Source organism: Mercenaria mercenaria, chromosome 5 (genome assembly GCF_021730395.1).
Source record: "Mercenaria mercenaria strain notata chromosome 5, MADL_Memer_1, whole genome shotgun sequence".
In the NCBI taxonomy this organism is placed as follows: Eukaryota; Metazoa; Mollusca; class Bivalvia; order Venerida; family Veneridae; genus Mercenaria; species Mercenaria mercenaria.
In genome coordinates this window covers 47,252,137-47,319,522 of record NC_069365.1, presented here as the reverse complement: position 1 = coordinate 47,319,522, position 67,386 = coordinate 47,252,137, and the positions used below count along the sequence as shown (strand labels likewise).

The 67,386-nt window shown below is 34.7% G+C and overlaps 3 protein-coding genes across 4 annotated transcripts in view; 1 reads left to right on the top strand and 2 right to left on the bottom strand.

Annotated features, from left to right (window-relative positions):
* Positions 1–7,737: 7,737 nt before the first annotated feature.
* LOC123557146 (glycine receptor subunit alpha-2-like) lies at positions 7,738–28,823 on the bottom strand. 2 transcript variants are annotated; one of them, XM_045348438.2, is made up of 8 exons: positions 28,465–28,823; positions 17,576–17,646; positions 17,172–17,239; positions 15,355–15,590; positions 14,868–14,950; positions 13,178–13,315; positions 12,063–12,400; positions 7,738–11,144 (listed from the first exon to the last, which is right to left on the bottom strand). In XM_045348438.2, the coding sequence occupies exons 1-8, from the start codon at positions 28,545–28,547 to the stop codon at positions 11,013–11,015; spliced, it is 1,149 nt and encodes a 382-aa protein (XP_045204373.2). In that variant the 5' UTR covers positions 28,548–28,823; the 3' UTR covers positions 7,738–11,012. The 2 variants fall into 2 exon arrangements, with proteins under 2 accessions (XP_045204373.2, XP_045204372.2); XM_045348437.2 differs by having other exon boundaries at positions 12,063–12,403; positions 28,465–28,817.
* A 5,402-nt stretch (positions 28,824–34,225) lies between these two features.
* On the bottom strand, positions 34,226–42,656 carry LOC123558970 (glycine receptor subunit alpha-2-like). Its single transcript, XM_045350795.2, has 8 exons — positions 42,428–42,656; positions 40,835–40,905; positions 40,176–40,243; positions 38,924–39,153; positions 37,405–37,487; positions 36,382–36,519; positions 35,369–35,727; positions 34,226–34,653 (listed from the first exon to the last, which is right to left on the bottom strand). The coding sequence occupies exons 1-8, from the start codon at positions 42,505–42,507 to the stop codon at positions 34,522–34,524; spliced, it is 1,161 nt and encodes a 386-aa protein (XP_045206730.2). The 5' UTR covers positions 42,508–42,656; the 3' UTR covers positions 34,226–34,521.
* A 13,793-nt stretch (positions 42,657–56,449) lies between these two features.
* The window catches only part of LOC123557149 (alpha-tocopherol transfer protein-like), a 17,402-nt gene continuing 6,465 nt past the window's right edge, over positions 56,450–67,386 (top strand). Inside the window, exons 1-5 of the mRNA XM_045348439.2 lie at positions 56,450–56,607; positions 63,091–63,276; positions 64,038–64,197; positions 66,730–66,794; positions 67,151–67,353. Coding sequence (XP_045204374.2) covers positions 63,108–63,276; positions 64,038–64,197; positions 66,730–66,794; positions 67,151–67,353 — 597 coding nt within the window. The 5' untranslated portion in view covers positions 56,450–56,607; positions 63,091–63,107. The remainder of the gene's footprint in view (positions 56,608–63,090; positions 63,277–64,037; positions 64,198–66,729; positions 66,795–67,150; positions 67,354–67,386) is intronic.

The following is a 67,386-nucleotide window of genomic DNA, read 5'->3' as shown; positions in this document are numbered from 1 at the left end:
TTTCTCTTCACGTCACGGTTTGCATCTATCATTTTACGTTGTTTCAATGTTTAAGTATATATCATTTCTCTTCACGTCACCGTTTGCATCTATCATTTTACGTTGCTTCATGGTTTATAACTATCATTTCACATAGCTGTTTGACGGTGTATATATTATTATCTTTCATTACTTGATTGTTGAGTTTATCTAAGAATTTATTGCTAATTTTGTGCGTTTATATAAGTATCAGAAACATTGGGACTTCTTGCAAATCCATGAATCGTGCAGTTTGAACCAAATATAGCAACATTGATAAATTGATTTGTTGATAAGTAAATTACATAACAAAATATGTTATAGATCTTTCATTGTTTTACTTATTTCCAATGATACTTCAGTTTTATATTTGAAAGTGTATTCGTAAGGAACAAATAAATTACACGACTAAACTATGTTATATACTTTTTATATTTTACTTTATAGCTTTCAGTTATACTTCAGATTTACAGTGTTAGATTTATTTCATCATTTCGCAGTCAAATTTCATACTGTAGTGATTCTTTCAGTTCATTATTGTCATCTGATTTAGTAATTATTGTTCAGAAGACGATACTCTTTCAAATAATACCAACAGCATGGGGTCAGCAGGCATCGAAATATTATCTATTTGTGGACCAGAGGATACCTAAATACGGTATTATCATTATGTTGTCATATCTACTCTGTTGTAACTATCGGTGTGATACAGGAAAACAAACAAACAAATACTCTTTATAACGATACAAATTATGGGGATACTTACGTAATGAATTCATCAAACAGGTCTAGGGTATAATTCCACGATATTTATCAGGCAATGTTTTCTGTAGGCACGAACACAGTTCAATGGATATTGTTATAATGAACCTTGAATACCATGGTAGTAATTCCAATGAAACAATAAACACATGCACTGTTACTCAAACAGTTCCTTTGTAAATCAGAAAAAAAGTTAATAAAAGTAATTTCAGTAAAATAAACTCCATTACTTATGTAAGCCGCATGTTGTTGTTTTTTTTACTGCACTTTCACTGAACACCGCAAATTGAAACTGAACACACAATTAATTTATTATATAATCAGACTACGTTTCAGACTTCACCTTTTAACACTTTTCCTTATTAAGTATTAATAGGATAGAAACATGTGCTGTCAGCACGTACCATTGCAATACAGTATCTCAGCAAAAGTATACGTACGGGACTTATATATTGAACTATTTTTTCTCATTCTAATATACTGATTAAAACTCTTGTAACATCACGAATTAATTGATATTATTATGCGTCCCAGACCTGAATATAGCCAACATTACCAACTTTTAGTAACATCTCGAAACCGATAAAGCGGGACAGATCTACCTATCATAAAAATCAATAAAACCAATAATCCAATATCATCGCTACCGGACGGATTCGTTGATTTCCGTACTAATTGTTGTTGTTGTATTAACACGGGGGAAAAATCGATAATTAACATCTTTGATCATTATCTGATGCATTTACGGCGGGCGGTTTGCTAAACGATATATTTGAATTGAATGAAGTTTTGATAATTATTAAAGTGAAAATCGGAACAAGTCGAAAATTTATATAATACTTTATTAATTGTCAAATAAAAGTAATATTTATGAATATGTTATCTAAAATATTTAGAAATCGTTACATTTTATACATCGAACACATAGATTTACTTTCTTTTTAATACGTGAAACATCATGCTAACGTATATCTATGTACAGAAAAGAAATATTTACGCACAAGAAACTGTCTGTAAATAAAATAAATATTCAAGAATATGAATACGTTATCTAAAATATTTAGAAAGCGTATATACATCCTCTATACGCGCTTTCTTTCACATATTATGAACATTAGAATATGAGCTTTTGATTCTAAAATATTTTCAAAATTCTAAACATTTTCGATTTTCATCGTAAAAGGTAGTAAAAACAGCAAATTCTCATGTATTTCCATAACATAAAGTTTGTCAGTAATTAAGTTTTGAAGCCTTCATAAGAAATATAGTATTTTTTTTTCAAGATATCTAAAAAGTATTTTTGTTGTCGAACGATCTGGAGGCCGGTCGCTTTAAAGAAAAAGAAGTATAGAAATAAGACTTATACTTTTAAAAGGAAATACTTAACCCTTACCATGCTGGACGCGACTAGTTCTTCCTTTGTGATCAGTGCAGATCATGATCAGTCTGCACGGATGTGCAGGCTGATCATGATCTACACTGTCTGCCATTCAGCCAGTAAGGTTTTTGGTATGCACCCTTTTCATAATTAATAGTACTATCCAAATTGAAAGACAGACAAGTTCATTATTGTAATTTAGCATGGTAAGGATTAAGTTTCTTATATCGTGTCTAAATAGAAATATCATATTTGCGTGACTTGAATAGGTACTGCTGACAAATACAACTACAACATTTAACAACAATAACTTCATCAATATCTCAATTTTAGAATAGCAGACTTAACTAAGTAATAACTTAATATTTTTCGTGAAATTTGGGCCAGGATCTTACTCAGTAAATATTTACGGAACAACTCTGTTAACGATGTGAATTCTAAATTTGTACTGATTCTTTCTACTGTCATACGATTCAGGAAATAAGAGTAAAAATCGTAAAAACACATTTCAAGAAATAAAGGGAAAAGACTATATAAAGACAGAAGAAAGTGAAAGACATATATTACAACGCCAAAACCATAAAACCATAAAAAAAACCCTATCACTTATAGTAAGTGGGGTAACATATCTTTTATGACCCACCTTGAAACAACACTGACCGGATATTGTTTACCCCTAGGCAATATTGTAATACACAATAAAAGTCGAAGGGTAATTTTAAGTTATTTGTTACAATTAAATAAAATAATAGATAGTGCATTTTTTTTAAAGGAATGATTAAAGAATAAACCAAAAACATGCATTAATTTAAGAATACAGAATAATATATACAAAGGAGGTTCAGAAAGAAGCAGAATTATCAGTTCATCAAGGCTATCTTTCAAATTAACGTTTGGTCATATTATGAATAATAGAAAATGATTTTTTTTAAAAAACTTATTAAAAAATCCTATATGAAGAAAAAATGATGACCGCGTCGGAGATCGGACCCGGACCGCCGCGGCAGTAAAAACGTCTCCAGATCCTTCGGCAAAAAATAATAAAGGTAACTGGAAATTAATAAATTAATCGTGGTTATATTTCTTAAGAATGCTTTGAAACTCAATTACTGACAGACTATATTTTACGGAAAGACATGAGAATTAGTTGCTTTAAGTATATTTTGTGATGAAAATTAAAAGCATTTGTATATTTAATGCGAATTGAACACTAAGTCCTCCCTAGCGTTTTTTTAAACGACAGCGGATCTAGGTTTCGGCGTTTCTGAGTTCAACAATCAATTTGTTTTAAATTGTCTAATTACAATTTCTTTTTTTTTTTTTTTTTGTCAATGTGAAGTTGCCTACAATTTATAGGCTTTGAGCTATAACAATTTATACCGACAAAGTCAGACTAGCAGACGACAATATTTTCCGTAACAGCTTCCGAGTACTTACGAATGACGGCGGAAAAAGCCGGAATATTTTAAGAAATGTTCACTGTACACACTAAAATGCAAAAAGGACCAAACAAACCATTATAAAATTTGAAACAAATTGCACATAACGAAAATTGAATAATTTTTCTACATTTTTAGGGGTATCGAATTTTTTATTTTTTGCGGAAAATATCTCATTTTATCTGTTATATTTGAAAAAGTCAGTTTCTTTTTACCCATTTCCTACAGAGTCTATATGAACTGAGGTGGGTCTATTTAAAGTCAAAAAGGACCAACCAAATATTAAAATATTTTTAAAAAAAAATATTCATAATATCCGGAATAAATTTAACTTTAAATTGTGGGGTATCGAATTTTTGATTTCCAAATAGAACTTTTTCTATTTAAGTTTAAGTATTTTTTTCCTTCTTTGTTTATATAGGCAAATTTATCGATTTTCCAATAGACCGATGTTACTAAAAGTTGGTAATGTTTGTAAAAGCTAAATATGAAATATATGTGAGCAAGTTGTGTTTACGATATCGGACCTGGGAGCATGTTACATAACATTCCACTAAATTGGCTATAAATACAAGTCTATCATTTTTGCGGGGCATCAAAGAACTGGAAAATGATATTGGCGTGAACAGTTAAAGTAAAATGAGATAATTCTTCTTTCTAAACGCACAGCAAAATGCTTAAGCGAAACTTTTTCGGCGAATGCCGTTATAAGAACGAATACGTGACCTTGACCGACCCATGCCAAATGACTTCAGTTTGCAAATGAAACTACTTGATAACGCATTATAGATAATTTATCAAAATGAAAGATTTATGCAACATTCTGCCTGATTGGACGAGAGTGTCAATTTGTTTCACTCTGCTGATTGTGCTACGCTGAGTGAAATGTAGACAAAACGTTTATCCTAAACGACGCTGTTCACAGTTTTAAAGCTAACTTTCGCTCAGTATATTTAGCAAGAATAATGATATATCTCAAAATGATAAGTAAATGTAATAAATATGATAAAAACCTGTTCAAATACTAACATATATCATATTGAAGAAAGAGCTGAATACGGTCTGCGTATCACATGAATAAGGGTGTGATAAGAGTCTTCTATGTAGAGAAGTGCTTTTTAAAAGCTTTCCTTGTTACACTTGTCGTCTTGTATATGAAAAGGTTTCTTGCTTTTGTGACTTATTCAGATTGCATATTAAAATGAATACTTGTTTGCTTTGATATATTTGTTATAAGTTATTTAACTGATTTATTATATATGAATATTTTTCTTTAGTATGGTATGCAAATATTTAACTCAGTTGAAATCTGTTTTATTATGTATATGCTATATAACGACTGAATCTCATTACACTGAAATAAAGGTACGTTGCATACAGTTTATCTACGTGATATGACTACGGTCAAAGTTTGCTTATGAAACAGAAATATTGAAATAATTACAGTTGTATGTGTCCTTTGACCTTCACATTTTTTTATAGGTGTGACGTCATTGTCCAAAGATTCATGAATAGCGAATATGCATTTGTTACAGCGGGATCAGTTGGCCTATTTTAGGTGCCGCTAAAGCTAAAAATAAAAAAAAATCCTTTAATTGATTTTTTCTCATGTATTCTCAACAAACTTGATTTGTAGCATCTTTATTAGGCCCGCAGCCAACTTTGTTCAGTTGGGACATTTGACCCCTTTTAGGGGCTGCTACAGCTAAAACTAGAAATGCCTTTAGACAGCGTCTCATGAACAGCTTGATGGATCTTTGTCATACTTGGTCTGGAGCATCATTATAGGATCCTCTTCCAATTTTATTTATATAGGAACTTGGACCCTATTAGGGACCACTATAGCTAAAAGCAGATATGCCTTTCTTCGCATTAACCACTAAAATGTAATGGATTTTTATCAAACTTGGTGTGTAACAATATCGTAAGGCCTCCTGCTATTCTGTTACAAATGGGGATAGGGACCAATTAAGCTAAAAATATAAACACTTTTAATGACCTCTTCTCATGAACCGCTTGATGAATCTTCATCAAACTGCTGCTGTAATTATTCGTCTAAGGATAAACGAAACAAAATTGCAGCCCTACGAAACCTTTGTGAAAATTAAAAGAGAACCATTTAAATTGTTAAAGTGTGGTGTTTAGCTTTGCAATTTGAAAAATGTTAGATGAAAGATGAATGTTAGATGAAAATGTCATAAACTTCTTTCCTTATTATAATTCGCCGACCATCTTTTTTAAAGATATTTCTTGTTTACTGATAGATTTGCTATCGCAAGTCAGTTCACTGTTTCCGATACAGCCAGTGCTAGGGGCTCGAGAAGTAATTATCATTATCTCTCGCGAACAGGTTTATTTAATCGTCTATCCTATTATTTTTCTTAAATGCGTTCTTCTAGGGTCTGCTAGATCTTGTCCTATGTAAGGTAAATCATGTACGAACAGGAGCAAGATCTGATTTTGTTGTTTATTGCATTTAACTTATGATAATGACTGTTAAAACATTTAAAAGAAACAGCTAGCTTGTACCATTTCACTTGAAATCGATTGATCTACCCGGCTGATGTATCTTATCGCGATATATGAGGTTGTTCTCTGGTATACACTCTGGTATACACACTATGTGCCAATTTGAAACTAAATAAAAATGTAGATATGAATTTGAAAAATCTTCTTTATTTATCATTTTATTATTTACCTTGATTCTAAACATTTCTCTCACATTCATATAACTGATATAAAACACACACAAATATAGTGTCCTTCAAACAATGTCTCATAGTCTTCACTTCTTAAGTAAAGTAACATAATTTCAAAGCATCCTTAAATGCGATTTAAACATATGTTAAACCAAAGCACACCTAGGTATGAACGGCAAATACATATAAAACTTATAACACCGAGAAACAAAATCTAAACCAAAAATACGCGAGACTGTTACGAACCCTTGAATAGCAACAACATCAGGAAATGCAAGCACTGTTTTATGTAAAGGTAACAATAATAGTCTCGAAAGATCAACTAATATTTAAAACAAAGCGATGTTTGCCACAGTCAGCCGAAGTACGGTGTGTAATATTAAAGAAAATACTGTTTAACACCATTCTTGTAATTATGTTTGATAATGATAAAGAACAGTAAAACAAATACATTTACTAGTAATTAAAGTTTCAAACGTGCAACGGCAATGTATCAACCATTTTTCAGGTTAAACCGCACAAAGATGGTTGAGCTTTGTTTTATTTTGGTTGAAATCGATACTCGGACAATTATCAGTATTTTAAAGACTTTTTCAGTATGTACTGCATGGTATGTGTACCATTTTACATGTTGAATTTAATAAACAACATCACTTGAATATTAAACAGATTACCTGAGAGATAAACAAATTTGTTTTGTTTGTTACATATATTCAAACCATTAAAAGCAAGTGCATTATTTCCATTATTCTTCCCCCTTTTTGTGCAGTTTGTGAAGCATTTTACTTTTATTCGTATATAAAATATTTGTCTGAAAGTAGTAAACATGGAAAAAACTTGTTATTTCTTAATTGATTAATTTAATGACAGAAGATCTGACTTGCATGTAATCAATCGCATATGAATTTGAAATAATACAGTCTGACATATTTCCTTAATCATATAGATATAATTATATCCCGACGTTTGTCAAAATACTTTAGTACACCTTTGGACAAAATGTTGAGTTAAATCCTCCTATCCTGGCATAAATCATATACTGTCCATAAAGGAAAAAAACATATTTAAAAGATATAAAGAGATTTTAATGACTCATAAGATATCTCTTAAATGCGCATAATTTGCTTCTTTTGCCAAATTTAGCGTAATGTTAAGTACTTCTGCATGCACGTTTGATAAACCTGAAGTAATGACGTAACGTCATTTATCCGGATAACGTAGAATCAAGCCTGGATTTGGCTTACCTTAATGAAAATTTTATGAATTAATGGCAACCCTTTAGTAATTTTCATACAATGGCAACGTTACTATCTTTCTAAATTTAAATATGATATTAAATAATCTGACATGTTTAATAATTCAAAGCAATATCTTAAAAACAGCTTAAAATGACTGGTGCGTATCACTCTAATCACGGGCAAATATCAAAAAAGCAAGCACACGGACTTATACATTTTATTTCACAATATTATAGGACATATGTTTATTTACGAATGTGAGAAAGTTTATTAAAATCTACATCATAGAACAATTTCTATTCGCGAAGATGTTATGAAAATTGTGATTTTTCCATGGACTACCATTTTGAAAACTTGCATAAGGTCCAAATTTTTCAAATCAGTCTAGCAAAAAATCAAGCACACGACCCTATCTTTTTCATTTGATGAATTTACTTAGTATATTCTTAAGTTTTGAAAAATCTCGAAGACATTTACAGTCCCGTACCGGAAACACATGCATAAATTTCATTCTTAGTCAGTTTTCGGTTACCTCGAAATGAAAATGCTCGGCACCCTGGAACTTGAGATACTGAGTTTCAAAATCTTCATTTTCTTTAACTATTTACCATATGCATTTTAGTAGATTTCCTACCTCCGAATTAGAATTTGATAATATGAGCCGTGCCATGAGAAAACCAACATAGTGGCTTTGCGACCAGCATGGATCCAGACCAGCCTGCGCATCCGCGCAGTCTGGTCAGGATCTGTGCTGTTCGCTTTCAAAGCCTATTGCAATTAGAGAAACTGTTAGCGAACAGCATGGATCCTGACCAGATTGCGCGGATGCGCAGGCTGGTCTGGATCCATGCTTGTCGCAAAGCCACTATGTTGGTTTTCTCATGGCACGGCTCATATGTCGTTTAGTAGAAAAGACGAAACCCGGTCAATCAATAGTCTTTTTTGTTACTTACAAATAATCCCATTCTACACGGGATTTACAAAATCAAACCATTGTAATTGAGAAAATAGAAACACTGCAATTTGTAGATAATACTAATACTAGGTCAACACTTGTAATATCAAACAGAAAAATAAAAATGTACAAATAAGTCATACTACAATGCTATACCAATTGCTGATTGCAATGCAAATAAAATTTACTCTCTAAAGACCAGTTTGGCAGATGAATAAAAGACACGACACAATTAAAAGTGCGTCTAGACACAGAGGGTATTTTGCACACAAGAAAGAAGAATCAAGCATTTACTACATATAATAGTTATACTAGTTATCTTTCCTGCATACAGACAACAATGTGCAATTTGTTTATATAATATATTATGTGCAACATATAACATTAACTCTTATCTTTTGCCATTTTACTAGTATGTGATTTATTTGTTAAATAATAGAGGAAATCTCATTGTATTCTGTTATTATTGTACTTCTGTGGAAAACGCTTAAATGATGCAGTAAACAGTTTTCAGCTATTAATGTCAAACTGACCCGAAGTCAAATAATTTACTTATAAGTGAGGAGGATGTGAGTAAAATTGTTTAAGTAGCCCTGAAATAATGGCAAAGTGGCTTGCAAAATACATGCTTTCGTCAACTGGCTTAAAATGGAACAGCATTTTGACAGGGCCTCAGGAAATTGAAAATAGTGAGAAAAAAGTACGGATGACACGCACTTTCGAGCTTATTTTACAGTTTTATTTTTGGAGTGAGAAACCACAAGCAGCCCGTGCTTTCATTTTTAAAGTGGTTTGAAAATTGGCATATTGAGTATATTTCGTCATCAGATTTTGCGACCGGGAGGACGTAAAATCCTTGCAAAAAAGAAATTTTAGACTTGATGGTTTGTAATGAAACATATATACTCGTATCAATATTACAAGTTATTTATTTAAGGGGTGTGGTCAAGTAGGGATTTGTCGTCCAAGAAGCTCTGAAAAGTGTTAATTGTCTCCCTTAATTGAAAGTATAAAAATTCACGCATTTACTACTGACAACATACTTGTGAACTAACGCTTTGAACTTAAGGTAACCAGTGAAGCAATCCATTTTTTATATGTATTGATTTATATTTTTATGCTACAGTAACAACTTAAGTACAGAAAAGAAGATCACAGTCTTAATAAAGGTTGAGGTACACAACATAAAGATTAACAGTTTCTGAGGTAGATATGCATGTTCTTAATATTGCAGGAAGCGCATCTAAAGCCATTTTGACCAGTTAGAATTAAAGATGTTTGGTTGAGATCCCCCCCCCCCCACCCTCTCTATCGCTGACAAATAAACAAAAGGCCGAGCGCTTAAAGTATCCTGTATTAATAACAAATAGGAACATTAAGATCTAAAATTCTAAATTTCTTTAGTGGCGTACTATTTAATAACACCAAAAGCGGTTGAAAAATGTTTGGGAGGTCGGTTGCACTGGCTCCCTCAACAAGTATTCTATACAGAAGCAAATACAAACATCAAACCGTTATTACGTTGGAAGCAGAAACAATTTAATTCTTCACACACGGCTTCACACTAAATGTAGTATTCTCAACGAACACCTCTTCATGAAAAACAATTTCCCAACTCATTATTTGGACAACATAATCTAACTATTATTTTCTTTCAAATGTAGGTTATAAATACGCCATTGTACTCAACCTATTTCATTTTGATATATATATTTGTGTATCATCTGTTCAACCTTTTCCGTAACAAGGTTTCTCCGACACATTTTTTTGAATAATTAGATTATATATAATTCTAAAAAAAATCATCAAAGATGGTAATATGGTTTTTTCGAAATTTTTAAAATACCTTAGATCTTATTTGAATTGACCCCCAAAAACGATTCTGGTGAGGCATTTTCTGTTGTAAACAAAAATAATAGACTTTAACTTTGGAATAATACAATTTTGGTTACAAAAGATTTTTTGAATATCTAAAATGATCGCTATAATACCCTCGAAGATCTTTAGAATGAATGTCAGTTTATCAAATAAACTTTATCAATGCAAACTTGTCATGAATGAGTTGGATCAAACATTACCATTTTCCAGTCCTTCTTGACCAGAATAACACTACATGTGTATAACACATCTGCAGAATAACACTATAACACATCTGAGAGTATCAGATTCTTATTCATATAATTAAGTTTTGCGACAATATTTCCCTCTACTTTTCTGTCCTTCCACTTTCTGATTTCTCCAGTCTTTCTAATTAAGGCAGTACCTGTTAAAACTTGTTGCGAAAATTTAAATAGTTTTATTTTAACTGTTACTATCTGATTTAATACCGTGATTGGCAAATTACTACGAGTACAATATTACGCATTCCAGTAATCTTACGATCCGATATTATCCGGTCAAAAATGGATTTCTGTAAGTCGTGTCTCTATTCTTATCATCTCCTAATATTATGTTAACTTGTTAATTATAAATGTACAAATCTCAAATTTCAAAATATTAAAAAGTTTCTTTCTGACAATGGCTTTATGCCAAACCAGACACCATAAAGAAGATGAAAGCAAACACTATAAATGTGCTGGGAAAGAGATACATCGATATTCTGTCAACTTCTAAAGCTTTCTCCCTCTGGGTTTTGGTTGATGCTTCAAAGGTTTTCTGGAATGAAAACAAAGTACAATTAAATTATTGAACAATATAGTGAAATTTTGAGCGAAAGACAGCTACCTAGAAAGACAGTATTTTCATTTCAGATACTCATATCAATCAAATAAGAATTTGATTGTTTTTATTTAATTAATTAATAAAAAGAGAAGGTCAAAGGTCATTGAACTGATATTGTAGGACTAGTCTCACACTCCAGCACCGACAAGTTTGATTCAGGACACAGTCTGAAAAAAACTGAAAAAAATGTACCCTTTAAAGCGACGAGAAACATTAGCATAAAACGTTCACCTATGGTTCTCTTTAAAAGTCAGTCACGATAAAGGCAATGTTGTTCTTAAATCTTAGAACGCTACTTTGTCATAATATATAAGAAAATAACCTTAAACTATTTTTTGATTAATGTCATGCTGGTGTCGAATCTTGTCCGAACAGGTAGTTGCGTCTCAACATTTCACATTGCCATTCTTTTTACCCGCTAGTATTCTAAGATCTAGGGACACATTATCAATATGCACTCAAGGCCTGAAAGTTATCCCTTAAAATTTTCTAATAGATATAACTTTTATGCGCTAACAGCAGTTATCGAAAAAAATATTTGTTATACAATAAGCCAATGATTATAATATTATACTGTTGAAACAGATAATTTGCAAACGTTTTACTTCCGATGTAAAACAAATGTAATTAAGCAGTTTAAATAAGATGTCATGTTGTTACTTTTAAATAACATGCAGTTTAGTGAAAATGATTTCAATTATTACTATTGCATATTTGTAAACTTAAATATACCATATTTTTGTCTTAATTTTCTGACACCTTTTTGTTTCACCTAGATATACTAGTTTCGATATACTAATTCATTCAGAAATAACAACAGTTTTTGCTTGCTTTGGTATTTTTCATACTTACCTTCTCTTCAGAATCAACCTTCTTTTGTAAAATAACGTTGACACAGGCGAACTCAAGGAGTGATGCAAAAACGAAAAACAGACACACAAACATCCAAACATCAATCGCCTTCACATAAGAAACTGGAGGCAGTGACTGGTGTACGACAGCACTCTGTGTCGTCATCGTAAGGACGCACAGGACGCCAAGGGAGACACGCGCTGGTACAGCATCCGGATCAACCCAGAATGAGACCCAAGACAAAACAACAAGGAAGATACATGGGGTGAATACTTGCAAGACATAGTAGCCAATCTTTCGCGACAAACTTAGCTCTACTTCTAGAGTGGAAAACGTACCTGCTGAAAAAAATGTATAAGACAAAGTGAAAGTGAGTCTTTACGATAATATAACAACTGTAACATAAGATCATAGTTTTCTGCTAGATATTATTTATTACCTACTCTTCGGACTGGCTCAATACTTTGTTTCTGAATGTCTCGTTTCGATCGTTTTCTTTTACATTTCTTAAAATATATTTTGAAATTTTACATATTTTGAACTTCCAGTAGTCGATGTAAAATCGCATTTTCAATTTTAATAACATCCAGCAATGTTTTCATATAATGTCATATAATTACGACCTAACTCACAAAAATACATATAAAAATGTTTTAAATTTTCATACGAGGAAATAATAAAAACAACAAGAACGCTTTTATATCTGTATAATAACTGACTATTGGTTTGTTAAACGCAATATTCATTCATTGTTAGAAAAATATATCTAGTAGTGTTGTTGACTTCTGGGCCATGGTTATGAATATTTAGAACATGTTTACCGTTTCCATGAACAACAGAATGGTAGTTTTAAAAAAAAATCATCATATATGAAAACAATACATTTAGTCGTCGTGTAACGTTTTTTTATGCACGAATAGCGACAATACACGTGTCCGTCGGTCTCGGTCACAAACATTTCCGCGGGCTTCTGCGGACGTTAATACACATAACAAAGGTCGAAGTTACAAACATATCCCAAGGGCTTCTGCAGACGTTAATACACAAAACAAACGTGTATTATCCCTACAGTGTTCAATGTATTTCAGTCACAAGTACAAGACTCAATTACTTACTTTCCTCGTACTCCAAGTCGTAGCTAGACGTTTCAGTCTCATCTTCTAGTAGAGCATACTGTGGCATCTGCAATTTGCTGATTTTAACTGGGTTTGTACCGTGCCATTGAAGCCTTATGTTGTCTGTTGTGTAGCAAACTTTTGTAAAAGATAAGAATTTTTCTGATACAATAACGATCGTATGTTTATAACAGATTACTGAGAAATGTGCAACATTTGCAACATTGCTTACTAGTAGGAACTAAATTAATACATTGTACTAACACTGACGAAAAAGAAAATACGAAAGTCGGACTACATCTAAAACAAGATATAGCCATTTGGATACCATCTGTGTTATGAAACTGGAGGCATTTCAGGCACAGTGATGTCATTATTTAAGAAATAATAAATATGTGCCTATATTTTATCAGTTAATAAAATATGGGCAGGAGTTCGGATGCGTAATAATTAAATCACGAGTGCGTAGCACGAGTGATTGAATATTCGCATCCGAACGACTGCCCATATTTTATTAACTGATAAAATTATTGGAACATATTTATTATTTCGATTCTAACCACGTAAATTCTTCGCATTTTGCAGCACTACATTTTAGCGCGATTGTCATTCGACTGGCCATATGCTATTATAAAAACCTCCCCACGATTGGAAAGCGTTGCATCAAACGGAATTTTCCGATATTCAGTAAATTTTAATTAAAGTATTAAGTAGTTATTGCCGTGAAAATGTTATTTTCAATAACATCAAAGGTCGGATATAGAAATCAGAGGTAAATACTTAATTCAAGGTTTATATATGCAGTTTCTAAAAATAGTACACGTCACCTACATGATGGCACTGAAACATACACGCCAGAACATTGCGGCGGCATATAAACACGTAAAAACTTGAGTCTGGAAGATTGGAAAATTAATTATAATTTATTTACTGTCAAAGTAGAATCTAGTTGACATTTGTGGTGCCTACAACGCAGAAATTGTAAACTACACACACGACCAGACATAGATGCACTGGTGTTGAAGTTGAAACTTACCGGGCTGAAACATATTCTTACGGTAAAATATAAACAAATAAATTCATCAGTTAGATATTGTTTGTTTCAGAAAATTTGATGTACTTTTTATTACTACTACATAACACTGAAAAAGTCGAGTATTTAGTCGGTATATAACGGAAGCAGAGTAGAATCTCAGTCGTGTTACAATCGTAGGGCGGAATGGAAGAGCTATATTTTATCGTAGATTCATGTATAGGCGATTTCGCTATATGTTTATATAGCAACTGCTGCGGATCGTGTTAGAATATTTACATGTATTAAAATACCACATTTATATAGAACTTTTTTCAAACAAAATAAGTTCAAAAGTGCTTTACGTGAAAGCATCTATATGATGTTCAATAAATAAAGAAGGTAATTGAACTATTACAGAATTAATATAAAATTACGTTACATTAAGATACAAACGACAGATATGTGTATTATGGTAGATCTTTTCAGTACTGTTTTAGACTTTCTGACAATGTAAATTAAAACAAACTAGATTAGTATGATACTTACAGCTTTGTATACTAGATTAGTATGATACTTACAGCTTTGTATACTAGATTAGTATGATACTTACAGCTTTTGTATACTAGATTAGTATGATACTTACAGCTTTGTGTACTAGATTAGCATAATACTTACAGCTTTGTATCACCAAAGGGCATGTCTGTGCATCAAATGGATAGTAGTGTAAAGACATAGTGCAACTCATTGTTAACGACAGTCTGAAATTGTACAAGTTCAACATTTTTCAAAGTTTTTTTTTCATTAAATTGCTTTTTTGTGTAACCACCAATTTCCTGTCCTTGCTTAGTGAGGGTGTAGTCAATATATTGCATGTGACATTTGCTTTTGACAGCAATTGAAAGTTTACCAGAATTTCGTATAAACATACTCTGATACTCCAGTCACTAGCAAGTCTATATGGTGACGAAACATCACTTTAATATTCAGCAATAATGGCCGTAAAAATTGAAGAAAAATGACAATAAATATTTTGCTGAGCAACATTATTTGCCATTTAAAAGATCTAAACTGAAAGCAAAGAATAGCCTTTGTCTTTACTCTCTTTTATATGAATTGATGACAATAAATATAAAGACTCAAAGCAAAAGCAGCTATTTTAAACCTGATACTATAGACAACAGTCCCATCTCTATAGATATGCATCAGTCTGTTGGTCGTAGTGACCTTGTGAACAAAAGCTTGTTTTTCGTTGTCAAAGTAGATATTTGGCTGCCATACTTTGTCGATCTGTCTAGTATCAAGTTCCAACTTTTGCAAATATGTCGTATTCGTAATTTCCCTGTAGTCGAGACGAGTATCTCTCCACCACATACGAAGATATATCCCAACAGAATATTCCTGTTGGAGTAAGTAAGATACATTTATCAGTTTACAGCTGTTACGGTAATGGATCTTTAATGTACGGCTGATTTAGACGTTATACCGTCTTACAATAACAATAACGCAAGTTATGCTTGTGCAGGTTCTTGAAGTGTAACGAAAACAGAAGGTACCGACAGATGCCAAAAATACTGAAATTTTGAAGATCATTTTTGTACATCTTAACATGAAATGACAACGCCAATACAATTACCACAGTATTGATTTTTTTGGTGTTTATGCATGTGTAGTTAGCCGAATAATGCACACATTATTTCAAATGTGTGCGTTAAAGGCATGTTTAAACATGCATGAACACCAGCAAAAAATCAGCTTTTATTTTATTTTTATTCTGACTTGAAATGAACAAACTACCAAAAATGTTTACATTAAGTTTTTGTCCTTGACCGGAGTGGCCATCATAAATGCAATATATATTAGACCAGATGGACTCAAATTACTACAGCTTTCAGTTTTATTGTGAACATGATAGAAAATGTTCTTTTTATTTTTATATTGTAATTGACGTCTAATAATAACCTTGCCTTAAATTCTTATTAAGTTTTTTTTTTCTACTGCGAGATCCACATAGCTATCCATATCTACAGCGCACTACCCTATCATGGAACTTGGTACCAGCTTGCAATTCCAAACTGAGAAGTTTTTGTATAGATTGAAATGCTGTCAAACAATTAGTAGACCACTATATTATATTTCTTGTTGATCCTCTAGTTATTATAATCAGATTAGTGAATAATTGATTTCTTCACGACATAAATGGAAAGAATGATACAAAGAAAGTTACCGCCGTTTTCAGAATATAAGTCATACGTGATTCTGCATTCGTGCAGCGCTGATTTACGTGTATGAGCACAATGACAGTATAAATACGTCTCGGCTTAACCAATCAAAATGCTTGAATTGATAGATATAGGTCACAATAGCCTAAATAGTTTTCCCTATATATTCTATATAAAACTGACCTTTTTCAAAGAGCTACCAAACATAGCTAGACCCATTTCAGAGAACAAATCCTGACCTCATATTAAAGAGTTATGATAAAACTGATATAAAATGAAGAGAAAAGTAGGGGTCATATATCTTCTAAGAGAGATTTTTCTGGTCACATTTACTTACTGTAAACTGACATCAAAATCACACTGCTGTGACCTGGAAGTACTACTCATACTAAAATTGAGCTTGACTTCACCAAATACAACCTGCTCTCCCATTTTTCCTACCAAAATGTCAACAATACATCCACAATGAAATTTAAACAAAAACTAGCCTCAATTTAGACCTCTGTTGCCATGCCAAGTGAAAAATTAGTGTTCAAATATCTGGCAGGCGACTAGACCAGATGGCTCCCGCGCTGGTTCCTTTGGTTTAGTTAGGCCTATATGGAATTATAAGAATACTGGCTCTGATTGTTCAGTTTACAATCCGCACATAACTTCATTATTGGTTGCATAAATCTGGAAGATGGCGTATTCTGTGTCTTTAAGCATACTATATATTTCTTGAGAAGCATAAAATAAATATATAAATATACATACGTACCATGGCAACCTCGTTTATAGAGTGCATATTACGAATCAAGATTTGAACAGTAACATTGGTTGGAAAGTCTGAAATTAATTGTATTGCATATGGTAACAAAAATGAACTGCAAGGAATAGAAACATAAAACTACTCAACATAGCAAACAAACTTAACAATGAATACAACAAAATAGATAAACTGTAAGACAACGGTAACGATGTAGTCTTCACTGCATTGAGCAATGGTGTGAGATAATATAACTAAAAGAAGGGACTCCAGACACAGATTTATTATCTCCCTTATACAAAATTCATCCGCATTACAATAGAATAAATGCAACTTATAAATTATTTGAATCTAACTGGAAACTATTTCATTACTGCCTGGCTCTTTGTAAAAAGAAAACATGATTTAATCGTTACCCTCATCCAATTCTGGAACAATTGTTGCGTCATATCTATTTTCATTCAGCAAATAAGCAGTGATATCTCGTCTAAAAGTAAAAAAAAAACAACCAAAATACTAGATGAAACACTTGATTATATGAAGATGAAATATTGGTTTACAACAAGTGCGCTCAATACGTATTTTAACTTTTAGCCGGCTGGTGGCAATTGATTCAGCCTTTGCGACCCGTGCAGACCAAGATCAGGCTTGCACTGCCCAAATTGAATGATGGACACGTCCATTTTAGAAATTTACCAGGGTCAAGGCTAATCAATTAGCAACTACTCCGTTTTGCCTGTAAGTGTATAGCATAATCATTTTTTATATGTATCGTTTGGCAATATTAGGACTGCAATTCCAGCAGAGAGCCATGCTTTGCAAAGAAGGCCAGAAACAATTTGCAATCTAAAACAATCTGCTTGAAAACTTGCGAGCACAAAAAGTTTCTTGGCACAGATTTTTTTTATCGTTCAAAATATATTTTCTGAATCCTTCGATAACATAGGAAAATTAAAACAAAAACAATATTTGGACACAAAGTTAATATTTGACAGTCCTTCAAAATGGCATAACTGTATTCATGATACATTTACATTCCAAATACAAGTCTGGGTTCAAGCAGTGTATACTATAATGGAAACCAAATGGCATTATTCTTGGTCCATCCCAAATCACAGGATAAAGCAATTCACTGACATACACCTTGACACTTTCACATGTGGTGTACTAACTTATATTAGATGAAACAGGGTCATTAATGAAGAAAGGTTGCCTATGTCACAATCAGATGATACATCAAAGAACATAATGTCCAATGATACATCCATCCGGCGCTTTATATACACCCGAGAGAAAGCCTATCATCGTATGCATTTCTTTACTACAGATGCATTAAAACAATATTTAATCAACAAACTGACAACGTTACGGTGCACTAGACACTGAGATACTTTGGTGTTCAGTTTGCTGGTTGTTATTTATAGCTCTAGTCATTCAAAACAGTCCTGGTACATACCGATTCATTTTATAGCAAGCGATCTTTTTGATCTGATTAATGTTCTTTACATGTTTTCATGCATAGGGCATCTTTCCTTTTGGCAGTGCCTCGCTTAAAGTATTGTCAAGAGCATGTGCCCATTGGAACACTATACCACATAATATAAATAAGTGAGTTCGTAAATGAAGCCAAAAATACTTTACAATGAAAGTAGACTCATTGAAATCAATGTCCAAAATGTTCACTAAGAACAATGTATCAAGTAGGTTGTAGTTGGGGACATACATCTATTGAAAACACTGTCTGTGCTAATCATGTGAACTGAAAGTTGACCAAGAGAACTGGCACTTTGATTCCATTACGTTATTTGAATGGACCTCATCGCTGTTACTACAAAACTACAGACACAGACAGATATATATGAATCTTTACTGTGTACATGTACTTGGCATTGTAAAGGCCTTTGTGCTTGGAAGTGAAATGCTGCCAAACTTATTATTGTTTTTAATTATATATTGAAAGGTTGTTTCTTTAAAAACTCCTAACATTTTCTTTCCTGTTTGGTAGCAAAATTTTCAAAGTTTACACAAAGGAGATGTAAAGGAAAATAAAAGCAAATGCGCACTAAATTTGTCAATACAACATTTTATGTTTCTATCTAGAAAGCACAATATGTACAACACCAACAATTTAAGTTTCTGACATATGTAACAATGACTTTTCTGATTTTCTACAAAAAAAATCAAAAGCCTACCTATCATTTCAATTAATTTTGGGAACCTTATTCTAAATAAACAATTATATTAGGCCTTATAATTGCACTGCTGGCTGGTATTCCTAACATGCATTTGATAAACAGCACGCGTCAGCTAACGTTCTGCCATAGTCAATTTATCCCTGTGTTGAATGAGAGCTCCATTGGCTATACAGAGATACAGATTATAATATAAAAAATTTAATCCAACCGTACAATTCTATGCACAATCATTTCGAAGCTTATATTTTAGACATGATATATGTATAAACGACGATTTACAACCGAAGATAAAAATTTAGTCCCAAAGGCGTATATATGATAACTATTTATTTTATGCTAACTGATGAAATACTTTGTTTTATTAGTGAGATATAATCAATATCACTCACTGCATATCACCCACTGTAAATGATATAGCTTTGCCGATCTACATGTACATTGTATATACATTTTAAATTATTTGCATAAAATAGGATGGAAGTTGTAGTCGCACTTTGTTCTTTAAAGTATATTTATTTGTGTGTGTGTGTGTGTGTGTGTGTGTGTGTGTGTGTGTGTGTGTGTGTGTGTTTGGGGCGGGCTGGGGGGTGAGGGGGTTAACGACGTTTTTCAGCAGTATTTCAGTCATGCAACGGCGGGCAATTAACCTAACCAGTGTTCCTGGATTCTGTACCAGTACTAACCTGCTCTCCGCAAGTAACTGCCAACTTCCCCACATGAATTATCAGAGGTGGAGGACGAATGATTTCAGACACAATGGGCAAGTTCACGTCGGAGCTCTAGAGAAGAGTAGGCTGTTGTATAAATGATACTTGCTCCCACTACACCAGTAAAGTAACCGACCAATCAAAAATTGGGCCCTGGAAATATGTAAAACTGTTTCCCCCTGCACATTGAGCGCTGTGATAAAAAGCAAGGAACCAGTAAACCCTACCTCGCCGTGGAGTTTGCAGAGTTCAGATCTTCAACAGGGAAGGTACGATTGGTGTACTAATTTATACCGTTCAAGTGGATTATCAAGTATAGAGTCGGTCTCTACTCTACCCTAGAGATTCCATGTGAACTTTCCAAATGTGTTTTATCAAATCGTCACGGAGAACATACGCCCTGCCCGGGGATCGAACTCGTGACCCCGCGATCTGTAGACCAACGCTCTTCCTACTGAGCTAAGCGGGCATTTGTCGATTAAAAATATTTTACTTAATGAGAATTTCATAACGTTATGCAGCAAGAAATAAAATAAAATGGAACTTTATGTCGTGTACGTCTTTCTAACGTCACAACACGTCTGACGTCATGTTCGTTTACGCGCATCTGTTTCGCGCGCCGAGAGTAAAAATTGTTGCAAAATGCATATTTCAACGTAATTAAGCATAAAATAAGAAGAAAATGTGTTTGTTGTTTTCGTGAATATAGAATATATCTCCTCAAACTAAGAAAATTTTCACATTCTCACTCGTGCTACGCGCTCATGAAAATATTTGAAATTTTCTCACTTCTCAGTGAGATATATCAGTGGGCCTCCGTGGCCAAGTGGATAAGGTCGCTGAATTTAAATTACTTACCCCTGCCGATGTGGGTTCGAGCCTTACTCAGGGCATTGAATTCTTCATGTGAGGAAGCTATTCAGTTAGCTAACGGAAGGTCGGTGGATTAAACCGGGCGCCCGCTCGTGATGAAATAATGCACGGAGGGGCACTTGAGGTCTTCCTCCACCACAAAGCTGGAAAGTCTCCATATGACCTGTAATTGTTTTAATGCGACGTGAAACGAAACTGTTTGGGATGTCTAGAGAAATACATTACACTGCAGAAACGTGTATAATTATAAAGCTATGCAAATATGGAGGGATTCAATGGGTTGTCAGTGCCGTAGCCAGACACAAATTTTAACCGAGGCAATCTACGGGGGTGCGGGGGCATGCCTCCCAGAACTGTTGTGTTACATCACAGTAAAAATCGTTCTTTTAACCCTATTTATCTCAGTTACTTTCATATTTTAAGAAAAAAAAATACATTGATAACTTGTTAGGATAACTGAGGCTTTATTAAACTAAAATCAGAAAGCCATCAGTAAAGACATAGAACAACATGCTGTTTATCAGTTTACTGGTAGTTTATTAGTTTATAGCCCGAGAGGGGATAGGTAATGGAGGGGTGGGGGTGAGGGGCTCTGTCCGTGTTGGGTGTGTTTTATTCTTTTTTTTTTTAATTTTGAGGTACTGCATGGGGCGTAACCCTTCATTTTGGGGGGTAAGGGGGCACTATTCCTAGGAAATTTTGAAATATAGATACGAAATAATGGCATATATTGCATTTTTTTGGTCTAAATGTTGAGGTACTGTAGGGGGAATCCTCTCATTTTAGTGTGTTTAGGGGGCACTCTGCCTGAAAAAATTTGAAAAACAGGTATGAAATGGTGGCTTCTGGTGCATTTTTTGGTCTAACATTTGAGATACTTTAGGGGTGCATATTTGGTCTAAATTTTAAGGTATGGAAGGGGAAATTTTAGAATATACATTTGTAGATACGAAATGGTGGTCTATGGTGCATTTTTTGGTCTAACTTTTGAGATACTTTAGGGGGAACCCCTCATTTTAGTGCGATCAGGGGCTCTCGCCCTGGAAAATCTTGAAATACAGGTATGAAATGGTGACCTCTGGTCCATTTCTTGGTCTAAATTTTAAAGTTTGGAAGGGGTTTCCCTCCTCATTTTAATGGGGTCAGGGGGATCTCTTCCTAAAATTTTGAAATATAGATACAAAATGGTGGCCTATGGTGCACTTTTTGGTCTAAATTTTGAGGTACCTTAGGGGGAATCCTTTCATTTTAGGGGAGTCAGGGGGCTCTCGCCCTGGAAAAATTTGAAATACAGATACGAAATGGGGGGCCTATGGTGTACTTTTTGGTCTAAATTTTGAGGTACTGTAGGAGTTTTCCCACTCATTTTAGTAGGGTCAGGGGCTCTCTTTCTGGAAAATTTTGAAATACAGATACGAAATGGTGGCCTATGGTGCATTGTTTGGTCTAAATTTTGAGATACTTTAGGGGGAACCCTCTCACTTTAGGTGGGTCAGGGGGCTCTCGCCCTGGAAAAATTTGAAATACAAGTATGAAATGGCGGCCTCTGGTGCATTTTTTGGGTCAAAATTTTGATGTATTGGAGGGAGTTTTCCCCTCATTTTAGTGGGGTCACGGGGCCCTTCCATTGGAAAATTTTGAAATATCGGTATGAAATAGTGGCCTCTGGTGCTTTTTTGGGCTTAAATTTGATGATAATAATAATAAATAATTGGGTGCAATTGGTCACTTCTCGGTCAATCCGGACCTGGCAAGGCTATCAGTAAGACTGCTAGGATTTCTGCCTCACCTTGCCTCAAGTTATTTAATGTCATGAGGCAAATGGTATTCTGATATATTCTAATGATATTAATATAGATTCTACTTTTTTGAACTTTAATAACTGAATTTTTCATCAGTGTGATAGGCCTACTTTTTACTCTTCTTTTTTTTTTGCTCCTCAAATTTTAACCGAGGCAACTGCCTCGGTTTGCCTCAGTGTGGCTACGGCGCTGGTTGTAAGCATTTAATGTATCACTTATTTCTGTAATTTGTCACTCGGCACATGCTAGATACACTGCAGCTAGGAATTGCAAATTATTTCGCACTGGGAAAATTGTTCCGCATACAAATATAAAAACAGTCATTTGGATAAATTCAATGAAACAAAATGTGGTATTTATAGCACACTTTGCTCTATCACTGACATTTATCAAGTGTTATGTGTTCCATAATTAATGAAGTTTGCGATATAAGCCTTATGCTAAAAATGCTTATTAGCATTAATATTAGAATTTTTGCAGATAAATATATATATCAAAAACAATCCAGAAAACTAAAAAAAGAGACATTTTAAGCTGGCTGACATTTTATTTCCATCTGTATGATACACTGTCTTTAAAGACCAACCACAACCTTGTGACCTACTTTTTCCTCCCACATGAACTTCGTGCAAATCATTCAAACTTATTCAGCCATTTTATTTTCAGTGTAGTTTTAAAAACAGAATAATAACTATCTTACACTTTAGCAACAAACTATGGTATACACTCATCTTAATCTTTTAGGAAATGATCATACTGCCACATTAATTTAATAATATATTTAGACATTAAACACATTGTCTTGGACTTATATGTGTCACGGTCAATTTGTCACGAGATACTTGTTATTTCCCATATTGTTCATGCACACAATGTATAAATACTACCATGGAAATACAAAATAATACAGTTGTTTTGTGGCGCGTCTTTAAGAAAAGCATTATATATAAACATATTATGTTTAGTTTATTTATTTTGTTTGATTTATTTATTATGTTTAGTTTAAAATCACACCGACGCAGTTAAAGTTGTATGCTGACTTCCCAGCTTTTGAAGAGAGGACGACCCTAGATGCTCATCTTAGCATTATTTCAGGTACGGCGGCCATGCACCTTCGATTGGTTTCACGAAACATACTTTGGACAAAGTTTGTACTTATTATAAGCATTAGGCGTTTCACGAAAAACATTTTAAGTAGATTTATTTAAACATTCGCCTATTCCAAGGACCAGTCCTTTTCCTGTGCTTCTAGGGAATGGAGATCATTTTGCAGAACTTGTATTACAAGTTAGGATTTCCGTATATTAAGACACACAATGGTGTTGTATGCAAATAATCTGCTGTTACTTTAAATGGAGTCGGTAAATGGTTATGGTAAATCAGGAAGAGACAAGGGCTTATTGCTGAACCTTGAGGAACTGCAGTGAGAACAGGCAGAGTGCATGAGGGACAGCCGTCAACAAAGACACTGGGATCGGTCTTTTAGTATTGACTTTGTGCTCTGAAATGCTAATAGATTGACTTCCAGTGGAGTTTATGTATTATTTGATGGGGTCAACCTTGTCGAAAGCGTTAGCAAAGTGCATTACCATGATTATCAGTTTGCTGGCCTTTCTCTAGATTCTCGAAGACCTCCTGTGTAAAAGTTATAAATAGAAAATAATTAGAAAGGACAGTTCCTGATATTATTACAACAATGTTGTTTGTACGAAAATAAACGCCTTTACTTTCCACTCAAATGTATAGTGAATGTAAATATTCATATGTAAATGAATCAGTGAAAGAAACTTATCATGAACATTCGTGAAGCAGACCTCTGGGCAGAGCGATCGAAATTTCGTAAGCCAGTTAAACTGTTGTAATGATTATATATATATATACCAGACTCATTTCGGCAAAGAGCCCACCAGCACAAACGAACATGCACATACCACAGCAAGTCCACTAACACAATAAGATTAGTTTCGATGCTGCTTTATATACGAACCCGAATTGTACTACACATTCGCACTGATTCAACATTTGCATATATATACACATATCTCTGCTTTTTTGTCTCACAAATCAGTAGTGACATTTTAGTCTTTTTAACTGATTGGGACTAAAGAAGCCATATTTTCACTCTCTGAAAGTTAACTGGATCTCGAGGATACATTGTATATATTCAGATTGGTCTACTAATATGAAATAAGGCAAAGCCTCAAAGCGAGCTCAAAGAAATCGGATTTAGCTATAAATATTCATTCTCGCAAACCAGATGTCTACCATGGTACCCCGGTTCGTCTCGGGTACCATGTCGAACATCTGATGAATGAGAATGAAAATATTATGCATCATTTATTTGTCACAAAGAAACTATTCACTAATCACAAGAATTCAGGAGAACCTATTCGTTTGAAAAAGTCTACATTTAGTGTCACTATACCTGTAACAGTGAATATCATACGTTGCAAAATTTATTGGAAGCCGGTGTCATGGTGACGTCATTTACAGCGTTCCCGTTTCTTTCTGCTTATTAATGACATTCTTTCCATTTTCTGGGCGATGCTTGATCTTTTAAATGAAAATATTTTTTTTTCAAACAACTGGAAACCTTGCTTGCAATATTGTTGAGTGATGAAAAATTTTTAGCAATTGAATGAAGTTCTGTATTCACTCCGGAAAGAAGTACTTCCTGTGAGCACCTATCCGCTAGGGTGCGCTTTTTAAAAACTTCCGACGAAACTTTTCAAATCCATCACCAAGTGTGAAAGTATACTTGCGTTACCGTAAAGCTCGATTCTCGAGCAGGCCCTTTGGGCCTGCTCTTCGATCTCGCTACTAATTATAAGTGCTTTCTGGTGATACTAGTGGATATACAGAGTGGGCAGCTGACCTATGTGCGAAACCTCACAACTTATCCCCACTATGTACCAAACATACAAGACAATGTTGTACTCATAATTTATCATCACCATGTACCAAACTTAAAGGACAGTGTAAATACTCACAATTTATCTACAACATGTACCAAACTAACAGGACAATGTAAATGCTCACAATTTATCTACACCATGTACCAAACTAACAGGACAGTGTAAATACTTACAATTTATCTACACCATGTACCAAACTAACAGGACAATGTAAATACTTACAATTTATCTACACCATATACCAAACTAACAGGACAATGTAGATACTTACAATTTATCTACACCATGTACAAAACTAACAGGACAATGTAAATACTTACAATTTATCTTCTTCATGTACAAAACTTACAGGACAATGTAAATCCTTACAATTTATCTACAACATGTACAAAAGTTACTGGACAATGTAAATATTCACAATTTATCTACATCATGTACCGAACTTACAGGACAATGTAAATATTCACAATTTATCTACATCATGTACCAAACTTACAGGACAATGTAAATATTCACAATTTATCTACATCATGTACCAAACTTACAGGACAATGTAAATATTCACAATTTATCTACACCATGTACCAAACTTACAGGACAATGTAAATATTCACAATTTATCTACACCATGTACCGAACTTACAGGACAATGTAAATCCTTACAATTTATCTACAACATGTGCAAAAGCTACAGGACAATATAAATACTCACAATTTATCTACATCATGTACCAAACTTACAGGACATTGCAATTTATCCACACCATGTACCTAACTTTCAGAACAATGTAAATACTTACAATTTATCTACAACATGTGCAAAAGTTACAGGACAATGTAAATACTCACAATTTATCTACATCAAGTACCAAACTTACAGGACAATGTAAATATTCACAATTTATCTACACCATGTACCGAACATACAGGACAATGTAAATCCTTACAATTTATCTACAACATGTACAAAACTAACAGGACAATGTAAATATTCACAATTTATCTACACCATGTACCGAACTTACAGGACAATGTAAATCCTTACAATTTATCTACAACATGTGCAAAAGCTACAGGACAATGTAAATACTCACAATTTATCTACATCATGTACCAAACTTACAGGACAATGCAATTTATCCACACCATGTACCTAACTTTCAGAACAATGTAAATACTTACAATTTATCTACAACATGTGAAAAGTTACAGGACAATGTAAATACTCACAATTTATCTACATCATGTACCAAACTTACAGGACAATGCAAATACACACAATTTATCCACACCATGTACCTAACTTTCAGAACAATGTAAATACTTACAATTTATCAACACCATGTACAAAACTTACAGGACAATATTAATACTCGCAATTTATCTACTTCATGTACCAAACGTACAGGACAGTATGTATAAAAGAAATCTCGCCACGTGAATCTCTTGTACAAGTAATTATAACAAAGGCAGGCTCTGTAAAGAGAAAGATAATGTGTAAGAAAAACAAAACGAAACATTTACACTTGTACTCAATGCGTTTCCAAATAAGAGAGCAGCATGACTGAGAAACACATATCATGGGGTTTTCCCCCCGTACCGTTAGACATACGTCAGAAAGGTAACCAAAGCGTTACGTCCAGCTGAAAAGTACCTAAAACAAAACATGCTGGCGAGACGTAACCTCTTTTTACAATTTCTACGATCTTACCAACTACAACTGGACAATTTCTATGACATAGAATCTTACGTAGTTGGTGAATGGCATCTAAATAAGGTCGGGGTTTGATATAGATTGCTGCAGAAGTGTAAACCATTTCTGAATTTCGGAAAATATCTACGCTGTAAATACCTATTTTTATCTAACATTTCCAATGACGCTAGCTTAATTTAAATAAGAATATCAGTTTTGAACCGTTTGAGTTGGCGATACCTTAAAGTACTAGTAAATAACAATGTTTATTGAAATTGATAATGAATAAACACAATCGTGCAACATCGGGAATTTCCGTATACTCCGGTAAATACACTATTGCGTAGCATAAAGGCCGAGGTGATCAGATTGTGAATAATCACTGAAATCATGTGTAAACGTGCGCTTAAATATCATGCTACTGCATGCTTCATGCTACCAGTCTCACAGTTTGATGCATGCAGATAATAGTATCGATTAACGATGTTTGTTATCGCTATTGGGCTCATAGCATGTACAGCTACTCAGTAGTCTCACAGATATTTTGGAATGGCACTGGCAGGAAGTGTAAATAGTGATCGTAGTTAAACTGATTTTTTGGGTATATGCGGCTACATAGGACTTAATATGTGAAATCAGTTATGCTGTAAATACTATTTCAGTTTATCGACCAGTCATCCTGTCGGGGACATATTTATGTCAAGCTAGAATTCATGCACAGTACCTCTGACTCGAAATCACATTGCACATGCGTAACAGGAAGGCCTACGTCATTTATTAATGTTTTCGTTGTACATTAACAGAACTTGTCTTATATTTGGACTTCCAGCAAATTGTCTCATACGGGCTTGCATGTCATAATGTCAAGAAAGACATGTGATTGGTGGAAAGGATAGTTGTAGTCATGAAATTAAAATATTTATTATTTTATAACCATGTTCATATTTGTATATACCTAAATGTTATTTTACTATTTTGAAATTAGTAACAAATAATAAACAAAGAGTCAATTTCAAATTTTCAAAAATTGTTGAACAAAAAATAAATAAGCATTTATGTAAATTTATATATAAAGTAAGTTATTAAATAAGCACATAAACGAAAAATGAAAAAAATAAACCTGATTCTGTCCTGTTCAAACATTTCCCTCGACCTGCAATATCCGAAAATAAAAATATATACGAAGATGGAATACTTATCCATCTTTTTATTTTACCAGGAAACAAATACAAATGTTAAACATATTATATACAACACTTTCATATCTGAGTAGACTAGAAATAGTATAAAATGTTCCGCAATGAAATGTCATTCATTATATAAATATTTAATTGCTCATTTATTGCCTGATATGGAATTATTTACGAACCAAACAACATTAATTTGCATTAATGTGTTGAAACAATTGCTGGATATTCATGGAAGAAAGGCTTGGGATCTTGCAATTTAATTAATTAAGAATTCTAACACGACTTGATTCATTTCCCTATTAAACAAAGAAGGCTGAAAGCTGTGTGTTATTTTACAACAATTTACTGTTCTTACGTCACAATTATTATGTCATAGCGTCAAATGGCATAGCGGCGCGTTGAAAAAAGAAACCAACAAAAAGCAGGCAAATATTTGACGGACGTCGTCAAGGATGTACTTGAAAATCCTTGGTAAAGCTACAGTCACACATACGGATATGTCCGTGCGTTGAGGTACGGTACGGATAAGAGGTGTCACCCCGGTATTGAAGTACTTCCGGGTCGTTGTATCCTAAGAAGTAGTTCTTTGAAATTTTGAAGTTCCCAATTTAAAGCCATCCCTACTTTGACATGTTATATTTTAAATGTATTTACTGACACTGTGTACATTTTGTGCCATTTCTGATGTCTTTAACAGTTGTTTTGTCTGTGTTTTTCAGGACTATATTCCTGTGCGGATGGATTAAAAAACTACTCCAGACTGGTAGACATGACAGATGTGTATTGGAAATATAAACATGGACTTAAAACTTTGATGTGTAGCAAAAAAGTTCATCGTTGATGAAAGTGATTTTCTAAGCTATATTGACTGGAACAGGGTCATTCTTCAAAAATACAGAGCTGTCAATGCTGCAATTTTGTTGTGAAAGTCACAATCAATGTCAGAAGTTGCTTGTTTTACTATACAGCAAAGAAGAAGAAATTGTACTGGGCCGACACCTATATTTAGTCTGTGGGACTGTATAACTACGGAGCAGTACGTCTTAATACGGGAAAAATGGCGAGAAACAGGAAACAAACAAAACAATACAGGACTCGAATAAGTACGGATAGGTACGAGGTACTACGTTGAATTACGTTTTACTGCGTCTTGCAACTTACCCAGCGCACGGACGGGTCTGCGGTAAACTACGTTGAACTATGCTTAAGTACGAGCAGCCTCGGATAACTACGTTCGGCTACGGCGAGGTATGTAACAGCACGGATAACTACGTTTAAGTACGTTTAACTACGGATGAATAAGTTTCAGCCATGTTGGACTAAAGTCACGCTTAAATGGCTACGGTTCGCTCAAACTTTTGTGCATGTTCAAAAGTTGGAGAAACTTGCAAGTTTGGAATAAGTTTTGAATACGTTTAGACCACGTTTTGATACGGATTAGTACGAATGACTACTCTGAGGTACGGCTCAGGTACGGATCGATACGGATTACTACGTTTCTGTCCGTAGCTAGACGTAGCTATTCGCGCCGTATGTGTGACTGGGGTATAACGTGCGATATACTGAAATACAGTACAAAATATGAATAGATATTATAGATATGACGACTGGATAACAAAACACTATAGCAAACATATATACATCATAGGAAATATACATATCATGTTAACTTTTCTCATAATGGATTATGTTATAATATACGTATGTATTCGCGGTTTTACATACGATAATGATACCAGATGGGAAGTCCATACAGAGGGAGGTGCCAAACAAAAGACCCATAAGACATATCCACCAAAACGAAAGGTAGAATTGAGAAAGGACTTACTTATCAACACCTCATTGTCACCACATAAAGTGACAGATCGGAAATCAGATCTGACATTTGACAATTCCCTGTTGCAGAAGGACATACAGCTTTTAACAAAACGGTATGCGTAGGGCAGGAATTTCTGTCATTTTTGAAGAGTTGGTCCAAAGAACAAATATTTCAGTTTAGCCAGCGAGGGGACAGAGAAAACTAATACCCATTTCATTGGAAATAAGTGTAAACAAATATGTCTTTCAGTGGAATTGTACTGAGACATTCAGTAAGTACATGACGGGTCTTAACAAAGTGCGCCTGTTCGCATTGAGGGCATACAGAGAAACAGGGTATTTTAACACATTACTTTAAAAAGAGAATTAAATCGGGATATATTAGAATGAAGATTGTTGTATAAGGCAGTATGAATTTAACATTTAACAGTAAAATTTGATAATGTTTTGCGTACAATAATTTGCTAATTATTTTGACATTCCAGCATTATCTAACACACCAGCTGTCAGCAATATTATATAAAACAACAAGACAAGATTGCTGGAAGGCCATTATTTTAAGTGACGATCGTTAGGAAATCTAGAGAGTACGGGGTGGGTGTGATTGGGAAGGCTGGCAGTTTTGGGTCAAGCTCGACTTTTCATTTGCCTAGGAATGTAGACAGAAATTTGTTATATTCATTTAGAAGAATATAGGACCAGAATGTTTTTTGTTCTTTTCTTTTTTGTTTTTTTTTTCAAAATTTTAAGATATGAATTCATTATTAGTCTTTTATTACTGTGTAATGTTATTCACATACAAAAGTGTACATGTATACATATAAGGAACGACTGTGTTTGTGAATCACCTACTGATAAACATTAAGAAGCATACTGACCCAATTTTAAAATGCCACAAAAATACATAATAAAAGCCTTGAAATGTCTGATGGTTGCGGGTTTTTGGTAGATTTATTTTCTGTTTAAATGCAATCTATGAATATACATGAATGAGAAACAAATACAAATTTAATGTGCCTCATATCTAAGATGAACTCTGCCTGACCTAGCTTGTGATGTAACCATGTGCTGGAATACCTTATCATTGATAGTTCTTATATAATCTAAATGGTCAATGTGAGTGGATACAGGTTGAATAAGAACTGTTTGTTCATTGATAATTCATCCGCACTGTTCATGAATGGGACTATTTTGTGTAGCACATGAACATCCTTTGGATGTGATTCGGAATAAAATAAAGATGCTATATGATTGTCAGAAATACACTTATAGCTTTGGTAGCGGGATGAACCCGCAACCAAAAATGGCTATGATTGAACGAGCGAATTTCTACAAAAGGCAGGCATAATATTACAAAAAAACTAAATTAAATGAATTATTTATCCTGTTATGTCCTGGGAATACGTGTGAATATGGTTTGATATTTGAGATGATTTCTCACAAGACACCAGTACTTGTTTTTTTTTCAGGCAGCGGACTCGAGAGTTACGTGAAACGTCAATATCTACACCTCTGAATCCTTAAAATGATATTTGAACGTTTTATAAAATCACTACTTGTATGTGTATGTTTGTGACTTGAAAAATTGGTCGAGGTCGTAAAATAATTGAAATGATGTCCATGCACTAGTCGATCTTGTGGAAATTTTGATATCCTATCAGTTACATACAAGAAATTTGATAAATGTACTTTTACAATCATTAAAGAGATTGCAAAAAGATCTAAGAGGGTGGAGGGGGCGGGGGGCGTGGTTAGAAGACCAATTAGTATAGCTAAGAATATTTAATTCAGTAGACTACTAGGCACAATGCTGTAACTGTCAGCTTTCCTAAATCACCAATAGATGTAATAATATATTTAAAAAATAAGAATATTGACTGCGAGTAAAGCCAGCAAAAAGCATAAAGAGACTTAAAGATATGTTTTTGGGTAAAACAATATGTTTCCATTGAACCTGTGGTCGGTTATGATTGTGGAAGGTATGGACAAGAAATGACGGTATAATGATATCCTTTGTAGAAATTTTGACGAGTTCCTTCTTTTGCTTTTGAGGCTGATGTCACATTATTTACTTTTTCTATAAACCTTATGTCTGACTGTCTATTGTCGGCCATTAAGTGTGCATAAATTTCTAAAATGTGAGTAAAAATGATGGAAGGCGAGTTAATTTAAATTTGGCAATATTAGTCTTTTACAACTGTCCGTCTGAAGTGGGAACGCTATATTTTTTATTTTTATTCCGTTCCATAGCAGAAATATTAACATATATGTAAAAATTATATGTCCACCTCCTGCCAAAGTCGTATATATGGCACTATTGTCACAAAGTCTTGAATTTCCCTGTTTTTCTGCGAACACGACGAATCGAAAACTGTTTTAAGTAATATTTCAAAAATCGTTACAATATATCATATCATATTTAAGTACATTATTACTTGACTTCACTCCTTTGAAAGTTCTTTTTATTTAAGGTCATCAAAAGCAAACATTTTTGACTGGCCCAACATTAACGTTATGTATATTTTTACAAAGCGATGAAAAACAATTATTGTATTGTATCATTTTTGCAGAAATGAGCCGCGCCATGAGAAAACCAACATAGTGCATTTGCGACCAGCATGGATCCAGACCAGCCTGCGCATCCGCGCAGTCTGGTCAGGATCCATGCTGTTCGCTAACGGTTTCTCTGATTGCAATAGGCTTTGAAAGCGAACAGCATGGATCCTGACCAGACTGCGCGGATGCGCATGCTGGTCCGGATCCATGCTGGTCGCAAACGCACTATGTTGGTTCTCACATGACGCGGCTCAAATAATTCATCTAAATCATTCATTTTGTCTCGTTGTGATGTTGTCACTCTTAGGAGATGGTGTTTGTGTGCAATTTATTTCGAAATATTTTTGGCGATTCTGCCTTTGCGACCAGTACAGACCAAGATCAGTCTGCACATCAGTGCAGTTTGATTACGGTCTGCACTGTTTGCTATTCAGTCAGTTATTTTCAGTGAACACCCCTTTATATAGTAATTGGTACAGCCCTAATTGAATGATGGACCAGTTCATTATAGTCATTTAGCAGGGTAAAGGTTAGCAACTTAACGCCAATGTGTAGTGTATATCATATCATTGTTTTGAAACGGTTTCAGTTGCAAAAACTACCACACGGAAGCTTGAACATGTTGACTGAAGCCAAAGCGCAATCTTAAACTGCGGTGCATGTAAGGATGTGTAAACATTGAAACAGAAATTTTATTGGCGACAAACCAAAACGATGTGGAAAAAAAAACAAATACAAGGAACAGAAGAACACTCGGGTTAATTTGGCGATATTTTTCAGGGTATATTAAAATTATACATGCCTAGATTTTGTCTCAGAGCAGGAAGTTTTGGCTGACAGGTTTGTTTACGTGTGTTTTAGTTTTGCATATATATGAGTGCTTTATTTTATGTTTGGTTACAGATTACGAAAGAGTACAGGTAAAATGCAGAGTTCTTTTTTTTTAAACTTGTGACGCAACAGAATAAAGGGTATTTTTTAATTCTCTATATCAACATGAATGTCAAATCTTTACTGAATTTAAACTACCACATTCATTGCGTAAGTCGTGCCAGCTTCAGACACCGTTCTGCACTAATCTGCTGCTCATGCCAGAAAGGGCAGCTTGTCTTCTTTCAGATAAAGAGGTGACATTTTTGTCGACAAAAATTAGTTTATATATCATATGTCTTTCCAACTTATCGGTATATTATCACTTTCTAATAGGAATATAGAAAGCTGGGAAACTTAGACGACATGGTGATTTGTCGAGAATATTCAACATTTTGTAACGGAGAATTAAACAAAAACACACGTACAGATACGAGCAATATCGTGTTATGATTATTACAATTCTTTATTGCAATATAACTTTTATTTCCTCTACCATGTCTGCACGAGTTGTCTGTCCTTAATATCTGAAACAACGTGCCTAACAAAGTGTAAAACATTTTGTTTGTATAATATGTAAAAATATGTACAACTTTGTTTAGGTTACCGTGTGTTTTTTTGTCCCTTGTTACACTCAAAACTACCGCCAAAACCTTCACATCCATGTCAACAATATATGTTAATAAGAGTAGTTTAGGACAAGTAGATTTTTAAAATATCTCAACAGATTTCCTCCATTTGCTTTATGCCAAGCCAGACACCATAAAGAAAATAAAAGCAAACAATATGTATGTGCTAGGAAACACAAATTTCGAAATTTTGTCGACCTGTAAAGCTTTCTCTCTTTGGCCATATGCTGATGAGTCAAACGTTTTCTGGAAAGAAAACATAACAATTTTTAGAAACAGAAAAAATATATGCAAAACCGGTATGACCTTCAGCCTCTTATGTCGTCATTATTTCAATTTCATAAGAAGAATACAGTATTGCAAATAATGAGGGTCAAAGGGTATATAACTGACTTTGAAGTAATCTCAGACAATCCGAACATTGACAAGGTTGATTCAGAACACAATCTTTACCTGTTACAAAGACTACGAGATAGTCAATTGTATGTCACCCATGGTTTTCTTTGGCCATCAAGTTAAATTACAATACTATTCCTACAATACAAGCTCAAACTTTCTTTTCTGGTTTTATGTAATAAAGTTTCATGAAGGTTCGTGCTGGTGTCAATTTCTTGGAGCTCTTTATTTTTTACACTTTCGGTTAAACACTTTTTAAGGACTTAAACCCTCTATATCCTCTTTTATGTTATTCTATATTTGTCTGATTTTAAACAATTTCAGCTTTCTATGCCCAGTTTACAAGGTAAAAGAAATGTTTGTAATTAAGAAGTTTAAATAAGTCGTTATTTTGTTTTCAAAGTATAACGAGTGTGTATTTTTTTCACTATACTTATTTGTCTGGGAAATTAGAAAGTAATATTGATTTCAATCGCTGATCGAAACAAAATTTGTATAATATCACATCTATACACTAGAGTTCATTTAGAAAAGATTGTTTTCTTTTATCGTGAGCCATACTTACCTTGTCTTCGGAAACATTCTTCTTATTGTTCTTATATTTATTCTGTATTAGAACGTTGACACAGGCGAATTCAAGGAGAGAAGCAAACACGAACAGAAGACACACAAACATCCAAACATCAATCGATTTCACATAAGAAACTGGTGGCAGTGTTTGGTGTACGCCGGCACTTTGTGTCGTCATCGTAAGAACACACGTGACGCCAAGCGAGACACGTGCTGGTACTGCATCCGGATCAACCCAGAATGAGACCCAAGACAAAACCACTAGAAAGATACTTGGGATGAAGACTTGCAAGATATAGTAGCCAGTTTTCCTCGACAAATTTAGCTCAACTTTTAGTGTTGAAAATACACCCACTGAAAGAAAGTTTAGTAGAACGTATATGATAAAGGCGATATTGCTATTGACGTCAGAATCAAACAAAACAATTAATGTTTTCACACATAATGTATAAATGTTTTGTTTACTCTTGACTCTGCTATATTTTCGAATGTATGAGGTTATTGCGTTTTCAACATGTAATTTGTCATAATTTTGTGTTAACACAATTTTTACAAGTTGAACTCGCATTTAAATCTGGATAAACATACTACTTGAACTCGGAATGATTTGTAATGTGTGTAAATCAACGTGCCTATATCCATAATTATTGTCTGCTGTCACATAGAGACGTTAACATGCTCATGTGTTTATTTCCTGTTCTATTAGACGTCGGTATAAAATGTTGATTTCAGAAACATTTTCTGACTAATTTTATTGCATGGTTTGTTGGTGATCGGATAAGGGATATTCACTGGTTCGGAAATCCATATCGGCCGAGAGAGAAAAGCTTGAACCAAAAGTGGATTTCTGAGACAGTGTTTGACCCATACCTTACCGGCTACCATTTCCTTCAGTACTCTTATAATCTGACTCAATCAGACATTGTTAGTATCTCTGTAGCAGGCTGGAAATACTAGTATATCTTGCTGACTTATATTTAGGTATTGGCATACGACCTAATTACTTACTTTCCCGGTACTTTAAGTCATACTTAGACGTCACAGTTTCATCTTCTAGTAAAGTATACTGTGGCATCTTCAGATCGCTTATATTAATTGGGTTTGTACCGTGCCATTGTAGATTTATGTTGTCTGTTGTGTAGCCGACTGTTGTAAAATAAAATACAGCAATTAGGTTTCTTAGATTTGATTTTTGTTGTAATAGCAATTACATGTTCATAACAGATTAATTCTGAAACAGGTTTTCGGTTAAAACATAAAAACAGTCGAGAATCTATTAAAAATACGCAGTCGGGTCTCTATAAAATATTATATAGGTCTGTCAAAGGCATATACCGAATTTGATGAAAAGAACTTCATGTATAAAATTATTTGTTTCTTTCTATTTCTTTTATTTTCTTCAGTATACAAATGCAAAACCAGAAAGGAATTGCAACCATTCCCTTTGCTATTTATTATCATGTCTAGCTGTTCAGGAGAAACATGCTGGGATAATTGGTGTTTAGTCCAGTGTCGGATATTTAACTGTATTATTTCATTTATTACAACATAAACATGGGCATTATTTCGAGAAATCATCTTTTTACTCTAGAGTAAATCTGATCAGGTGACAGAAAATTGACTGTTGAAGACACTGACGAAAATCTTTGCTCTGAGAAAATGAATCTATATTAAACAGAACTGCCCATAACGTCTTAGTTTATTGCTTTAACATTTTATACCGTTGAGCCAGCCCTGTAATGAGATTATATACATAATCAATAAGGGAAATATGTCTGTATTAGATTCTTGACGAATCTTTGCCTTGGATTCCATGAACCGGAAAATCAACATTAGATGGCAAAAGGTCAAATGGTCAAGCCAAGACTCTTTGCTGCTAGTTAAATAGCCAGTCTAGTATCATATATATGTAAATATTTCAGTGCTTGTGCATGTATTGTTACACATTCATTCTTGGTCAAAAGATAGATACACATTTGCTTTAAAGTAATCTAGTTTAGTATGTATGCAAGTATAATTAAAAATACTTACAACTTTGAATGAAGAGAGGACATGTCTGAGCATCAAATGGATAGTAGTGTAAGGACATAATGCAAGTCAGCGTTAACGACAATCTGGAATTTGTATAAGACACACATTTTCAAAGAAATCAACATTGCATATTGTTTATATTTTCCAGAATTTATTTTGCCTTCGCTTGGCGAAGAAGTAGTTTATGCAATACATGTAGTATTAACGACAATAAGGGGCCACTGTGGCCGAAAGGTTAAGTCGCTGACTTCAAATCACTTGCCCTTCACCGATGTGGATTCTAGCCTTCTAGCCAATGTGACGTTGAATTCTTCATGTGAGGAAGCCTCCCAGCTTGCTTACGGAAGGTCGGTGGTTATACCCAGGTGCCGGCTCGTGATGCAATGATACACGGATGGGCATCTGGTCCTTCCTCTACCATCAAAGCTGATAAGTATGACCTATAATTGTGTCGATGCGGCGTTAATCCAACAAAAACAAACGATAAAGGGTAAGGGTAGATTTCCCGGAAGCACAGAGCACCCCAAACACAGCCATAGAGCCATGCATCGCAAAGTAGGTCCACAACAAAAAGAAGCTGTGACAGAAAACTATTGTAGATAGGTTGCTTCAAAAGTCCAGCAACAAGTACATTGTAATTATATGCAAAATACAGAAATATAGGGGGGAGCGTTAAGGGTAAATAAAAGGGTCGGGTGTTGGGGGGAAAGTGTAGCAATGATGAATATTCAACAATGGAAGCCACGTTCCTTAAACGCAGTCTCCCTACACCGTAAACCACAGCAGCGCAGACACGCAGGTACAAAAGACACACGCACGCACGCACGCACGCACGCACGCACACAACTAACATACACAGATAAACAAATAGCAAGTAAGGAAAAACAACACTGTGGGGCACCGCCCAATACACACACACGTACACACGCACACATGCACATACACACACGCACACTCACGCGCACACACATAAGCAAGAAAAAACAACAGTCCGGCACCGCCTAAGGACGATAAGGCACGATAACTTACACATAGTTAAAGGAGAGTGGAGGTGGGTGCAAATGCAAGGGAGCGCAAATGCAAGGGGAAGGGATGGGAGTGTGGGTAGTGAGGAGAAATAAGAAAGAAACGCAAACAACAAACAAGACAACATACGCAACACAAAATACGAGAAGGACAGAAAACAAGCTGAAAATAAGGGCCGTCGCATTGTCTTATAAAAAAGCAAAATTAACGACAATAAAAATGTTTTTATACGGTCAGAGGAACTCTATGGTCGTAAAAGCACACTCAGACAAGCCAGTTCCTAAGAAACCAACAATAAAGCACCAACCTTTAACATGCCGTATAATCTTTCATAACTATAAATGTTGAAACAATGACGACCGAATTTCGGTAAAACAACACAGTTTGCCATAATATTGCTACTGGTAGCCAACGAATATCGTTTATACTGTTTGATAAGCATTGATTGATAGGCAGGAAATATAATGACTAAAAGAACACCAGAAAACATAACCTGATACTGTTGACTACTGTCCCATTGCTGTAAATATGCATAAGTTCGTTTGTCGTTGGAACGGCGTGAACAAACGCTCGTTTTTCGTTTTCAAAAAAGATGTTTGGCTGCCATACTTTGTCAGTCTGCCTTGCATCAAGTTCAAGCTTCTTTGTCGAATTTGTAATTTCTCTGAAATCGAGACGAGCATCTCGCCACCACATACGCAGATATACATCTATAGAATATTCCTGTAAAGTTAAGTCAGTTACATGGTTAGTCAGTCTTTAATATACAAGCTTGTCCGACTAACTTAGTCTAGCTGTTTGCGAACAGACAGTTTGGTTCTTTAACGTGCCAAGTGTGTAGGGCCGATACACGCAAAGCCGTACTGACCTTTTACCTAGGTGGGAGACATTCAAGAGTTTCTCAGAAATTCAAAGTGCCTGAACTGGGTCTCGAACATCGGACCTCTAGAAAATCATTCAAGCATGTTACCACTAGACTATCATATACATGAACACTATTGCACCTCAATATGTAGTCCCATGACAAAGTTATCGTGCCGTGATTTCTATCATTATAACGAAAATTAAAAGTATTGCTCCTGGAATACAGACAAATTATGGCGCATGTGTGGAACTATGTTATTTCTTTTATCGAAGGATTATACCTAAACTAGCTCACCTAAATCTAACGGAACAGTCACAAAATATCCTTTAAAGCGGTTCTCCAGATAATGTACTTTTTTCAGAAACAGTGTGTATACTGGAGGTTTACTCAGAACTGGTAATAGCATAGCACAATTTTCTGACTTTTCCAGAACGTGTTGGAAACAGATTTGTCACTAGACAAAATATTGCAGCAAAACATAGTCTCTTACACAAAAGAAACGTAAAATGGTTTGGTTTGATTCCATTGCTATGAGGATTTCCGCAACAAGAATAAGAACCAGAATAAAGCAGGGTAATATTTCATTCCATTAACACAATGTATGTAAAATTAGGAGTGTTGTGAATCATCAAAGGAATAAACCCAAATATAATTTATGAGAAAATGATAAATAACAAGGATAAATATCCAGCAGAAAGGGCAATCTTCAAAGAATACTGCCTCCGCAAACCTTAATTCTATATAGTGCCAATGCAATTTACAATTCTTACATTTTTTTATTACGTATTTACTGTTATTGATAACCGTGAATTATGCTTTGAAAACTCCTCAAATGCTTGATATACTCAACATTTATTGACAAGCATACGAAAATACCTACCATCGCTACCTCATCAACAGAGTGCATGTTATGAATCATGATTTGAATAGTAACGTTGGTTGGAAAATCTGAAACAAGCATAAAAACTCAATTTTATCGATAAAGAAAACACATTGAAAGCTGAATGAACTACAAGGCAATGCTGAGGATGTACCACACTACGACTGGTGCTTAAGAATTTGGAAATGATTAAGATTAAATAACGTATGGATATAGTTTACTCCTCAACTGCGCAGCACTCATGCGTGTCGCTAGGGGCGGGAATGGCGTACAATTACGGGGTGGATTGTGGCATGGGTTTTCATTTCCCGTTCTAGGAATGGGTTTAAGTAGCAGCCTAAACGGCTTTCTTTCCAGGCCTTTAAATTTGCTCGATAATGGTTTTTAATTGTTTCATGTTTATCGGTGTTTCATCTGAAAAAGAAGAATACTTGACTTAAATGTTTACATTATAGATGGATTTTTTTAAACGACGTTGGTTAGATATAAATGAAACAGTATTGTGCAATATGACCCGGAGAGGAAGATGCCCCTATAATGCCTAACTTTTCTAAAGCTGCATTGAAATGAGTAAAATTTTACTTAGAAATTACCCTAGTTTTGTTGCTAATTACTTGGTTATGGCTCTTTCTTAAAAGATAGGGTTGTTAAGTATTTACCCTCATCCAATTCTGGAGCCGTATATGGATCATATCTCTTTTCATTCAGCAGGTATGCAGTGATATCCCGTCTGAAATTAAACAAAAAAAGAAACTCGTGCAAGAATTTAGATAATGGCATGACAAATACGTGACAAGTGCATGAGTGTGTGCCTGCGTGTGTGTTTTACGTCGTTTAAATGAATATGTTTCCACTAAACAAATTTCTGAAGGTTTTGTTTAGTTGGCTTTTGGACAATGATTGCTCTAAGTTCATTGATTCAATATATTATGTTTAAGGGAAAAGGCACTCCAGACAACTAAGACAAATAAAGAGGAAGAACTCTATCTTTTCTTGCAATTTTGACTTTACTATCATAATGTACAAATGTCACTGGGAACTGAAAAAAGCTAGGAAATCTATGAACAAAGTTCATTCAGTCACATTTAAATATCAAACAACGAGTGCTATTTCCATAATTCTCCCAAAGGCATTTAATGCTGACGCCGCATGTCCGACATTACAAAATAAATAATTAATCAGAATTTGTTAAATGATTGCAAAGTTACTAATAGAAGATTAGAAAGATGTTTGAAACTAATATTTTACAGACAAAATAACGAAATGGATCACATTACGTGTGTGTTCAGTTTAACGTCTTTTTCAACAACTTTTCAGTCATATAAACGACGGTGTCTACTTGTAGCAGTGAGCACAATGTCCAACTTTGTATTGCTGTCACACTGGAATATCACGCCGTAGACACGTGACATGATACCCCACCCGGTCACATTATACTGACACCGGGCTGACCAGTCTTAGCACTATCCTCTGGTGAGGAAGCTATTAGTAAAATTTTACGTCTTTGGTATATGTAGTAATTTGGGTCTAGTATACATTTAATATATTTACAGAATTTACTATGCTGGGGTACTGTTAGCGTTTTTATGACCTAAACGCACATGCTGCAGAACCTTGACAATAAAAAAGTATATGTACATACCTAAAAGCTTTTATTTTGCCTTGTTACGAATAAATTGCAAATATAAAAGTGTTACAATTTACTTGAGGTATGAATAGATAAAATTTATTCACAGTTGTGTAAAATAATATATTGAGTATAAACATACTTCTTCGTAAATGTCTGAAATCATTCGTCCTCCACCTCTGTTTCATGTGGGGAAGTTGGCAGTTACCTGCGGAGAACAGGTTTGTACTGGTACAGTATCCAGGACCACTGGTTAGGTTAACTGCCCGCCGATACATAACTGTTGAAAAACGGCGTTAAACCCAAAACACACAAATCTTCGTATTTAATGATCATATGAATAATACATATAATTGAGCCGCGCCATGCGCAAACCAACATAGTGCGTTTGCGACCAGCATGGATCCAGACCAGCCTGCGCATCCGCGCAGTCTGGTCAGGATCCATGCTATTCGCTTATGGTCTCCCTAATTGCAATAGTCTTTGAAAGCGAACATCATTGATCCTGACCAGACTGCGAGGATGCGCAGGCTGGTCTGGATCCATGCTGCTCGCAAAGCCACTATGTTGGTTTTCGCATGGCGCGGCTCAATTATATGTATTTGAAAACTGTCAAAAATGATACCTTGTGGTTTCTTGTGCGAATATTTCCAGCACAATCGAACATCCGAAAACATAAATATAAGGAATGGCATACAGGTCCATGTTATTTCTGTTTAAAACCAGAAGGAAACGTTACATTATTCTAATAAAACACAATAATTTCATATCAGATTAGAATATGAATAACATAAAGTTCTGCTAAGAATTATCAGTAACCGCATGAATATTTAATGACTCACACAGTTGCCGGCTTTGGCAATATTTTACAATACAGACTGCGTTATTTTGTAGATCATTATATACTCATATATGTAGAAACATTGGGGGCTATTCAAAAAATTGTGACAAAGAGGTTTTTGTATCTTTGAACTGAAATCATGAAGATTTATTTTGTCAAGTGTAAAGAAGGTATTTTTGCTAGGAAATTAACATGGACGTACACTTGCATGGTTTTTGGCTTATACAAGTTATCTGGACTAGATGGTTAAAGTTTATTAGTGTTATTGATTTTATTGTAATTTTAAAATGCAGCTGTGAAAAAAAAATGTTGTACATGATTTCAGAGTATTACTTTCAATATCACATATGAATTGATTAAATAATACATTCTTCTGTCTAAATCAATATTTAGATTTCAAAACTTTGAAAAGTATATAAGAAAGCAATTATCGAAAATAGAATTTGACAAGAAATTGACACCTGTTATGTGCAACGGCCACATTCTAAACAAAGGCATCATGGATCTCTAGTAAATCTGCATGTTCACATCAAATGTTTTCTACGATATTGAACTTTATTAAATCATGATTTTTTTTAAAAACATCAAGATACATGTATACTTCGAAAATTTGGTCAAATCATTAGGGTTATGTGGTTATTTTTTGCTAGACGAATTTGGAAAAACATTGATATCAATCAAGTTTTCAGAAATGGAGTCTATAATTATGAAAATCACAATTTTGAAAAAAATAAACAAAGTAGAGTTTAAGGAATGTAAATTCACATACATGCATTGTCTATAAAATGTATAAATACGCGTGCAATATTTTAAGATACTATCATATAGAGATCGGCAAACGATAAGCTGAATTTATGACATATGTCGGATTTTTTTTCACATGTCAACATTTTTGGTCTTACATAAATGTATTTAATTTGGAGAAAGACTGAAACGTTTTCTGATTTATTAATAAACACAGATGTTGCCATTCATTCGTTGCTTGATTTTACATTGACATGTGCCGGATCTGGTCAATACGACTTTACGCCTTCAAATTAATACACTCTTACTAACCACTGAAAACCTTGCAGTTAATTTATGATATTTGTGTTAATTAAATAGTTAAATCAATAATGTTAATTTTAGAATAATTTGAACGCAGTTTTTGCAAATTTATTACTCTAGCGGCTATCCCCAACAATGTGTTGATGTAGAAATGCAGACATAGTAGAAAATAGTTTTTTAATACAAAACAGTTCCTAAGCAACACAATATACATGCGTAGAAAGAAAATTTTGATTGTGGCTGTAGAATGGCGATTTATATTCAAACTGGGTAATATTAGTTTTCATCTTCAGTCAAACTTATCTATGAAACATTGTTCTTTTTATCATAGCAAAAATAGACACAGTCATGCATATTGCTTCATTACTGAAAATCGCGCCTTTATATAAATTTATGAATGACCCTCGTAGTTGGTGAATTTAGCTTGCAAAGGTTACGAGACCGGGAGAAGCTTTTGTATCATTACAGCATATTATTTTATCTTAACATTACTACTGAGTACACATTACTCATCAATAGAAAGATTGACTTATTACTCTATAACTAGAATTCTGTGACTAAATACTTTTACATAATAAGTGCAAATTGCACATAATAGGCGGTCTTTTCTGTCTATCATTTGTACATTTCAGTCTGAACTTAAATTCATTCGTGTAAACATCTTTGCAATACTTGTGTCATTTCAGCAGACGATCAATCTCTTGGGTAGTTAAGGATTACCAGTCTCCTCCGTCATATTCTCACGGCAGGGATGGATTTATACAAACTCCCGGCAGCGATTATCTCCACTAGCTTTACAATTAATCACTGCGTCACAAATACCACATGAACACTTCGTCATATTCTCACGGTAGGGATGGATTCACACAAACTTCCAGCAGCGATTATCTCCCCTAGCGTCACATTAATCATTGCGTCACAAATACCACATGAATATTATATGATCGTAGGAAAGAAATTCAATTATTTACTTATTTTGGATCATAATAGGCTTGAAATCTCTTAAAATGTTGAAAAACGATTTCAATTAATAAAATCTTATACGAAATGATGAAATGATCAATTTATCAATTCGCTGTAAAGGGAGACCACCGTGTATTAAAGCTGAACAGAATAGAACAGAACAGAACTGAACAGAAAAAATATTTCCAATTTGTACATATACAGTCACAGTATTTATTTTATACCCAAGAAACAGAAACTGGAAGTAGATTCGGTATATTACGTTGGTTAGTCAAATGTTTGGTCTGACATGATCATGCTGATAAATATTTAAATCACTGTATTATCGTACTTGATCATTTGATCATTATTTTTATATCATTGAATCATTAGCTTGTCAGCGTTATTTTCGAAAATTTTCCAGATTTATAAAACCTTTTACTATGTAATTGATAAGTGCTCCAACTAATTCATGTAAATGTTTGAAGTATTACAGTTGCATACTTTTAAGATAAAAGTTTTTGATCAACACATTACATAGTTTAACTATGCTAGTTTGGAAGTTTGTATCACTTATTATCTATTGACACAGATTTTTTTTTAATACAGACAAAATCTTAAGGATTACGTTTCATTTGATCTTTTTACTTGCCACAACAGCTAAAATGTATCATTCTGACATTTTTTCAGCTGATAAATAGTAATGACAAAATAATGTTGTTAGAATACACAATAAAACTTTTTATAAGTACAATAATTGCAAGCCTAAAAATACTAAAAATAACTTACAATATTGTATGACAATTGTTCTCTTTCTGTTGGTCACCTAAAACATCATTTTTTGAGGTGGAATACATAAATGTATTTAATTTAGAGAAATACTAAAACGTTTCCTGATTTATTAATAAACACAGATGTTGCCATTCATTCGTTGCTTGATTCTATATTTCCATATGCCGGATCTGGTCAATATGACGTTACGCCTTCAAATTAATACACTCTTACTACCTACTGAAAACCTTGCAGTTAATTTATGATATTTGTGTTAATTAAATAGTTAAATCAATAATGTTAATTTCAGAATAATTTGAACGCAGTTTTTGCAAATTTATTACTCTAGTGGCTATTCCCAACAATGTGTTGATGTTGAAATGTAGACATAGTAGAAAATAGTTTTTAAGTACAGTTTCCTGTACAAAACAGTTCCTAAGCAACACAGTATACATGCGTAGAAAGAAAATTTTGATTGTGCAGGCACGTGTCCAGGTGGGGGGCCAGGGGGCCCGGCCCCCCCCCCCCCCCCCCTGGCTGCCTAGTTACGATTTTTATTACTATGGGCCCCTCAATTAACAAATTTATACACCAGCGCAACTGGCTTGATTTGACAGCAATACACAGGCTAAAGAGCCATAAAGCCGTGTCCGGTAGTGGAAGTTAGCCCCAGGCATGTCACAGCTAAAAGTTTATCTGTGCATGCTTCATTGATTGCTTGATCGGTACATGTACTTGATTGGGTAGTGGAGAAACTATTATGTTTTTTACTCTTTGGAAGTGTTATAAAATGATCAGAACATTGTTGGTTTTGTTAAGTAAATCTTAAAATGAATCTGAAAATTGAAACATTGTGATGGTTGAATTTTGTTTCTACATTAAGGCACATTCCCCAAATTTATTAAATTGATAGATATTTATCCTATCTTTTTATTTTACAACAATTATGAATTTGAAACTACTGTATCAATTTTACTCTTTTGGGTCTAATAACCTTACTTAAAAACTCTCATAGTTTTAAAAGTAGTTTCTCAGTAAATCTCACAAAACGCATCTAAAACTCGTTACTTATGAGGGGGTTTATACATAAAAATATCATTTAATATGTGCTGTGATGTTATAGTTTGTACAGTCAAAGAAGTATAAAATACACATCTATTTATTTTTATAGATCTTTGGTACAGTTAAGAGTTCATTGTCATTTGAAATCTATGATGTAAATAGTAATTGGCATAATACTTCGTTTGTTTTGTTGGAAATCTAAAAACATTTGGCCATTTTGCAAATAGGATACCCTTAATAATTAGACTAGCCACTAGTTTCTATGATTTTTTTCTCTTTTTTATGTTCATAGAGACAAAAGCCAGTCTATTCTAGAGATTTTCTAAGAGGACTGATGTTAAAATTGTAATATTGGACATAGTATACAGACTGGCTCAGTTCACTACATGAAATCATAAAAATGTGGAAAAAAAATTATCATAGTCTAGGAGCTAGTCTTCTTAATAATCATCTTAAAACTTCAACATTTTTTTCAACTGGGTATCATACAGAAAAATAAGTCCATACACTGTGACTGTACAATCATACATATATTGAAAAAAGCTTGATGAAATGATTAAAAAGTAGACTTTTCCTTAAATATATGATACATTCATGCATCCTTAAAGGTGTTTCAGGTCGCAGGAAAATGCATCTATTCATGTGCCATATTAAAAAAATTTCGCAATCGGGAGGGAATACCCCTCCCGAACCCACCCCAGGTTGGGCCCCCCAGCAAACAAATCCTGCACACGGGCCTGTTGTGGCTGTAAAATGGCGATTATATTCAAATTGAGTATTATCAGTTTTCATCTTCAGTCAAACTTATCTAGGAAAAATAATTGATTGCAAAAATAGACACAGTCATTCAAATTGCTTCATTATTGAAAAATGCCCCTGTATGTAAATTTTTGAATGGCCCTCGTAGTTGGTGAATTTAGCTGGCAAAGGTTACGAGACGGAGACATTTTTGTATCATTACAGCACATTATTTTATCTTAACATTACTACTGAGTACACATTACTCATCAATAGAAAGATTGACTTATTACTCTATAACTAGGATTCTGTGAACAAGTACTATTCAATAATAAGTGCAAATTGACCATAAAGGGCGGTTCTTTCAGGCTATCAAATGTATATTTCAGTCTGAACTTAGATTCATTCGGGAAAATATATTTGCAATAGTGCCATTTCGGATGTTTCAGCGGACGACCAGTCTCTTGGGTAATTAAGGATTACCAGTTTCATTCTTGTTCATATCCTCACAGTAGGCATGGATTTATACAGCGATTATCTACCCTGGTGTCACATTAATCACTGCGTCACAAATACCACATGATTATTATATGCCCATTGAAAAGAAATTCAATTATTTACTTATTTTCAACATTTTTTTTTATTCTATCACCCACAATAAACTTGAAATCTCCTAAAATGCTCATAAACGATCTCAATGACTAAAATTTAATACGAAATTATAGAAAAGAAAACTTAATTAAAAGGTTAAGGAAACATTAAGGGTAGCTTTCAAACTGTTTTATATTGATCAGAAACATGACTGCTCTGCCTACTACACAAGCCAGTCGTTAAACAAAAATAAAACACTCAACTAATTTAATAAATACGATTGTAATACAATTGTGTGACAGAGTAAATACCCGTTTGGGATAAACGTGTAAATGTCAGGCACAGAGGTCAGTCACGAGCTTTACTTAAAGAGATGTCAAAACCATGATATTCTGATTTTTAATTTTTTACCATTTTTAGCTGTTTTAAGGGAAATAACAATATTTCCGTATAGATAGATTAAAAACTGGTTAACCGAAAACTTAATTGAAAGGACACAAAATGCTGTTGTACAAAAACATCTGAACTACAAAGAATGGATTTCAAAAATCACTGACTGTAAAACCTGAATATTTAGTGTTCTAGCGCATACCAATGTTCCCTGGTGTGACTCTAAAGCACTCTAGAGTATTCCAAGGGCACTCAATTTGCATGTGGTATTTATTTACATGTTAGAATAAAACAAAATGTTTAATTTGTAAATGAAACTAGTGATATATAGAGTGAGGTGGTTCATGTTAACTGATGGTTTGTAGTGCACGTTTGAATATAGAACCATTCGCAAATAATCAAAAGACGGTCTTTTTATACCCACTGTCATAATTAACAAGTTAAAAAGAGCTTTGTAAATGAAACTATACTTGCAGAAAAACATTGCTGACCATTCTGTGAACATCTCGTCAAAATATGTCAATCAAAGAGTTTCACAATTTTAAATTCTAGGTGAAGAGAGGTACCACGTACTAATCAGTGCCAAGATCTTACTAAGAATAAAATACAAAAGGTTATTGGTGAACTTAATATCAAATCCTGTAAGCTCACGGTCTCCACTGTTCACTATTCAGTCAGTAATTTTTAGTGAACATCCCTTTGAATGATAAGTGGTACTGCCTAAATTAAATGATGGACCAGTCCATTTTAGAAATTTAACAGGGTAAATGTTATTAAAACTCTCTCTGCCACAAGGTATTTTTCCATAAAATGGAAATAGGCAATTGATAGATCGCTTTTGAAGAAAGTGGCACTTGAACTTGAGTTTGTAAACTATATATCAGTAAGTAACTTCACATTTCTTCCTACGTTCATTGAGAAAAATGTCCTCCACACACGTAATAGGTATTGATGTCCTTCCCAAGAACCATCCTGCTTTGGTATTTTCATTCGTGCGAGTTGGTATTGCTTAGACCTGAGAAGAACTTGCTTGACGGAATGGAAAGAGAAGTGATAACGGCTCTGATTGCAGTTGCTCTCAGTGTAGCTATTGTCACTGCAGATCATGATATACTTCTTGGTGTACTTCAAAGCCACTTTAGAGTCTGTGATAAGGCGTTAAGTTGGGCTGACTCCTACTTAAGACCAAACAGCTAGCAGGTGAGTGTAAATTAAGCGTCATCTTCTCTACTCTCCACGTTTGTCACAATGTATTGTTCCCAAAGGCAGCTGTTTGGATCATTTGCTCCATTTTACTTCTACAAGTACATTTTTGATGTTTTTCTGTCATATATCTCTGTTTATGGGTTCATATTTCCAATAAACGTTTCCGACCGACATCATTAAGACAGAAGAATTGAAGAACTTGATAAATGTGCAACGACAGAAACAGCTTAATAAATGAGCACAAATTTAAAATGAGCACTTCAAGAACTGGGTTAGTAATGTTTGGTAGTAGAGCACAGTTAATTGTGATCAACATTGATGGTGGTAAAAAACAAATCTGAAAGTAATAAAAAGGCTTGGTGTTTTCTAACTGGCACGCTGGATTTCAAAAGGCATGTTAAAAGCTATGCCCCATAAATATCTATCAAAAGATGCTACAGAAATACTTGCTTTGTCACTAGATTTCTCGCGTTTCAACTTTCAGTTATATTGTATGGAAAAGCAGAAAGTAAAATAAGCAAAAATGTAGTGTACATGTATTCAAAATATGTGTGCAAATTTATAAGATGTTATGGAGAACATCACAGATCTAGGCAAGCCCTTTACAATCAGCACATTCGTTTCATTTTTATACGTTCAAGAGAAAATGTGATTAGTTTTCTAGCTTATGTAAGCCGCGCCATGGGAAAACCAACATAGTGGCCTTGCGACCAGCATGGATCCGGACCAGCCTGCGCAGCCGAGCAGTCTGGTCAGGATCCATGCTGTTCGCTTTCAGAGCCTATTGCAATTAGAGAAACTGTTAGCGAACAGCATGGATCCTGACCAGACTGTGCAGATGTGCAGGCTGGTCTGGATCCCTGCTGGTCGTAAAACCACTATGTTGGTTTTCTTGGCACGTCGCAATTGTTATGAACGTGCGTGTGATGGAGGCCAATACATATTTATGAAAAAGCTAGGGAAATAGTTTAAAAAACTGACAGAGACTATTGGGGATAAAGATGACATTTTCACAGCACTAAACATTGAAGAGGATTCGATATTATTGGAGAACGCTTTGAGGTTTGTACTACAAGTTTCAGTCATTTGAAAAACGCTTAAAGGAAATCAAAGAAGACTTATTTTGCTGTAATTCCCTTTAAAAATGTAAATGTAAAGATTGAATGTCATTTTTGTGCATTTAGGTCGGTATAGACCATATTGGGACTTCTAGCAAAATATCCAAGAACCTATAATGCGATCCATGGATTTGCAAGTTTATACCCGTCTAAATGCATAAAAATAATATCGAGTTCTTGAATAATATCTTTCTATGGAACCTTACTACACTGGATTGAATTCTGGGATTCCTTTGGGAGTGCTGTACTTAAAATGTACTTTTTTTGCTTTAGCAATTGATACAAATGTAAATTTAATTACTTAAAAAGTGAGTTTCTTCTACAATCAGGGCCTCATAGAAAAAGATTTGGCGACAGAAGATTTGGCAAAACATCTACATCTGAAAAAGGAAGAACACAAAATTCTGCTGGTAAAACATTGAAAAGTGTCACAAACAAAATGAGCAAAGTTAGGCATACATCAGATCAGTATAATTAGAATAATTCTTTTAATGACATAATATAAACATATAACTTTATAATACTTGCAAAATGTCATGATCAATCGTTTTAGCGATCGCAAGCTTCACAAAAATATCACTTATAAATCCACGGTCTTAAACTAAAATTTTACGATGCTATTCTTTTGAAGTTACTATTTTTATCCTCCAAAACGTAACTACAGCAAAACAGATCTTGTTTCCGTAAAACTGCACCTATAATGAACGGAAATGAGTGCATTTTGCAAGGCTTTCACTAAGATGTTTTTTTTTCACTCTATTCAGCAGTAAATGTTCGCCCTAAGACGTTAATGTTACTTTTCCTCATTTCCTTCTTTCTATTACTTGACACGATCATGCTCTAAAGACCTACTAAGTCTAGTTCATGTATTTATAGAAGAATGTGAAAATTAAATTCAGCTGTTAAAAATAATAACAAGATAGCTTTGGATAAAGTTATTCATGGTATGGTTCAAACAACAATGCAAATGTTACAACAAAGACTACGTGATCAGTATGTGCAATAATATGTATGTAAATGAGCCATGCCATGAGAAAACCAACATAGTGGCTTTTCGACCAGCATGGATCCAGACCAGCCTGCGCATCTGCACAGTCTGGTCAGAATCCATGCTGTTCGCTTTCAAAGCCTATTGGAATTAGAGATACTGTTAGCGAACAGCATGGATCCTGACCAGCCTGCGCGGATGCATGCGCAGGCTGGTCTGGATCCATGCTGGTCGCAAAACCACTATGTTGGTTTTCTCATGGCATGGCTCAAATCTCATTTGGAAGCGTAGAATGTAGTCAAGCAGAACAATAACAGAAACTTGTTCATGATGGTAATGAAATATGCGACGCCCATCATGTCCTCTTACACTGGCATTAGCGGTGTCTTTAATATGTAGAAACATTAAATGCAGTTGCAACACTGAGTCTAAGTAAGGAAAGACTTTTTTCAGCTGCCGAACTGCATTAATCTTAAAGACTGTTTTTTGAATGGAAAACTGGAAATATGTGATACGAATTCTGAATAAACAGTGTCATGAGTATTACTGCAGGAACGTTTAAACGTTCTTCGAAATTCATATGAGCCGTGCCATGAGAAAATCAACATAGTGGGTTTGCGACCAGCATGGATCCAGATCCATCCGCGCCTATTGGAATTGGAGAAACTGTTAGCGAACAGCATGGAGCCTGACCAGACTGCGCGGATGCGCAGGCTGGTCTGGATCCATGCTGGTCGCAAAGCCACTATGTTGGTTTTCTCATGGCACGGCTCATATATTCATATATCGCATAGGCACGAAATGTTTGCCTATACATATTGTGCGTTTTATTCGAACTGGCGGAGCGGAGTTAATCTCTGACTTATGCAAATAATGGTAATCTCAAAAAACGAGCAAAATAGGTAGAGCAATATATCATTCCGTAATCTTTCGGTAACCAACGACTTAATCAACGCTACATTTGGTTACAGTGTAAGGTAGATGACCACTAAATAAGAAATATACTACATATCCTGCAAAATAATGCAGTGGACTGAGGTCGATTAAAACGCACAATAGTTTGTTAATATAAATGTGACATATGCTGGTATTAATAGATATATTTACAGGGTGTGTACACTATGTTCATGTAATGTGGAATCTAAATATAATTTTCTATTATAATTTTAGAATACTCGTTTGCATGTACGAGTATAATGGTATAGTTTTTACACAATGATAAGAGATAAAGTCAAATATACAAAACAAAACTGCTAATCTTACATATGCTATCTTACCACTGAAAAATATCAAATAACGGAAAGACGTAATTCTTCATCCTATATGTGACAAGTAACAATTAAAATACACGTACATGTAAAAGGTTATTTTCTCAGAAAAACAAAACTAGTGAATATCATTTACAAGAATACAAAGGCGTTCATATTGACTTCACCAAGTTCTTAATATCACATAAATATTAAATGCATTTTAAACAGGGCACCAAGACGACGGTCTTCATTTTTGTTCTTTTGCTGTCATTTTCTTTCCACATAATGGTTTTAGCACGTTTGTTACTTTTTAGGCATTTCTATATATTTAATGCGAATTTTCAAAACTTAGTTTAAGTAGTAAAGTGAATTTTTTTTTGACAGCAAGGTTTGATATTGTTGAAATTCTGAGACGTCATCAATATTATTAACGAACGAACGTTGCCGATTTTCATTACGGGTCCACTACCTTAAATTATTGAATGCAATACAGACTTAACATGTACTGGTTATCTCTTCGCTTTCACGTATATATATATATATGAAATTATTCACGTTTTTCATCGTCTGCTAAATATTTTTGTCTCCAGCAACCTGACTCATTCGTCTTCTGTATATTTTGGATTTCCGATATTGCTATTTTTATTTTCGCAAATCTATTTTTATTTGAACCGATCAGACGACTTGTTTCAACAAGCATTTGGCTGAACCATCAAAATAGCGTTGAATGTCAAAGGGTGAGAAAAATATGTAGTCAGTCTGGGGCTCGAACCCGGGACCCCTCGCTTACAGGGCGAGTGCCCTACCGACTGAGCTAACCGGCTGTCTGACACCTTACTTGACCAAGTCCCTACCATCACACATGATTTCTCTCAAAACACGAGGGCGTAGTCGCGATGTGGTCGTCATAAGAATTGTAAATATGAAAAACCCAGGCTAAATATAGATTTTTTAAACTTCTACTTTCACATACAAAATGTTGTAAATAAGGCTCTGATTGGCTAGCGGAAGGGTCGTCAGAACGAAGCTATCAACAGCAAGTCTTCAGATCCAATGTGCGTAGTATGGTGACTGATTTCTGCCATTTCGTGTTTCGTGTTGGCGGGGCGAAAACACGACAACACGAAAACTCGACAAAAACCAAATTTGTCGAGTTTTCGTGTTTTCGTGTTGTTGTGTCGGCGGGGCGAAAAACACGAAAACACGACAAATTTTACGCGAAAACTCGACGTTTAAAGGGCGCCGACATGACAGTTTTATCTGTCAAGTTTTCGTGTTGGCAGGTATAAATATGTCGTATCGGCGCCCTTTATTTGTCGTGTTTTCATGTTTTCGCCCCGCCGACACGACAACACGAAAACTCGACAAATTAGGTATTTGTTGTGTTTTCGTGTTATCGTGTTTTTGCCCGCCGACACGACAACATGAAAACTCGACAAATACATTATTTTTTGCCTTAAATTTTGATAGCATATGTTCAGGCTGAGTAGTGTACAAAGATAAAGGATATCCGCATTTACCCCACTTCTACTGGTCGATACAAATATATTCGTATTTTTTGTATATTGGAATGCTGTCAAATACTAAGACCTGTATCCTATATTTTTGTTTGTTGTTTTTGTAGTTAGGAACATGAAATTAGTGAATAATTGATTTACTCACGACACAGAGTGAGTAATTGTAAATTACCAATGAAATAATTTTATATGCCGGTGTAATGAAGTATTTCGACCCCCATAGAATAACGACCCCCCGGTCATTATTCTATAGAAAATGTGACTCCTTTCCTGTAAAATATTGACTCCCCTTATAAAAAAACTGACTCCTTTTGAAAACTCTATAGAATAACGACCCCACGGTCATTATTCTATAGAAAAACTGACCCCTCCAAGTAAAATACTGACTCTCTAAAGATGACTCCCTTCGAATCTCATAGAATAACGACCCCGGTTATTATTCTATAGAAAAAGTGACTCCTTCCATGTAAAATACTCACTGCCGAAATTACTACATTCGAACTCTCATACAATATCGATTCCCGGACATTATTCTATTTAAAAAAGTTGCTCTTTCCGTGTAAAACACCGGCTCCTAAAAAGACTTTCGACGATAATATCTATTAAAAAGTGATCCCCACCAAACCTAACGGACAGTTTTACTAGATCTACAACTCTAATACCCTCCATTGCCAATAGTAAACATTTTGATTGTACTACTACTACTGGTGCCGCTACTTCTATTGCTATTACTACATGTACTTCTTCTTCTTCTACTAATACTACTACTACTTCTACTACTACTACTACAACTGCTACTACTGATACTACTATACCTGCTTCCACTAATACGTCTTGTACATCTACCTCTTCTTCTCCTGCTGCTGTTGTTGCTGTCACTTATTCCTCTGCTGCTGCTGCTGCTGCTGCTGCTGCTGCTACTGCAACTGCCACTACCACTGCCACTACTACTACTACTACTACTACTTTCTATTGTTGCCGCTACCGTACTTTACTGCCACTGCTAAGTATTGCAACTTCTATTAATACTAAGTTCTATGCTAGCAGTTTCTTGTGCAGTTTTCTTCAGAAGAATTACTTCATACCGAAGTTTGCAGGGATTATTGACACTGGTGTGTTTTGTGAACGTATTGTGAATTGTTATTTTCCTGAAAAAAATGTATACACCCAGGTACAGCGTCTAGAAATAGAATCCCTTTTCCCGTTGTGGAATGCTCTGATTTTTGTGCCAAGTGATGGTATCTGGGGCTAATGGTCAAACGGAAGGACGGACGGACAAGGGCAAATCTATATGCCCCCCTCCCCCGAGTGGGGGCTTAAAATGCAGCAATTAGGCCTTAGATACAGGAGTTATCACTAAATTTGACCAAATGACCGGGGTCGTTTTTTTTATGGGAGTCAATATTCTTCGTGAGGTTCAGTTTACTTCACGTGGGGGAGTCATAGTACTATGATCTGGAGGTCATAATACTATGACCGGGGGGTCACTTTTTCTATAGAATAATGACCGGGGGGTCATTATTCTATGTGGGTCGAAATACTTCATTACACCGGCTGTTCTATTACTGAATTTATTGGCGTACCCGCATTTGGTCATTCAAAAGAAGAGACAGTGTCGAGAATGTATGAATGTCCCTGATATGTATGGAGATTTATTCATTACTTTGTGTGTATGCGTGTGTGTGTGTGGCCGATGGGGGTGGGGGTGCAATATATACTGTCTTCCAATTGAACCGTCCATGTGTGTGAGCATGCATTTTACTGTCGTGCGATTTGCCAGAGGGAGAAAATATCAAAAGTTAAAAGCATGTCTATGTTGCATGCCTGCATTCTATTTATAATCTATTGAATACATTGAACATAATATATGACGTTAAATGCCACGAAGTGATATTTCCTTTTTTTTTTGTCTATATGCTTTACAAATTATTAGTATATCATAATAATATGTAAACTATTTTCTTTCGTTCATAACTTAATATTATGTGTATATTAATTGTAATACATGTATTGTAAAGTGTCTTGTATTATTCTTGTATTACTCTTTACGTCTATATTGTCACGTTTCGTATTAAAGTGTGATGTGCCTTGATGTAACAGAAAGAAAGATATATATAGATATATGTACATGCAATACTAGCGTATTATTCAAAAAATATCGGTAAACTGAAAACGTTATGCATCGCCGAATAAATAGAATTGTGTAAACCTATAAAATATAAACAGCAAATACAAATCGCGGTCAAGTTAAAGGTATAACATTATATATCGAGCCAGCGTGGTTTAAGAACGGAAAAATAAAACGGGATTAATATTGCGAAAAATATAAACAACGATTTAAAAGGTAAACAATGTTTTTTCCCTCTTTTTTATTAGCTCTTAAACATTGCAGAGGTGTACATGTAAGTATGGGTGATGAAAATACGATGTGGCATAACCTTTTAATTGAATATAACATGTTGTTTACTATATTAAGGATAAAACATACTTGTGTCAAAAATTGTGAAATGCTTGAGAAGTAAATGAGATCCATCTGTTACCTTAACCTACGCTTGGGGATGGACCGTCGCTAATGTTGGAAAAGCTTGTGGCCCGACCCTTTTGCTTCTGATTTCAGTGTATACATTACGTAACATGCTTTTCAAACATTCATTAATCTATGTTAAAATAATGCATACATGCGTTTATTTGTATTATAAACATGTATTGATTTGTTTGCAATAAAGTATGTTTAAACTAAAGGGGAAAAGGGTAAGAAACAGTAGCCATACAAAAAGTGAAATGAGGCAAAATAATATATGACAACTGTCGAAAATTTACTATAAATGACATACATTGCAACCCGACTTCATATTTTATGATTAATCTATTATGAGAATGGTACAAAGCAAATGCTATTTATTATACAATTTTCCGCGTCAAACAGGTTAATTGTCTCTTTATACATTTGTGTCGTTCTGATCACTGTAACTGTGATGAATAAATAGCCTAAGATCTAGTCGACATGTATGTGAATGTTTAATCGATTGCAGAAGATATAAAAAGATAAGATGCACGCACGCGGGCATTGATCCGTGTATGAAACGCAGAATGATGATGTATTTGTTTACAAAACCTTGTCTTTATTACATCCTTAGACACCGATAAGAAACATGTAAACTTTTAATGTCTTTACATGTCATGTTTCATAACATCATTCCTATTTTAATTTAAATTTGGCAAAAAAAAAAATATTGTTTCGTGATGGAGATGGAGGGATAGATTTCATTTTGTATATTTTATCTGTTATTTTCCATCCATAAATCTTCCAAGTTAAAAAAATACTTAAAATGCATGGAAAATAAAAACCGAATAGGAATTTAATTTCACTATAAGTGTTTTCTTTCCACAATGTATTATTTTCAAAAAAAAAACAACAACTCATAATTACTTGTTTAAGGTGTCATATATATATACGCTTAATGAAACCTTATCGCTAAAATATTTAATGCTTATCATCTTTATTATGTTAAGCAAGTAAGTTACATATTTTGGAAAGGTATTTCAAGTTTCTAAACCGATAAAACGAAACTGATTTTATACCTTGTGGTTAGTAAAGCAGGTATGGGTCAGTAAAAAGACTCTCATAAGCTATATGATGATGTTTATTTTATCTGTTTAGAAATTTGAAAGACCTTTCAAAAATGATTAGGTTTATATACTTTCATAACAAAATAAAAGTGACACTAAACAATAAATATTTTAGCTAAAGGATTATGCTTAATATTAAAATTCGTAAGATCATCGGTTTAGAAAATAATAAGTATTTTTGACCAGACAGCCCTTTTTCTGCACAAACTGCCATCTAGCTGTAAGTATATTGAAACGAAACAAAGAAATGCATATACATAACTTCAAACCTATGGGGTGTATTATTTTTAGATATTCATGCTGTTATGTGAACAGTAAAATGACCCCGCGGCCGAGTGGTTAAGGTCTCTGACTTTGAATCACTTGACCCTTACCAATATGGGTTCGAGCCTTACTCGGGGCGTTGAATTCTTCATGTGAGGAAACCATCCAGCTGGCTTATGGAAGGTCGGTGATTCTACCTAGGTGCCCGTCCGAGATGAAATAATGCACAGAGGGCACCTGGGGTCTTTCAACGCCATCAAAGCTGGAAGTCGCCATATGACCTATAATTATGTTGGTGCGACGTTATACCTGCTAAAAGAAACATTCTTTTTAGATTAGTGAGTCGTGTTAATCATACAAACAATATGGAATAAAAAATTAAAATATTGGACAGTATATGCCCTTAATTTGACACGATTGTTTCCAAAATTTCAGATTTCGTGTCACAAAAATCTGTTTCCTTATTATAAAATCTTTAAATTTACATTTCAGTGTTTTAGGCAGACTGTATTTTTAACAAACCCAAAGCGCATTTTCTTTTTCTTTTTTTTTCTATTTTTTTCGGAGAATTTTTTTCTACAAAGGAAAAATGTGTGATGCATGCAATGTTACAAGTAATATTATGTAAAATATATTCAAACGGCAGAGATAATTATGTTTACTTTTAATATTCTGGTCATTGCCAACGTATTTAAAGTGCACGTTCTTGAAACGACACCGGGGAGATGTTGTTACACAGACAGCTTCTAGGATTGGATCCAGAAGTAAAAAAACTAAAACTAAATATAAAAAAAAATACAAAAGTTCTGTTAGAATTAGCTTTACAAGAGTGCTACTGGAACCGACTTTTCAAAAGTACTATTAGAATTAAAAACAATTCGTTCGAAGATTTCTCTTGGATATTTTCTTGCTTCAGTTAAGATACCACAATAAGAAAAGTCTATTCTACAATAATTGTTAAACGATGCATGTGTTCATACTGTGTATGGGTTGTCCTATACTTAATTTCAACTGTAGAAATAATTTTAAGTAATGGCAGTTACGCAGTTATAATCGCATTGTCATCTAAAGCATAGATACCCCATTTATTGTAACTTGAGAGCGCGTAGTTTGCCACTGTGTCCAACAAAAACTTGTATTTATCTAGATTTAGTTTCTACATGAAACAAATAAGCTTTAAAACACGATTTTATTTTCTTTCATTTTTATAGTACATGCTTCCCATTATATTATTCTTATTTGATAGGTAGCCTGAGCTTTTAGCTCACCTGAGCACGAAGTGCTCAAGTTGAGCTTTTGTGATCGCCCTGTGTCCGTCGTCGTCAGTCGTCCGTCGTCCGTCCGTCGTCGTCAACAATTTGACTGTTAACACTCTATAGGTCACAGTTTTGGCCTAATCTTAATGAAACTTGGTCAGAATGTTACTCTAAATAAAATCTTGGACGAGTTCGATATTGGGTCATCTGGGGTCAAAAACTAGGTCATCAGGTCAAATCAAAGGAAAAGCTTGTTGACACTCTAGAGGTCACAATTTTGGCCCAATCGTAATGAATTTTGGTCAGAATGTTACCGTCAATAAAATCTTGGATGAGTTTGATATTGGGTCATCTGGGGTCAAAAACTAGGTCACCAGGTTAAATCAAAGGAAAAGCTTATTAACACTCTACAGGTCACTTTTTTGGCCCAATTTTAATGAATTTTGGTCAGAATGTTACCCTCAATAAAATCTTAGATGAATTTGATATTGGGTCATCTGGGGTCAAAAACTAGGTCACCAGGTCAAATCAAAGGAAAAGCTTGTTAACACTCTAGAGATCACAATTTTGGCCCAATCTTAATGAAACTTAGTCAGAATGTTACCCTCAATAAAATGTTAGAAAAATTTGGTAATAGGTTGTCTGGGGTTAAAAACTAGGTCACCAGGTCAAATCAAAGGAAAAGCTTGTTAACACTCTAAGAGGTCACAATTTTGGCTCAATCTTAATGAAACTTGGTCAGAATGTTACCCTCAATAAAATTTTTGAAGAGTTTGATATTGGGTCATCTAGGGTCAAAAACTAGGTCACCAGGTCAAATCAAAGGAAAAGCATGTTAACACTGTAGAGGCCATATTTATGATTCTGTCTTCATGAAACTTGGTCAGAATGTTACTCATGATGATCTCAAGGTCTGTTTGGAATCTGGGTCATGTAGGATCAAAAACTAGGTCACCAGGTCAAATCAAAGGAAAAGCTAGTTAACACTCAAGAGGCCACATGTATGACCACGCCTTAATAAAACTTAGTCAGAATGTTAATCTTGATGATCTAGTCAAGTTCAAATCTGGGTCTGGTGGGGTTAAAAACTAGGTCACTAGGTCAAATCAAAGGAAAAGCTTGTTAACACTCTAGAGGCCACATTTTTGACTGTATCTTCATGAAACTTAGACAACATGTTAATCTTGATGATCTTTAGGTCAAGTTCAAATCTGGGTCATGTGGGTTCAAAAACTAGGTCACCGGGTCAAATCAAAGGAAAGGTTAGTTAACACTTTAGAGGCCACATTTATGACCATATCTTAATGAAACTATCTTGATGTTCTTTAGGCCAATAGGTCAGGTGAGCGATACAGGGCCTTCATGGCCCTCTTGTTAATATTGGAGGTGTTTGTCTTATTTACGTCGAATCTCTTCTCCTGTCTGAAAATCCAGATTCGGAATGAAAGGAGGCCATCCAGTTGTCTTTCAAAAGACCGGAAGTTCTTCCTACCTACGAGTCCGGCCATGTCTAAAACAATGTTTTGCAGAAGCCCTTACGTTCTTTCTCTTGCATCCGACTGATAAAGCTCACCGGTTTCGAATCCCTTTCCCATCTGCTCTTCAAATTCACCCCCCCTCCCCCTTTAACTATTTCATGTGAGTATTGCTCCATATTCCGTCTATGCCTTGTATTAATGTCCTTGGAGTCCTCCCAGAAAAGTTAGCCTCCGCGAATATGTGGTTAATGTTGCTGACTTCAAATCACTTGCCTCTCACTGATACTGGTTCAAGCCTCACTCGGGGCGTTGAATTCTTCATGTGGGGAAGCCATCCAGCTGGCTTACGGAAGGTCGGTGGTTTCCAAATGCCCGCTCGTAATGAAATAATGCACGGAGGGGCAACTGGTGCCTTCTTCCATCATCAAAGCTGGAAAGTCGCCATATGGCCTATAATTGTGTCGGTGCGACGTTGAATCCAACCCAACCTCCCAGGAAAACTTAACATGACTTATAAGTAAATATGACAATATAAACAATAATGAAAATACCAGTTTGAAGCACAACCAAATCTTGATTTACGGCATAAACAATGGCTTATAATAAAGGCATTATTATGATTTGCAGAACATTAAACAATAAGCAAATGTGCATTTCAACAAAGTTATTATAATTCTAGTTAGATAACAAGTTTTAACGATTAAATAGACCTTGGTGTATGATTAGATATAACACACATACTCAGTCAAGCTTAGACTGCAATCAGTTTGTCTGGTAGTATAACTGAAGTCTTCAGCTGTCGTGTAGCGGCGGTAAAAGGTCACCCAGTACCTTCAATGTTCTTTTACAGTATAATTCTAAAGTCATTGCTAGGAGACGAGAGAAAAAAGTTGCTCTTTTCATTATATCCCCGGAGTAAAATATTTCCAAACCTTCCTGCGTCAAGAAAACTGAGTCACCTTCTTATCTATATCCCCAACCGAATGCGGAGGGACATTGTTTTGCCGTTGTCCGTCCTTCTGTTCGTTCGTCCGTCCGAAATTGAAAATGCTTATAATTAAAAAAGTATCTAAGCTAGAATGACCAAACCTCACACAATTATTAATTAGCACATGGTCTTTGCTAATATATAGTATTATCCCCCTTGACCCAGTAAACGCAGAGTTTCCAAACACACACTTGATTTCGTTTGTTTGAAAAAAAATGAAAATACTTATAATTCAAAAAAGCATTTCAGCTAGAATCACCGGACCCCACATAACTATCAGTCAGCACGTGACCTTTGCACATATTGTATTATCCCCGCAACCCAGTAAAAGCAGACTTTTCCCCCATAATTTGGGTGCGTGTGTGTGTGTGGGGGGGGGGGGTGGATGCTTATAATTCAAGAAGTTTTTTTTTTTACAAGAATCACGAGACCCAATATAATGACTCATCTGATTAACACATGACTTTTGCTCACGTATATCATTATCGCCTTTGACCCAAAACAAAGCAGAGTTGACAAAAAATAGGATTTTTTGACAGTATCTAAGTAACCTATTGATAGACCTTCATGAAAATTCACACAAATGTAGAATAGGGCGGTGGTGCACGCGTACTTTTGTCAGGGTCACTTCATTAACCAGAGTTTTTGTTTATTAATAATTTTACAATCCATAAAGTCCCACATAACAAATAATCAATTGACGGATCTTCATGACATTTAACACAAATATAGATCACTATAGGGTAGTGGCGCATGTCTATCTTTTATCAGAATCTCTCCAGTAACTGCAGAGTTTTTGCCCTTTAACTGTTTTAAAATTCATAAATTCCCACAAAACAAAATAACCCATTGATGGATTTTCTTGAAACTTAATACAAATATAGATCACCGTAGGGCAGAGCTTTTGTAAAAAAGTAGGAACCATTAAAACATTGCATGATCCTTTTGTACCTAACTTGAGTATATCTGGAAATGACAGAATATGTAAGTAGAGTCCCCTCATTCACAAAACAATTTATTCGGCGAGGATATGAATTCACTGAATTTGCTTGTTTATATTCTGTTTATTTTGCTTAATTGCGTTCCGTGCTTAGAAAAGATCTCCATTTCTTACATACCTGTGCTTTAAGAGATATCTATGTGTTAAATAAGTGTCGATGACACTTGAAAACAAACAGGCAATATTAAAGTACATTTTATGCGCGTTTCAGAAATTTGATCAGATGAGATGGAGAAGGCCAATGACGAGGACGCTGATTACGTCTGCAGTCTGGATGAAGACACAATCAATCGTATAAAAGTAGAGCTCAACGAAAACCCATCAGATAGACTTGCTTCAGTTAAAGCTTTCCGGAAATGGATCTTGGAACAAAGCTCATGGCTCAAATCACCAACAGGTACTACTTGAAAAGTGTATCAAAATAAGAGTGAAAATCTAGATGAAATATCAAAACATCATGAGAAAGTCCTTTTGTAATGATTGAAGATAGTTATTTATATAACAATGACCTTTCTTGTTGCAAAACATAGCGCTTCTGTATTATTTGCAAGAAGATATATATAGTTTACTTTAAAACCCCAAACACTTAACTACCTCTGTACACAATATTGCCACTTACAGTTGCCTCGGTAGCCCTGAGGTCCTTGATGTACATGGGCCCATGCGTTATGAGTTAATCCGACCTGAGAATCCTCAGTATTAAAGATTAAAAATGCGTATATTTTTTTCTTTCTTTGCAAAGACTTTCAAAGAAACTGATCCTGCACTTTTTTTAATCTTATTGATGAAATACTGGAAAATTAACGGTGAAATATTTCTGCATTTGAAATGGCTAGTTTCTGAAAAACGTGTCTTCCTTTTGAATTTTGTCTTCTTCGTCGATGAAGATATAATATCGACCATACAAATGTCCTCTATGTATATGGTAAGAACTGGCATCCGGAGAAGGCATATCGGCCTTTTCTTTTATTAGCGTGGCAGTGCATAGACATACGCCACCATACCGGGCCTCAAACCCGGTGAATAGTGAAACCGATCCGATCACCCACTGACTGAACTTCCTGGCCGGTTTCCCCCAAAACTGAACTTTTACGCTCTAATCGTCTTTTTGTCCGAGCATTAGTTTGCGTTGTTGATTAACCATTGATTAATTTTCAGGTACAAAGTTTCTGCTGGCATTTTTGCGTATCAGTAAATTCAGCCAGCTGGTTGCTAGAGAGAGGCTGGTCAACTTCTTGGCTTCTTTTAATGATTCTGTCAGCTATCTCAATGGTTATGATCCAGGGGATCCCAAATTTTTACAAATACTCAGAGATAGGTGAGCGTTGAATTCAAATAAATATGTTTTTTGATTAAACTAAATATTATGAAATTGATAAAAAGACTTTAAAAATCAATTTAAAGTAAAGATGTAGATTACAATATTAAACATTTTAACATATATATTTATGTATTTTATTTACTATTTCTTCAAACACACTTTGTTTTGTGGGTGGCGTTTAGGTGAATCTTTCGTCAGAGCGGAAATCCAAACGGTCGCACCGTGAAGAATCACCTTAAAGATCAACTTTTCCCAAATCACAAAAAAATTCTGTAGTAAAATTTCACAATTATTATACAAATGAGCCGCGCCATGAGAAAATCAACATAGTGCGTTTGCGACCAGCATGAATCCAGACCAGCCTGCGCATCCGCGCAGTCTGGTCAGTATCCATGCTGTTCGCTAACGGTTTCTCTAATTGCTATAGGAATTGAAAGCGAACAGCATGGATCTTGACCAGACTGCGCGGATGTGCAGGCTGGTCTGGATCCATGCTGGCCGCAAACCAACTGTGTTGGTTTTGTCATGGCGCGGCTCATTTATATTTATACCGTGATGCGAACCATTCCTTCTCTTGGTAAGCCTGCACACTAGGGCCAAAGACGATATACTTAATGTGCTCCTTTAGGCGTAAAAAAAATTGTTTGTTTCCGGTATCCCGACCTACCCTAAATTTTTGGCCCTAAATGTTTTTATCGCTTTGAAGAATTTTTTTTTCGACTTTTTAACAAAAAGTAGCAAAACTGCACTTTCTATGCTTTACACATGGTCAGTGATGTTAGAAATCAACTTACTGATGCTCTAAAGGCATAACCCCCTTATTTGCATTAATTTTTGGACACAAAAATAATTTCCGAAAAGTCTCCCTTAATAAAAAAAAAACTAAAAAAAAATGTTCGACCTAACTATCCTAATTTTTTTGAGCATTGTCAATTTACAAAAAGAAATCATCAGCTTCTAAGAATCATTGATCAATTTTTGTCGAGCCCGCTTGCGGTGAGCTCGATATAGTCGTCACTTTATGCGGGTCGGTGTATGTGCGTCCGTGCGTCCGTCCGTCCGATTTTGTCCGGACCATAACTTTGACATGCACGGGCCAATCTTGATTATATTTGGCATGAATGTTTACCTCAATAAGAAGGAGTGTCGTGCGCAAACCCCATATTCCTATCTCAAAGGTCAAGGTCACAGTTGGAGGTCAAAGGTCAAATTGAATTTTGTTCGGAGCATTTCTTCTTCATGCATGGTGGGATTTTGGTGTAATTTGGCATGAATGTTCACCATTATGAGACGGAGTGTCATGCGCAAGAACCAGGTCCCAAGGTCTAAGGTCAAGGTCACACTTAGAGGCCAAAGGTGCTGGCGGGCTCGACATTCTGCCCGTCGGCATGCAGAATGTCACATGATTTTTAGTAAGTCAAAGCGACATATAATGTAGGTCATTTGGCAAATTTCCAATAATAATGACATACCTGTGATGCAAAAATATGTTTCAATTACCTGCTTATCAAGATAATTGCTTCATTAGTCTCTCAAGTCTACAATTTAATAGCAAAATCATTACTTTTTTACATGTACACTGTGTTCTCTCCGCTGTAAAATTTATTATATTTGCGTATAAGTGAAGATATCTGTTAACCTTTTCAAACCTGATGTAATGTCGGTTAACATAGTCGATCTAAATTGTATCGAAATAACAACATAAACAGAAATGTGATATGTTCAAGGTTGTCGCATAACTTTGTAATATAGAGCCTACCTGATGCCTGAAATAATTGGCTGTTTAAGGAAATGCGATATATGTATACGCAATTTTCTTGAAATAAGATCGCCGGTGCCCATTTTCTTCGATGTTTTAAATATGAAATTAAGGCTGTGGCTGCAATACCTCATTTTCTTTCTTAAATCAGCACAGATAATTAATGAAACGATACAGCTACAGGCAGCTCTGAAATACAGAATTACTATAATAATTCTGCTATAACATAGTTTACAGACAGCTTAGTATAATAATTCTGCTATAACGTAGTTTGATTTTTCTTGTACTTTAGATTAGAATGAGACAAAACACTATGACAGGGCAATATCGTCGTTTTAAATATTAATCATTAACATCAATTATTGGTGTGGAAAGTAGATAGAGGTCTGGTGTCCTTTATTTGCTACATGTAAAGTAGGTAGGGTTTAAGACCTGTATAGCAGGGTGAAGTGGTCTGCACTGTTCGCTATTCAGTCAGTAAATTTTCAGTGAACACCCCTTTGAATTATAAGTGGTACTGCCTAAATTGGATGATGGAATAGTCCATTTTAGAAATTTAACAGGGTAAACGTTAAGAAATATTCCAATCAGTGTCATATACTGAAACGAGCACAATGGTGGTCGGCAATTTAAAGCGCCTCATTTTCTATTAATTTTTGCAAGCTATGTTTTATCAGACCTTTGACCCTCCATACAGAATAGGCTTAAAAGTGGGAATACATAATTATTATAATGCTTTATTATGGCGATTCTTCTTCTTGTTGTTCCAGTCGTGTGTTTACACCATTACCTCAAAGAGATTCGGATGATAGAACGATAATACTGGGAAATTACGGTAATATATCTCAATTTATCTAGTATGACACCAATGTCTCTAGCAAAGTTAAAACGTGAAAGTGATTTTGAAAATGTGTTCGTTTTTTATTATTATTATTATTATTTTACCATTTGGAAGTGGCTGCAGATTTTATTCAAATGTTTGAAGATACATGAACATGATAAAATAGTTGTTAAAATACAATTTGAAACTCATTTTATACATAACTGTTTTTTTATATATATATATATCTATTGAATTTAACGAGTATATGCTTACGATAATGTAACGACAAAATCATTATGATTAAAAGAGATGTTCAGAATTTGAATGATATCTTTGTTAGATTTACATGTCGGCCATTTTTTCCCCAGATAATTTTGACCCCACCGGTGCCTCCTACGATTACCCCGACTTTCAGCGGTCAGTGTTAGCAATATGCCATTCACTAGTGTTTTGTGATGAACAATTCCAAGCTCATGGCGTGAACTTTTTAATGGATTATAAGTCAGTGACCATGAAACATGTCCGATTTGGAGGCTCCGAAAACATGAGAAATAGAGCACAGCATTTCCAGGTGAGAAATAGAACTTTCTGCAAATTGTTTCAT

What these genes read in the sequence shown, in the direction of transcription:
- LOC123557146 (XM_045348437.2), bottom strand. Translation starts at nt 28,547, where the DNA reads ATGGATAAGTATTCCATCTTCGTATATATTTTTATTTTCGGATATTGC. An exon ending in TTTGAACAGGACAGAATCAG is followed by an intron (nt 17,647 to 28,464) that starts GTTTATTTTTTT and finishes TTTTACTTTTAG; the next exon opens with ACGAGATATCACTGCTTATT. An exon ending in CTATAAACGAGGTTGCCATG is followed by an intron (nt 15,591 to 17,171) that starts GTACGTATGTAT and finishes TTACTCCAACAG; the next exon opens with GAATATTCTGTTGGGATATA.
- LOC123558970 (XM_045350795.2), bottom strand. Translation starts at nt 42,507, where the DNA reads ATGGACCTGTATGCCATTCCTTATATTTATGTTTTCGGATGTTCGATT. An exon ending in TTCGCACAAGAAACCACAAG is followed by an intron (nt 40,906 to 42,427) that starts GTATCATTTTTG and finishes GTTTAATTTCAG; the next exon opens with ACGGGATATCACTGCATACC. An exon ending in ACAGTAGTCAACAGTATCAG is followed by an intron (nt 37,488 to 38,923) that starts GTTATGTTTTCT and finishes TACAAATTCCAG; the next exon opens with ATTGTCGTTAACGCTGACTT.